General features: G+C 36.3%; 1 protein-coding gene across 3 annotated transcripts; it reads right to left on the bottom strand.

The window, feature by feature from the left end:
* Positions 1–42,294: 42,294 nt before the first annotated feature.
* Positions 42,295–67,426, bottom strand: VSTM2A (V-set and transmembrane domain containing 2A). Of its 3 annotated transcripts, none has more exons than XM_038126973.1 (5): positions 66,748–67,422; positions 64,298–64,464; positions 63,293–63,343; positions 59,600–59,936; positions 42,295–43,762 (listed from the first exon to the last, which is right to left on the bottom strand). In XM_038126973.1, exons 1-5 carry the CDS (start codon positions 66,824–66,826, stop codon positions 43,674–43,676), a joined length of 723 nt encoding a protein of 240 aa, XP_037982901.1. In that variant the 5' UTR covers positions 66,827–67,422; the 3' UTR covers positions 42,295–43,673. The 3 variants fall into 3 exon arrangements, with proteins under 3 accessions (XP_037982901.1, XP_037982902.1, XP_037982903.1); XM_038126974.1 differs by having other exon boundaries at positions 42,295–43,884; positions 66,748–67,421; XM_038126975.1 differs by lacking the exon at positions 42,295–43,762 and adding an exon at positions 43,892–44,022 and having other exon boundaries at positions 66,748–67,426.
* Positions 67,427–72,089: the final 4,663 nt, after the last annotated feature.

Raw genomic sequence — 72,089 nt, 5'->3', positions numbered from 1 at the left:
TAGACAGAACTAGTTCCTGGGAGCTGACAGTGTTTCCGAGAGACTCAAGAGAAGCTTAGTTCTGGTGCTATTTGTCAAGGCCAAGGCCTTATGAGCATTTCTGAAATCATAGTGGGGAACAAGGAGAGGATGTGGGGAGCATGCACCATCACAACCCTCAGCTCTCCTTTCTGTCCTTACAGAAACAGAGAACCTAGCAGACATAATGTCAGTAATTCAAAAATACATTAAGGAGAAAGACCTCAAGGTTCAACTGCATATGGAATATGTTCTTATCAAATTGCATCATCCATCCATAGTTAAAATAAACTATACTGGATTGGAGGAAAAAAAAAAAGTAATGCTCAAGAAAGATTATATAAAAGGTCTTGTGAAGATCTCAAATGAATCAGCATTAGCTCTTATAGAGGCAAATCAGCATATCGTTATAGTCCCTGCCAAATTTCAACTGCTGCTATCAAAACAAATCTATATTAATTTATTCAAGTGCTTACAGTAAATTTTAATAATTCACTGCAACTGTTTCCTCCTAAATCAAACCATTGAAATCAGAATGCTTCAAATTCCTGCTGTTTTGTACAAGCCTAAATCGAGATATATTTGAAAAAAGTTATTTAAAAGGTAATAGATTCAAACTTAAATCTTTCCTTTAAATAACATTTTCATCAAGTAAAGTCTTTTCCACTAGTAGTGGAAAATGCAGATTTTTCTATCTGCATTTCTTTCCTGTTAACATTGCTAGATTATCCTGTCCAACCAGGAAGAACTTAACTGCAGGGTTTCCTTTCTTGCAATAATTTGTATAAATATTCTTTTAAATGTTTATATTTTTACACTTAAATACTGAGTTTGCTTTTCTAAGAGTATTCAGTAATTAAAATGACAACATGTTTCTGTATTTAATAAATACTTATATAATTAGACAGTGTATTCCAAACTGAAACACTTGGTGATTTTGAAAAATAATTACACTTTCATGTTCATATACATTTCTTGCTCTTATTTTTGCAATGTTATTTCTTCTTTCTGAGCATTCTGTCTAGTACTTTGGGGCATATACATAAACCATTCCCTGAATTTGCTTCCCTCAGCCCAAGCAACTGAAGGAGAGGATGATATGAAAATGGAGCCACTCTGTCTACAGAGGCAGTGGTCTGAACAAGGCTCTGGGCTGCATTCATCGCAGGAAAGGGGTCTAGTATTTCAAGCTGAGGGTGTAAGCAAAGAAAGTCCTTGTTTTAAAAGGGATTTTTATTCTTGTTTACCAAAAGTACTTACAAATTTTACATATTGTCAGAGAGCATTAGTTTTTATGGTGGTGCAGCATGGTCTAAAGAAAAAGAAAAGGTTTGGGTGGTGTAGTCACAATATTTTACAAAAATCCTTTTATCAGGATTTTCTTCCCCTGAGAAGCTGAGGGGCTTCAAGAGCAAATGTAAACAACTTACTATCTGCTACTGTGGAATACAACAGGTGCTTTCTTGATTGGTCCATGTTAGATGTTTCTACTTAATAACCAATCAAGGATACAACTGGGTCAGACTCTCTGAGAGTCAGAAAACTCTGTTATTCATTCCATTCTATTCTCATCTAGCCTTCTGATGCACCTTTCTCTCTGTTCTTTTAGTATAATTTTAATGTGACATTTTTAATATAATATGTATCATAATATAATAAACCAGCCTTCTAAAACATAGAGTCAAAATTTCTGCATCTCTCATCCTTGTCCTAGCTTCTCTCCTCTCTTTTTCCCCACGTCTGCTAAATGCTGCTCTGCCTGCCCAGCCAAGCCTAGCAAGCTAAAGAGCTGAAATCACTAATGAGATGATTATCACAAAGAGCTAATATCACTAAGGCTTGCTAAGGCTGAGGCAAAGGCGGCCAGGTGCTGCTTGGAGCTCGGACAGGCAGTTCTGCTCCGGACTGAGCTATCTGGGCTTCTAATGCAGCCATCTGGGGACAGCCCGTAACCCAGCGAGCGGCATTGGAGCAGTGCCTGTCCTAAAACTTCTGGACAACAATTAAAGCCTGTTTCTTCTACATGTTGCTAGTGAATACTGAGAACAGTTTTGAATACTGAAAACTATTTATTTTTTTCCTGACTGCATCATGACTTTGTGTTTGTTTATTTGAAAGAATGACTGGTCTTATAAAGGGTTTTCCCTTTGATTAAGAGATTTACTCTCTTTGTTCCCTTTTTACTGTCTATTTGACTGTTTTCTGATTGTTTATATTATGGAGAAAATAATGGATTTACTGCATCTACATTCTCCATTCTCTTTTATGCCCATAGCAGGGAATAACTCACACAGAAAAGTAACAGATAATTATATTCCCTTATCAGACTGGAAGTTAACCAGCTCACAGTAAAGTCCTTAAAGAAAGAGAGCACTTACCTAAATGAGTTCTGTATTTAATGTCTTAGTCAGTCTCTGATTATGAGGGTATCTCAGATTTTCCACAGCATCAAAGGAATACTGATCTATTTAACAATGCAATAGTCTATAAAGCAGCTGTCACAGCAGTAAAGACAACCATTTTAAAATCTAAGTTTGCAAATGCTGATTTGAGTCATTAGTCTTTCAGCCCATTTTATATGGTTTAGTAAGTATTGACCTCAAGGTATCCTTAATTGGTGAGACTGCAACTGTCCCTTATACCGTGCTGCCTCTCAAGTGTCTACATGAATGCTTCATTTAATTGCTGACCTTGCTTTGTTCTCTTTTGGCACTCTTCCTGTCTTAGGAGCCAAGGGAAGGAATTAGAGTTTTCAGGACCTCACATGTTTGAGTAGTACTTCCCATTTCCTGAATTTACCTTTCTTTCCCTGGTAATGATGTCAGTCAGTAATGAATAGTCAGTGCAAAGCAGATAAACCAAGCCAGTCTTATTTTGTTTTCCTTCTCAGCTGAGAAAATATCAGTAACCAAACAGCGTGCATGGAAAGCAGTTGATCAGTCATTCTGTCTTCCTGCAAAAGTACACTACAAGCTTGAGAGAGAAGAGGAAATTAACATGCATCTGTGAAAAGGTATTATCCATTTTCATTGATCCAGAAAAGATCTGTTGAATGGCCGAAGAAATGACAGAAAACATATCCCAGGGTTGTTTCCTCCCTGGCATCCTCCCCTCATGCATCCAATTTAATGAGTACTATTTTCCTAAATTCTAATTCTTTGTTTCATTCATGTCATTTTTAGTAAGTACCAATTTGCTAAAAAAAAATTACACAGAATGCATCATCTCTACATATCTTTGGATAACTAGGGAGTTCTGATGTATTCTGGGACATCCTTAGGGAGCTAAAAAAATGCTATAGGATTTCATGAAGAGAGCATTATTATTAATACATTTATAATTTGGTCCCTGTTTGGTTTTAATCAGAACTGTATAGTTATTGTAGCATATTATATTAAATGAAAATCTCCTAGTTACTTCACATTATACTGCAATGGGAAAATATTATCAGTTTCATTAAATACTCTTTTTTTAAATTCATTAAACAACTAAGTACTTTGCTTGGGTTTTTTTGGTGTATTGCTTATTTATCAAATTTTCATTGTGACTTCAGGGACATCTTTTCATTAATGCACATTTTATTTATAACAGAACCATTTAGTTTTACTCCAGGGTAGCCTATTGATAAACAAGACCAGATATAATGGAATATGTAATAGCAGGAATGTTGTGGGTACTCTCAGAGCTGGGCGTCTCTGAGTATTTCTGAATTCCATGTACAAAACAGGTTGAATAGAACCCTTTCACTTGCATGATCATATATATATATACAAAAAAAAAAAAAAGATTTCTTCAAATCACTAACAAGACAGGGAGAGTTTGCAGCCAAAAAACAGTTTGTCACAAGCAACTGCAGTACCCTAGATATTGTTGCATCTGGTCTCATCAGACAAGCAATACCTGGCCCTGCTAATACTGGGTTGGGAAATCACTAAGACGTCTTGAGGAAAACAGGGCTGTAACTGTGATTGAACTATTACTGTGCATGGAACTGAACCACTATTATTGCATAGCTTTAAACTCAATTTGCTTCCTCTGTATGAAATACCAAGAACACCACAACAGTTACTCTGTCTTTTTGGTCATAGTGGAAAGAAGAGAAAAAGAACTCCCAAACCATTAAATCAGAGAAGGGAAAAAAACCCCACAGTTGCTACAATACATAGGAATTCAACTGATATGAGCAGAGTATACTGGCTATAATGAAAATGGCTGCCATCAATTCCAGGTGACTTTCAGAGTTTTTAATCTGGGCATTCATTCTTTTATGTTGATTTATGGCTTGCTTCAGTTCCATACCTTTGTCTCCTTCAGGGTGTTTACACCATATTCCCTCCATTTTCCCTATTTGCTTTCTTTCTATGTTTTCATAGGCCTTTTATTTTTTTCTCTTCAGTTATTTTGTCCCTTTCTGTCTTACCCTAATAAATTTCTTCTGTCCTGACCAAATTTTCACCTCAGGAAACAAACAAGTATACACAGCTGCCAAAATGAAACAGAATAGAAGAAACCACACACTTCTGTGAACGTGTCAATCTTTGGCATGATTTATTCATGTGACAATAAAAAACAAGTGGCCATATTTTTCTTTCTGTGGAAATAGTGTTGCTCTATTGACAACTAGAACTTTGAAAAATAGAAATCCAGTTCCTTTTTTTTTTCTTGGGCTTATGATAAAGTGATATGCAATCATACTCTTTAAAGTATATCCTTGCTAAGATATACTGTGCTATTGGAAAGTGTGTATTTTTTTTTTTTTTGTGGTGGCATGGACTTAAACTGATAAGTGGTACCCAGCTGCTAAAGAGTTAACATTATCTACACAGTTTTGTTGCCTTCGAATACTTCCATGGTGAAATGGCAGTAGAAGGTTGGCAAATATTCTAATATTCTCTTTCTTTAAGAAGTGCATCAGTTTTTTTATAGAATCAAATGAGTAGCTATTGGTTAAGTTTCTTTGGTGGAGATATTCAGCAGACTAAATGGGGGAGAGAACATACCAGTATGCCAAAAAAGCAATCCTATGAGTTTGAATAGTTTCTGCTGGTTTGGACCAGATAGAATGAGAGTGTTGTTTAATGACAGGAATGAATAGAGATGGGCTGAGTTGGCTGAAACAGTCTGACTCAGGAACAGTCTTGAGCTCCCCAGCATGCTCCATTCGCTAAGAAGTGACAAGAGTGAATGACACAGCGCTGCAAATCAAGAGTGAATCTCTTTATTGTCAGAGGACTAACAGTCATCAATGGCATCTTAGCATTCAGAATAATCTCGTACCTGAGCCTCACTTAACTATAAGAAATTAAAATGTACTGCCAAAAATAGCTTTGTACCTGCAAATAATCAAAAGTGTTTGCTGTAATCTGAAATCCAGATGCACGGCATGCTGTCTCAAGGGCTAGACACATAAGCATACTTTTAATACATGGCAACACTTAGGCATTTATGTATCTATACCTGTTCACATTTGTACATCTATGTACAGAAATTATTTGTTATTTGACTGAACAAAAAGAGTGTGAAAAATCTAAAGGTAATTCCTCATAATTCATAAAAATTCTTCATAAAGACAAATAATAGTAGTACTATCTCTTGATTTGAGTCCAATCTTCTAATCTTCTAATATATACATTTTTGAATTAGAGTATGATATTTGATAGCAAGTAAATCTTCCTTAACTTGTGCTATATATCCATGGCATTCAGAACTCCAGGAAGTACAATAATTTACCTCAAACTGTCATGAATCTTGCATTAGAAAGCAACTTTGACCATTGCATTATGACTAATAAGTAGTAGGTCTGGGAATCTGAAAACACATTCACAAAATACACATTCTTTTATATCTTAATCTTAAAAGGAAATAAACAAAAACATTCCAGGACTCAGTCTTTCGAGGACTGCAAGATGGATATTTACTCCAGTGTGGTCAAGTACATGGGCTGTAGGGAAATAATTTGCTCCAGCAAGAGTTACAAGGGAATGTCTGGTATGTCACCTGGAGCACATCCTCACCCTCCTTGTCAGACCTTGTTGCTTGCAGGATCATTTCTCACACTTCTCCTTTCCCTTCTCTCTTTAAATATACTCTGCCAGAGGAAATGCAAAAATGGCCAACAACCTCCACTTTGTCCTGTTGTGGGTCCATTGTGGAGAAGACTGAAACCAGCTGAGTCAGGGACAAGACTCATTCTGATCTCCTGCCGAAGCAGCCATCCTTGTAGCCCTCACATTGATCAAAATCTTGCCACCTACACAAAATACAAGTGGAATTTCAGAGATGTACTTAGTTTTTCAGGCTTTTTGCAACCATTAGAATCTGGACATGCAATGTCTTTGATCATAGAATCATAGAACTCTTTGGCTTGGCAGGGACCTTAAAGATCATCTCCTTCCAGCACCTCTGCCATGGGCAGGGAGAGTTTCCACTAGAAAAGTTGTCTCAATCTCCATCCAGCCTGGCCTTGAACACTTTCAGGAATGGGGCATTCATTGCTTTTCTGGGAAATTTATTCCAGTACTCTCACAGTAAAATATTTCTTTCTAATATCTATCTAAACCTACCCTCTTTTAGTTTAAAAAAATTGCCCCTTGTCTTATTGCTATATGTCCTTGTGACAAGTCCCTCCAGCATTCTTGTAGGTCCCCTTAAGGTAGTGGAAGAGTGCTATAAAGTCTCCTTGGAACCTGCTCTTCTCCAGGCTAAAAAACCCCAACTCCTTCAGCCTGTCCTCCCAGATGAGGGGTTCCAGCTCTCTGATCATCTTTCGCGCTCCTCCTCTGATCTTGCTTCAGCAGGTTCACATCCTTCTTATGCTGGGGAACCCAGAGCTGGATGCAGCACTCCAGGTGGGGTTTCAGGAGAGAAGAGGAGAGGGAGAAGAACACCGCCCTCACCCTGCTAGCCATGCTACTTTTGATGCAGCCCAGGAAATGATTGGCTTTCTAGGCTGAAAACATATTGCCAGCTCACATTGAGCCTCTCATCAACCAACACCCACAAGTTCATCTTCGCTGGGCTTCTCTCAATCCATTCTCTACCCAGATCGTATTTGAGCTTGGAATTGCTCTGACCCAGATGCAGCACCTTGCACTTTGCCTTGTTCAACTCCATGAAGTTCACATGGGCCAACTTCTACATGTCAAGGTCCACCTGCATGGCATCCCTTCCCTCCAGCATCTCAACCAGACCACACACCTTGGTGTCATCAGCAAACTTGCATCCAATCCCACTCTCTGTGTTGCTGAAAAAGATATTAAACAGCATTGGTCCCAATACTGATCCCTGAGAAACAATGACTTCAAATTGCATGGAATTGTGATAAGAGGAAGAACTTTGGATGTATTCTCAGTCTTGTGTCCTTAGCTACACTGAGTGAGCACAGTTTTCTTAACCAGTAACACTATTCTATGGATGGTTCAGTGCTTTCAGAGATGGCTCAGTTTGCCCCCAAGCTTTTCCCGACAAACAAAATTATGAAAATATGTTTAAAAACAGGAACTTCTCCTTTAGGAACATTTCAGACTGAGCATTTTCAGATTGAAAAATTGAGCAACTAACTCAGAATTGCTAGAATATGCACTTGATATGTGGGAAAGTCTGGTACAAGCTCCAGCTCTAACTGCAGCTGGAAGCTGGTACAAGACTGTGGGCTATTTTGCAGTCTATTCCTTCCTTCCTTTTTGTAGCAGTTCTACTTTTAGTAAAGATATATGCCTGTGTATGTATATAAGCAAATAAAAGGAGAGACATTATCCCAAGATAATTAGAAAATTTATACATTTCCAGCATTCTGTTATGATTTTGGGTACATGCCACAATCGGTAAAATGTATTTTACCTTCTTCAGCATGCATACTTGTTTCACGTAAATTCTAAGGAGAAAAAATGTCTTGACCCTGAGGAAAAATCATTTATTGAATTTTGTTCATTTAGAATTAAAAAAATGGACACTGGCCAAAACATTATATAGAGAGAATGACCATTTTTAATGTCTATAATTTTCAGAGACTTTGCCAGGGTATTGGCAGCAATATAGAATGCTTTGAAGCAAGGCCACTATTAAAAATATAGTTGTTGGAAACATTTGGTAGTGATTAGATTGCTGCCAACATTTTAAGCCCAAATGAAGGAGAAAATACAATAACAAGAAGAACAACCCTGAGAAAGGATTTCTTCCTAAACTGAAATCATTAAACTCTGAAACCTACCTTTTCAAGGTCCTTCATTGTAATCCATTATCTCTCATTCCTCTTTGTACTACAAAATTGTCAGTTTGATGATATATTACACATAACAATGTCATTACATTGGCATAACATGACAACTGGGACTCATTTGAACTTTTAGAAATTTCTAATTCTTAAAATAAGTTATGAACTGAAGACATTTCAGACATGGAAAATAAGTCACTTGTTAGAAAGAATAGGGTTCTCCATACGTTTTGGAGAATTACGCTTTTCTGAGACATTTTCTTTTTCCTTTTATTTTTTTCCTTAATGCATATAAATAACTTACCAGGAAATATAATCCATAGATGTTCTTAAGCTTCTTGTCCTTAGGCTTACTGAAGTAATGAGTCCTCCTGTAGATGACAACTCATCTACAACAAATCTCACCACATTTTAATTAAATTTCCTGGAACCAAAATAAGAAGTTTGCCATAATTTTGATCAGAAAAATTGTTAACTGACCCCTTAACTGTTCTTTAATTTTTTTCTTACCTTTAAAATTTTTTGGGTACTATTTCTCTCTTCCTCCTTAGTTGAACTGTTTTGATTTGTGATTTTGAGTATTCAGTGAGACATATAGCTGACAGAAAATAGCAGACAAAGGAGTTTGGGGTCAACTGCAACCAGACGTATACAGTCTCTTTGTTTCCAGCCTGCTCAGCAGCTGAGTACACAAGCACAACCCTTGAAATGCTGGCGTGTAACTGTAGTGCCTTCTGGTCAGTCACAACTTTTGGACTAACAATTTACAGCAATGGAAGATGCTTGTATTGAATCTTCTAGGCATATTTCCCTACTGAAGCAGAGCCTATGCAGACAAAATATAGTTTCCAGCAAGAAAAGTCGAGGAAGGCTTATCTCTTTGTACTGTTAGTGAAGAAGGAATTCTGTGGATCAGTTTCAGGAAGAAGACAGGTTAAGCTCCTGCTCTGAATTGTTTTCTGGAGCAGTATCTTCAACAAGGATATCTTGTCTCTGGAGTTATGCCTGGATGCTCCGTGACATTTGGGAGGCTGAGGGTGTTTATCATTTTTTTGCATGCTTTGAAAGATGCAGAACTTCTTTGGAGCTTTCTGGTTGCATGTAGTAGTTTGTTTTGGGACAACACTCGAATGTGGTTGTGTAGCTTCTACCACATTTGCTCTCTTGTGAGAAAAGGTGGTCAATAGGGTTTCAGAGTAGCGGCCAACTTCATGTTATTATTCAGGTATTTTGGTTTACAGGAGATTGAAAACTGAACACGAAGCTGGAAGTGCAATTGTAGATATTTTTAGGGTCCTCTGCAGCTAGAATTCTGATGCAAAATATGTGCCTGTTTCTCTTATATCTACTTTTTATTGAAGCATGCTGTACATGTATCTTGTACTGGAACATAAACATAACTGATGGCTCTATCAGAAAATGTGTATTTTCTGCACATTATAATAATGTGACATAAAGGATAGCCAATTCTATTCCAAATGGTTGTGACTGTACCTCATTCTAGGTTTGGGGTTTATTTTTAATATTATTATTCTTGCTCTGTAGTGTCTTGTAAAGTTCAGCAGACATAAGGAAGACTGAGATTTTTAGTCTCTTGGCTTTATGAATATAAATATAAAATGTGTTTTCATTTTGCAGCTAGTATTTTAAAGCTTCTCACAGATTTGCATGATGATTCAGCTCAGCGTTACCATTTTGCTGCATTAGCACAGTTAGTAAGGAAATAGCACTTGTTTCAATCAAAGCCCATAGTCTTTCAGATTTTGAGATCTGCTTGAAGTAGCTGTAACATGTGTGCAAAAAAGTGAAAATGAGTAGCTTTACGGATGCCTTCAGCTTTGAAATTTTTTACCTGGTGCTAGAATATCTTCAACCTACTTCGCCAAGAGACTGCTTGTCCTGCAGAAATATTTCCATGGGGAAACCGTATTTTGTGTAGTCTCTTCAAATGTTTTCACTTACATGATACTTTTTTGCAGGTAGCAGCCAATATATTCTGGTAATGTGTGGGGAATATAATCCTTTTTTTTTTTTTTTTTTGGAAAGGATATATGCAAAACTTTGGCTAAAAGGATTCATTTTCACTTGAGAAGGGATGATCCCAGTATTGCTCTGATGTTTTAGCATGCACTTTGTGCTGATTCATTGCCCACTTCTCAGTTTAAGGGATATGTGAACAGATGCTCCAGTTGATAACCTGAAGTATAATGAATTCTTGTCAGAGTAGGTTGTTATAGAAATAAATGCATCATATCAAGTGTTTCTTCCATTCCATGTTACTTGAAATGGAAATAAAAAAATGTCATTCTAATAGCATTCTGTTGGGACTAAATATCTTAAAAGTAGACAGAAAAGCATACAAGTCTTTTTTCTTCAAATGCCTGAACAAATATATACAGCCCTGTGGATTCTTTTTAAGTGTAAAGGTTGGTACATACAAATTGGAAAGAAGGGTATGTAGAAGGAAAAACAGCATGTGGAAGACTGTGGGAGAAACTGTTCCAAATGAACATCAGGTTGCATGAGTTTAACTCAACTAGAACATTATTTCCTTGTGTTGAGACACTAAAAAAAATCTTTCAGTACCATTTTGCAGGGATCTAAACTTAAGTTTCTGTTTTCCTAAGGGCAAAAAAACCCCCAAAACTTATATATGTAAACCCAATATTTTTTCTTTGGGTAATTTAAATCTTAAATAGCTATTTAAAGAATATTTATTGCTTCAAATTTGTGACAGGAAAATAAAGAAAAAACAAATGAACAAACTCTCTTGTATTGTGGAAGAATCAATAGTAGTAATAAAGTAAAATTATTAAATATGGACTTCTTTTTATCTACCCCTTTCCTTGCATTTATATTCACCCTTCTACTGCTCCTTGGCTTATTGCAGTTGACATATTCAGTTGGGCATGCAAGTTTTCAGGATCCTGAGTGCATTGACAAGACCATATGATGTTAATGGTAACTGCCTCCCCCTCACTGTAGGAGCTGCTTAGGGTCATTTCTGTGTTCTTCTAACACACCATGAAAACTTTGCTCTTTCTTTGCAGGTCTGTAAGTCCATGTTAAAGCAGAATTTACTATATAGAAAGTGTGTTGCATATACTGGATACTTCTTGCTTTTCTCCATGTTACTCTGCATTCCTTTAATTGTCTATAGTTAAGTTTGTGGGTCTAGGCTCTCTTGAGCCAAACCTGGGTCACTTCTCTTACCATTCCATGCCTGGGTTCCTCTACATTCCACACAGTTTTCAACCTGCTTTTAAAGCCTCCACTGCCATACCAAGCCTGCATTTTTCTGCTTTACACTATTATGTTAGAGCCATGAATGTTTTGTTCTACTTGTTGTGAGAGTATGTACAGGATTACAGTTATATAGTACAGAGTAGTACAAAAATAAAGCAAACTATTCATAGACACCTAGTCAGGCTTTTATAGCTAAACAATCTGAAACAAAGTTCCAAGCAGGTGAAGAAAAGTAAAGTACAAAGTAATCCTGACAAAGCTAATTTCTGACTCTTTGCAACATCAGTACAAAACATATGGCCTATTCTTAGCAATACTGAATTTGGTGGGCTACGGGGTTATACTGCCCTCTATGTAATGCACCTGGAGGGGGAGAATGCAATTTATGAATTCCAATAAAGGATTCAGAGGCTGCTCTTTTCATATTCTGAAAAGGCAGAACTCTTTTACACATTTTTAAAGTCTGTGGGTTGTTTTTGTTTGTTTATTTGTCTTTCTGAAGTTTTCCTGAATTTCTTTTGTTGGGATGAGATATATTTAGCACTAAGCAGATTTAGTTTCCTCAGCAGTGGCATTCATATTCCTTACCTGCCTTCTGATTAAGGTGCCTCTTGAATTTATTAAGCTGCTATTTTTTGATATATGTTGCATGTAAAAAAAGTCTTCTGAGCAATATTTGATACACCATAAAAGCCACAACAAGGATTGATTTTATTTTTTTTTCTTATTTAAAACTTCTTAGAAAACAAATAAGGTAAAAACTATTAAATTCTTCTTTTAAAGGATGGAATTGACCAATTTGTATTTACAAGCCTGTGTATATCCAGTGTACACAGCAAATCATAATATTTCCAGTATACGTCAAGTAACATATATAAGAAAAAATGGTGTGATCCTTATATTTCACAATGAATCATACAGAGCTGAAATGATTTGAAGTTGAAAAGATGCATTATAATTTTCTAGCTCTCTCAATAATCAGTACTGAAATACACACTCTATAATCAGTATTGAAAATTCACTATTTTGCTTCTAATTCCACCCATAAGATTAAGAACAGTTTAAGTGGTCTTGGTCATCTATCTCTTTAACAGGACGGTATAGCCAGAATAATTGCTGTAAGGAGAGATTGTTCTCAGCCCCGAATATATGAGGTGGACATTTAGATGGAAATAGCCCATTATTTATACTTTCAGGTTTATCTCAAAACATATGCTGCAATTAGATACTTAAAGACAAGACTGTGTCCTTTAAAACACCACAATCAGTACGTGAGTTGTTCGTGTTAGTAAGAGAGAGATGTCTTAAATCTTTAAAGCTCACCTAGATTGCAATGCAGTGATGTGTAACCTGCTTCAGAGACCAGTTGTCTCTGTAACACATCTTCCATACCCACCTAGGTCCTTGAATTGGTTTAAGTCTCTTAACTGGGGGTTGAGGTGAAAAAAGTACACAACTTTATACGTGTACACACACACACACACACACACACACACACACACACACACACACACGCACACACACACACACACATATATATATATATATATATATATATATATATATATATATATATATATACACTAAACCAGTGAGTATTTCCTTTCTTTTTCTGTCACCTAACAGTGGATGGATGATTTATATGTTTTCCTCAAAAACCATATAAATATGTAGTTAAATGCTTGAGCAGCCTGACTGAATGTGGGAAATAAATTCATGTTTTCAAAATTTCTGGGTGCAGCATGAGAACATACAGACCTTGAGGTTTGAAATCAAATCAGATAAAACATCATATTGTCTTATTTAGAGCTATTGCCTCCCTTTGAAGGTAATAATTTTAAAGCATTAAAGTGACTTAGCTTGCTAGCCCTGTTCCTCTGTGACTATGCCTTCTTAAAAGAAAGCTTGAAAATCCATGTTTAAAATATTCTAAATGGCATTTATTTGTGCTCATTTTACTGAATAATTTATTAGTGTTAAGTCCCCTCCCCTAAATAATTTCAAAGACAAAAGAGCAAGGACTCTTATGTAGGGGTTTTTTTAGACCTAAAGGGTTCATCATCTCTCCTTCAGCTTTCCCTGGAAATCTGACTTTTTAGGTTGCAAACAAGGGTTTGGATGAAAATTTTATTAATTACTGAACAATATTTGAGATCTGTAACTGTTTTTATAAAACACATTCAATCTGCTGTTGGATACCAGCAACCACCTGTATGCAATAAAAATAATAAATAAGAAATAACTTTTTAAAAGAGCATATGATGAAGAACTGCTGTAACTACTTATTCTGTTTGACTTTGAGGAGATGTTGAGTAGATGGCTTGCATAGCTAATTCTGTTTGCCAGATTTACCAGGTGAGCCAAAAAAACCCATATATTAAAAACTGAGACTTGGGATGGTATAACCTTGTATAGTATTTTATTTTACATCAGAACTTCTTGTCTAGATGCCAAGATTTCTCCTTAATGCTGCTTTTATGAGAGAATTTAAATCAGTCTTTACTCTGCTTGCAATAAATTCAATTTTGTACTGAATGCTTGCGGCCAACCCATTTTTTTTCTGAGTTTTGTCAGCATTCTGTAGATATTCACATTATTCACATTTATTCTTTTCCTTTTATTTCTCTTGAAAAAAAAAAAAAACAAAAACATTAAGTCTCCTATAATCATGCTTCATAGAGTAGAAGAGTGAAGGAGGTTTTTGGATGCTGGGGGTTTGTTTGAGTTTGTTTTTGTTGTGGAGTGCCAGAAAGGCAGTAGGTTGCAGTCAGGCTGTATTCTATTACACAATTACCCTGGGAGTCATAAGCGCCCACTGGGGACCTAATAGCACTCAATGAAAGAATTGTGTGGAGTTGTGCTGTGGCAGCAAAAAGGAATAAAAGATGCTTTGGATGCTGTAAAGTTAAATTGATCCCCACAATAGGTAAGGTCACTGAAAATTTTACCCTTTTACAGAGCACTGATTCTTTGACCCAAGGTGAATCACCCTTCCTCTTTATGCAAACTATAGCTAAATTTGATCTGGGTAATGGAGACACTGACACATTCATGGTGACAGAAGCTAGTCTTTTCACCTTTTTGCATGTGTACTTTTCAAGTAGCATCCACCTGAAATTGCAAATGCTTCTAAAAATAACTTTTTTTCAGTTATGTCCAAAGCATGCTAAAAATTCCTAGGTAACCATCTGTGAACATGTGTCAAAATCCATATTAATTTTAAATAAGGACGAAGAACTTTGTGGACTAGGCACTAGATTTTGTGAAAAGTGTTCAGGGAAACTCTAAAAGTGAAAGTATTTTATCAATATATTTCTTACAAGGAATTCAATACTACAAGTTATAATTTATATTGTAGAAAACCCTAGCTGATGCACTTCAGGAGCTAATATTTGATTTTTGTTTAGGCCCAAACTGACGTCTGTAACACTTTTGATTTTTCATATATCAATTTACAAGACATGAACCAAATATTAAAATCAAAGTCTATGAAACGGCTGAACAGATTGCAAGGGAAGAAATAAAATTTAAAAGTCTGTGTCATTAATTATGTTGTGAAAGAAGTTTAATTAATTTTAAGCTAAAAGTACTTTTGAAAGATTAGAAACATTCTTGATTTTCACTTAATTCATCATTATGGGCCATACTTGGTAAAATATTTTACAGCTAAACTTAATGTATATCTTAAAGTCCTTATTCAGCTAAGCACTCTGGCCTTGCCAAATTGAGAGTGTTGGTACCCTGTAGTCCCCAGTCCTGGAAGCTATTTAAATTCCTAATGCCTATTGATTTTATTGAAGGTTATTCTGTGGCTAGAGTGTGTTTTAGTGTGCTTACAGGAAAGCCATGTTGTTAAATTAAAATTGCACTCCTCTACATTTTTGTTTAGAAGCAGTGTACGCAATATTTTACATCCAGTTTAGTAGGTCCAGAGAGAGTCTGTGAAGCTCACAGCTGTTCATCAGCAGTTGGACTGTTTCACTTGTTAATGTATTTTTGGGTAGAGCCAAAATAAGTATAGGTGAATAGGCACAGCTTTTATTTTGACTCTTCATCTTCCTGTATAAATATGTATCCTACCTTGAGCAAGTGCATTAGTGTTTTATGCATTTGAGGAGTCTATCCTGCCTTTATGTCAAAATGTCATGTGATGAACAACTGTAATATTGTGCCAGCTTCTAAAAAGTACCCCTAAATAAATATATTCATTAGTAGCAGACCATATAATATCATATAAGTGGTACAAAAAATGGTTACAAAAACCTCTCATATTCTTTATCATGCTCAACATGCTTCTTCTGCCTGTTTCATGGCTTTCTAAATTTTGTCATTAACCACAGTAGTTTCCACTAGGAAATTAGGTTAAAGAGCTTTATATGATATGAAATGAACAATTTAGCTTAAAAAAGCTATATCTGAAATATAATGAAGAATTTATTTGCTAATATGAATATGCATTTTTCTGAAAAGCATCATCATTTAAGGGTAGTGTCTTAATCATGTAGAAGTTTCATTACTGTTTTCATTGATGAAGGAGATCCAGATTTGACTTTAACTTTTTCTTGTCATCATTAACAATTAAAAAGTTTCCATATTTTTTTTATTTTTGAATGCAAAAGTAAATAATTAATAAATTAAAAATGCAAACATAAATTTCAGATCTGCACACAAATGTTCAAAAACATTTTTAAATTACTTGTGATTTTTGCAATAGATTAATCTAATCACTGTTTCAAAAAATCACAATAGTCTGCAGGATTTATTGAAATTATGTAGAGAATGAAAGTGTTTGTCATGAACATATGTGCTACTATTAAAAATACTAACATATGTGCTACTATATAAAATACTAACTATTGGTTCCTCTGTTTTATGCACACATATATCCTGCATATGAAGATTTTTGTTTCTTTTTGTTTGTTTGCTCAGTTTTATTTGTTGTATTTGGTTGTTGTTTTGTTTTGGGGAGATTCGTGACTGTAGATCTGCTTAGTACTTTCTGACTAAATAGATTAACCATATAGTTGAAAACCAAAATGTTTTTATTTGTGAGTTTACATTTTTCTGTTAAACACAGTTAATTAAAACAACACAATACAAGATTTGGACAGTGTTTTAAAACTTTTTTTAAAGAAAAAAAACTCTTTAAAAGCTTCTTTTTAAAGAATTTGATAAATAATATCAAAATCCTTTCTTTATATAATATGGCACAAGTTTCAGGATCTTTCTTGAGTTTTTAGAGAAAGCTAATGCAGAATGGATACTGAAATCAGTATAAACCTTATGATGTGGTGGCTGAAGGAAATGATGAGTCACTTTATGACAGGGGGAATTAAATTTTTGTAAAACACTTTTGAGACAGACATTTTATATTTTGCAATTTAAAAGTGGTACTTTGTTTTGCATATGACAAATAATATGAAGATAAATAGATTAATTCAATATTGGTGCATCTGTGTTAAGAAAGTTTCCTAAATATATAAAGCTATTTAGGGAATGATCAAAGGCAAATCCCTGCCTTTTGCAGAAATTATCTGAAAAAGGAATTTTGTCACATGGGATATGTTGCTCTTTTTCCTCAATCTCTTCAAAAGTGAAAATACAGAACCCCCTTTCTTCTGATCGAAAATTGTTTCAAAAATACCTTTGTATACATTAGAATATTTTGCTTGAGTAACATTATTACTAAACTGTATGTTCACCAGGTATTTCTGATGACTGTTGAAGGCACTATTTTCTCTTTTATCTCACTCTTCTTTATAGCTCCTGATTTCTTTTGCCCCAGCTAAATAGGTAGATTACACTGAACACATGCCAATTTTTCATTTCACCCTGATTTTTTAGTGGGAAATATTCTGTAGAAAACCCCCTCCAGAAACCTCTTTCAAATAATGGGTTTGGATGAAACAGCTTTTTCTTTGAGGGGGACATTCTATGAATGCAAGGTAGTTACATTATATGGAAATTCCTGTGGAGATTAAAAAAGAAAATAGATTCTCAAGTCTGTTTATGGCCCTTTGGCTCCACTGAGACTCTGTAAATGACTTTATCCAACCATAAATAACCAGAGGAACATTTTCCTGCAGGCACATCTGTGCCACTGATGAGCCATTAGTTTTTCCCCTTCGGGTCCTGTGCTGGTAGGAGGCATGTTGAGAGTGATGTAGCTGACCTTCATCACTCCAGATGAGTCCTATAGTGGCACTGGCTTCATTAAAGACCAGTGTCACTATCATTACAGTGGCCATGGAGCAGACTGTCAGATGAAGAATATCTGCTCTCTAAAGACCATCATCATTTGCACTGAGTGAAAACTGTGTAGCTGAGTTGTAGCTTAATTCTGAATCCTTCTATGTGCAAGAGTTTGTGGCCTAGTCTGTAACTGAAGTTAATTCAGTACTTACTTGCTCAGGACATTCCCAGTAAGGAAATGTGCCACTCCATGAATGCTTGAACAAAATGAATTACATTTATTAGCAAAGACTGCTGCCTGATGGAGAGAATCAGGTTTTTTTAGGTAAGAAATCTTCAGATGAAAATGGCATTTATGCCTTTGGCTGCCTCATATGAGATTGATTCTGTCCACTTACTTTTCTAAGAGCTTTCTGTCCTTCCAGAACTGTTATGCAGAGCAGCATATGCTGAAACACTGCGCCAAGTGGCTCACAGCCGAATTTGCTGTTGTTCCTTTTTCCCCTGTCACAGTACTGAAACAGCCCTCTCCCAGACAAATGAAACCATCTATCAACATGATTGATTGTGAAGTTCGCCAAATAATAATTCTTTTGAAATGTCTTTTTACTAACCAAGGAGCCCTTTTAATGGAGTGCTAGGTTAATCTGAAGGAGTCTGCTGATAGATTTTGCTTAGCAGTCTTCATTCTCCAGCCTTCCTGAACTTTGTCAGCTGTGCAATTTGCAATGATATTTCAGAAGCTTAAGCTATCTTCCCTCTGCTCAAAGTGAGTCTTTGAGGAAGAAAACAACCAGTTAATAGTTTGTTTTGAAATCTTTATTCCGTAATACTGCCTAATCTTTTTGTCATCTGGCCATTGACTATCAAAAGAGTGTTACCTTCCATGCTGTCAAGACTTTCTCCAGTTAACTGACTATTTTCTCAACTAGGGTGTCTTTGAAGATTCTTGGTGAATCAGCTTAGGTTAGGCTAGGTCAAGTTAAGTTAGAATATATAGTAGCACCTCAGCAGTAGTGTAGTAATAAACCTGATTTTCACCAAACGTTAAAAGAGCCTTCAAACTGTTGTCTCAAAACTAAAGCTCTGCACCTATAGAAATTTGGCTCTTTTCTTGGGGGAAAAGATGAATCAGCCTCATAGTACTGCAAATCCATTTTTATTTGAATAACAGAAAAATATAAAAGTCAGATGAGCCAAGAGAATCCCTGAAAAATAGTTTTGTACCAAGGCAAAGGGTCTGTGTGAAAGAGTGAGATGGTGCAGGGTTCTTTTTGGATCTTGATAAGAAAGATCTGACAACAAATGCCTCAATAAAATAGCTGTTTTAATAAGATAGAGTAAAAAGAGGAATGCAGACAGCATGTAAATCTTGTCTCCCTCCAGAGGCTGGGACCCCTGCTTTCATGCAGCATTGGATTGACCCCAAATATATTTTTGCATTACATGCTGTGTAGATCTTGTCTGTGGATGCAAATCCTCTTTATCGTCATTCAAACAATTATATAAATCACTAAGTATTTTAAATACAATGGTTTTCCAGTCTGAATCACTAGAGAGATATTTTTGTTAAGATCCAGTACTGTCAGGAACAAGCTAGAAGGATGCATATAGCTCAACACAAAGTGGTAGAATTAGTTTTTCTGAAACACAGGTGTTCAAGTCAAAAAGCTACAGTATAGAGGAAAACAGTGTTTTATACATTGTTGAAGATTTTATGCATGAAGAGAAAAGCAGTTTTGAATTCCCTATGGTCAAATATTTGAGAGGTTGTTAAAGTAGGGTGTGATTTTACTTCTTTTAGAGACAATGACAAAACTCCCATGATTTATATGTGTAGTAAAAATTTTATAGAAAAGGCTGACAAGCATTCCAAAACCCCGTATTTCTTGAACTTTAATTCTTAAGCTTGAATGCTTCTAGAATTTTTTAATAAAACCTGTTACAGAGCAGTTCTTTGCTAATGCCTGTTCAATTAGCAAATATGCAAATATGTCCTAGAAAGCAGACGGACATAATTTCACACTATCTTGGTGGTTTTTAATATTTATTGTAAATGATACAGAAAATTATTGACCACTAGTTGGGAACAGCTTGTGCTCATAGCAGGTCATGAGGCTTCAGATTTCATGACCACAGCATATGCTGCACATTGGGGAACTTGCCCAATGACCTTCCATTCCTTGGCATTCTAGTAATTGCGATTGCTGATCTAGACAGTATCCTACTTATCTTCTGATTCATTTTAAGCTAAGATTGCTTTGAATGATGACACTGAAAACACATAGGAGTCTTTGTAAAAATTTTTGTTTCAGGATCCTTGCTTGGATGTGATAGCATATTTCAATAAAATTACATAATGCTCTAAAATCTTCATTTCTGAGCCAAAACCCTTAATCATTATTATTTTTTTTATAACTTATTAGCTCCCCACAATTGTATTGTATTCTTTTTTGATTCATGACTTGTTCTGCTGACTTTGAAGAAACAGTTATGAGAGCTGTGCTCGTTCTCAGTATCAATACGAGTATATTGTCACCACAGGCTGAACTTGTTGACTGATGGCTGTGAGCTCACTTTCATGATTTACATTGGACTCATCTGTGTTGTTTGCTTCCTATACATTCAGAGATATGTGCTGTCATCCGCACATAACACCTCCCTTTGCTAATTGACATGATGAGGATATGACAGCTACAGAGGAATGACAGGTTTTTCTGTGCTGTGCAGTACACCAAGCTGATTTTTTTTTCTTGAAATGCATGACAAAACATCTTCTCTTCAGAGCCCTTAAAGCTGGTGTGATTTTTTCATATATATGAAATATATAATGTATACCTTATAAACACAATCATCTTGAAAACCTGAAAACAGATTTTACTGATATATCATATATGTTAATTAGACCATGAAACCATTAGGGACAATAAGTAGAGAGTCAGAGAAGCTTTAGAGAACATTTTAGATCTTTCTACCCTGTGTAAGTGCCTTAAACTCTCAAAAAAAACCTGAAGTATATTAATTAAAATTTGTTTTGACACAATACATGAGGCAGTTGTTACTTTTACCAGTTTGAACATCAGCTTCTGGAATTGCAGAACTATTATAAATTTGTGGGCTCTTTCCATCTTGCATATATGTAATAACTATTGGTTTTTATAGAATTTCTAAATTCGAAAACACACCATCATGAGACGTCCTGAGACATTGCAGTTGCTCTGCGATTTATCCCATGTTTGTGCAGAAACAGTTCACTAATCATTATCTAAAAGCTGTTTGTCCTAAACATTACACAGCCTTTTTCATTTGGTTAGTGTGTATGGTTCACATTCAGGCGGCTGTTATCAGCAAATTATGTTGATCTTCTAAAAAGTCACAGAATTCACAGAATGTAAGTCTGTAAGAGCAGCTTATAAACACCTGAAAAAAATAATATGTTTTAGTAAAAATTTCCATCTCATACCACAGCTGTTAATGGTACATCCAACATGGAGTTTTCTCTCTAGAAAAACACGCAAAATTGTCAACCACAAAAGAAATTTTTTTCTTCTGTTCTACAGAATTAAGTGCACCAGTTGAATAGATTGATGATCACAAGGGAAATGCAAGACCTAAGAAGCAGATATTCATTTATCTACTTACCCATAACATAATGCTGACGATGACCATGGTGGCCTTTAGTGGACTCTGGGTATGATGGTACTTCCTTCACACCAGTATATCCATTCAGATTGGGGGTGTCTTCTATAAAAGCGTAGAAATTCTTTCAAGAGAAGAGAATTACCAGAATAAGAATCAGAGTTTGGGGAACCTAACTCTTGATGGGGACATTCTTTGAGTTGATACTCTGATTCAAAGAGTTAATTTTTTTTTTTCCACAGTAAAAATGTAAAAGTATGTAAAAGAACCTTGTATGAATAGATCATCAGAAGACTGCCAGAGCTTCTTGTCTCTAGAATTAAGAATGTTGTCACATTGAATAGAATGTGTCAGAGCTGTAATTCATAGTCAAATCATTTACAACAAAGAAAGCGGAAATGTTGGCTATGGATGCAACTGATTAGCAGAAGAGCAGTTTTAAGCAAATATATAAATTACATGCAAAGCTTTTAGAAAAAAGTTATGAAAACACTTTGTGCTTCTGTGTCTAAACTTTTTCTTTGTCTGAAGTGTTTAAATGTCTTTAAATGCTTGAGATGATGAAGAGCTTGAAGAAGGGAAAAAGTAATCTAGTGAATTGTTCTATAGCCTGTGTTTTGAATAAAGTTTGTTATACATTGAATATTCATTGTGACTGTACTGGACATACTGGGTATTGGCCTACTGCTCAAATAGTGGGATAAATTATTTTATATCCACTCATATAGTCTTTTTTTTATTTTTTAAAAGGTTATCTGCTCAGCCTTGGGGCTCCAATAATCAGTATTCAAGAGTGACTGCAATGGATTTGCATGTGATATCAACAGAAAATTCACCATATGTCAGCTGACCAAGAAAAATTCAATTTCTTTTTCTGTCTTTACATTTTTCATTGTTCTGCTAGAATGAGTGGAATAGGTATATCAAAATTATAAAATAGTTCTGAATTCTTAAACACTGGGTGCAAACTGATGTCTGTTTCCATTTGCAAATTCAGATAATTTAATGGGTAAATTCCATGCCAATATCAAATAACCAAATTATCTCTTTCAAGAAATTTAATCCTTTTTTCACCATCTGCTATCCATAAGTGAAAATCTTTCACATAGACTCATGTGAGATAGTCAATAATTGCAACTAGATTGAATTTATTTAGCTAAGTTTACTTCCAGGTTTCTGTGATTGTAGGTCCAATAGCCTGGGTCTCTCTCTCAAGCCCTCCTCCAATATGACACTGGTAGGTGCCATAGCTTATGGAAAGTGCTGCTTTTTTTGATGTATGATCTTATCCAGCATTTCTGTGGAGGGTGATTGCCATATCAAAATATAGATATCAATTTAATATTTTGCTTCCTCTATTGCAATAGAACAGAAACTCCTTTAAGCTAAATGTATCCACAGATCCCAAACTCTTTGTTACTAGTTAAAATTATACATTTAGAGTTCACCTAACAGCTAAGAAAATCTCTTGCTTTTTCCATTTATGCTTCTGTTCAGGAAATACCACACTTACTTTTATAACCCACTTGCATTCAATTTCTGTAGAAATTACAAGGCAATTATAGAAGAAGTTGTGATATCCTTCTACTGCAGTACCTGTAGGCAGTTGCTTAAAATAAATAATTACTCTATTTTACCTGTGGTTCCTGGTGCTTCCTTTTTTTCATAAAGCAGCCCAGAAGAGGTCTTCACAGTTTCAGAAGAAAGGCAGAAAGCTTTTGTGAAAACGCAGTGGACTTTTTTTCCTATGAGTCTGCCTGTTGAGTGAAACTCCTAGAATGCTAGCACATTGTTAAAAGGCAGCAAGAGAAGCATAGCAGCTAATTGTTGTAGCAGGACTTGTTGAAGTTCAAGAACACCAGGGAAAAAATGAATATTGTTCCTGCTATGCTTGATTGCGATTGTTCAGATTTACCAACAATATACCAGATCAATTAATCAAGTTAAACATATGAAAATCCAAGGGAGTAAAAAAACCACCAAAACTTTGAGCACTGTGGAAACGAGAGATAAAAATCAGATGTACAAAGGAATGATTAGAGAAGATATGTTAGCAATCTGGTGGCAGAATATGCAAGATATACACTGTTCTAAGATTTGGGATGCATAGCCTAAGATGAATAATAGAACTTCAGTAACAGAAAAAACCAAATAGCTGTATTTGTACTGTGACAGAAGAGACATATATTTCATTCCTATAAAAAAAGGATCTGGTATGTTATGTGGAAGGTTGTAGATGCAACTCAGCAGACCCTGCCCACGGTAACAGCTTCATAATGTCACTCATAGGTAGGCTTAGAAACTGGCTCAGCTATTGCTAGCATATGCAGTCAATGTTACCAAAACCTTGAGTGTCTGCAAAATCCAAAATATAAAACCAAATTAGAAGAGGCTTTCCTCACAGTGTTTTTGTCAACTGAGTATCTAGGTGCTGTAATCTTGCAAGCCCACAAAAAAACCCTGAGATGATAGAAGCAAATCGGAGCTTGAAATCAACGTGGGCCTTTCAGGAGGCAGTCTCACTCTAAACTTTAAATGATTAAGAAAGAATGAGACCCTAAGATTGTAATTTGATATTGTTCAAATGGATTCGGAGTTGCCCCTGCTTATAGCTGACAACTAGGCTTGGGACTCACAGACCATAATATCAATTTAATAATCTGCTTTTGTGTAACTCACAGGAAAAAAAAATAATACAAAGTAGTACAGACATATTGTAGGATAAGATGTAGGATATTTTACAGGTAAAAATAATTCCACCCATTACTGTCACATATAAAAGCTACAAATCTGTTATAAGAAAATCTCTTTTCTTTGAACAAGCACTGTTGAAGTCCTCCTTTAATTAAAAATGCAGACTTTGGTGAGCAATCTTTGCATATTGGTAGAAGACTGAGTTCTTTAAATGGAATTATATTTATAATATGAAATTTTCATAAACATCAGCAGAACCATAGAGGTCTATGAATGCCAAGGTAAAACAGACTGGACTTCTCATTAATTAATCTTGTTATTTAATGAATAGCAGTGGTGGTGGAGTTAGAGAATTCACTCTAAAGAAATCATAACATGGAAACAGAAAGTGAATGATGATCATTCTATCTTTCTCTCTTTCTCGTCAGTATACTGCCTATGAAAGGCTGATATAATTTCAGTACAGAATTTATCAGTATTCAATAGTACAGAATCACAAGAGTGTTGGGAGTATACATTAGACAGAAAAGAAAGATTTGAAAAGAACTGGGATTCTCCTCTAAATTCAAAGCTATTTATCCTGAGTACAGTCATCTGAAAATTATATGACTTCTCAAAAAGAATTCTCTGTATAATTTTTTTGCCTGTTTCATTTCCTGTAAGGTAATACACAGTGGAAATATGGGAATAGGTAGTGCTGGCTAACGAAATAAATATTCTACTAGTATTTGTAATGTTACTAGGATTGCTCATAGTCAGTGAAAGTCAGTAAATAACTCACGTCTAGAGGGTAGGAAATAATGGTATGCCTCTAAGAAATGTTTTTATTAAAGAGAATGTAAAAGTCCTGGAAAATTTTGCTGACATATGTTTTCAGGAATTAACTTTATTTTATTTAACAGCTAACTTGGCAGAAGGAAGAAAATTTCCAAGTCTGTCAAGCCAAATGACCTATGTGCCTACTTGATGCTTCTCTCTTACCAGCCTTTCTGAAACTGTTCCACTTTTCTCTAAAAGCATGCCCTAATTATTATAAATTGTTCTATTAGGTGTTGGAATTTATGGCCAACAGTATTCAAAGTTGAGACGCAGCAAACAGATACACTGTGTGGACAGACAGGCTTTTCTGGGGCTCCTTGGCAGGATGTTACCAGGGGTAAGGAGCAAGGGGTACCAGTCACACACAAAGAAATGTTCCCGGGCAAACAATGTAAGTTCATTTTGCCTGGGGAATGAGGAGGGGAAAACCACACCTTTACTACATGAGGTTGTGTGAAGCAGACATCTGCAGAAGCTCTCCTCATTTGTGTGTTGAGTAGCAGAGCTCACACAGACTTCAAGAGTTCAGTTGTTGGATTTGGATGGAATTCCCAAAGTCAGCCTTGCTACTTTACTTTCAGATCTTAAGGTGAATGATGTGGCACTTCAAATGTCATCAAGTTTTTAAACATGAGAAAAAAACTCCACAAAATTAGAAAGAATGAAAAAAATAATCCCTTTACTTTCATGTGGAAAAGCAGTGTCCAGTAGAAGAAATTACAATTGGCCTTTGTAGTTCAACAGGCCTTTGTACTTCAGCATTCAATAATATGAAATAAATTAGAAGGGATTTTGAAAAGGACTAATGAGTAAGTGACTGATTAGGTGGAATTTTATGAATCCTACCGGAAAGATAAAATATACTCTATATAGCTCTGGTGATTATAAGTTTGTTGCTTTTTCTTGGTTTTCTTAATTATTTTTGTTTTGGTTTTGGTTTTTTTGGGGTTTTTTTTGGTGGTTTTTGGTTGTTTTTTTTTTTTTAATAAAAGTCCAGGAGGCGAGCATACACTGAAATAAGGACGTAATTTTCTGAACAATCAGAAAGGTCATGGTTTTCTTTATTTTTGCCCTGGCATTATTGAAAAGTTCACAGAAAATTAGGCACATTTTCAAGGGCTTTGTGACCTTTCTTGAAACAATGCCAAATAGTAGTAATAAAATAATTCTGTAGAACTACAACCCTTACTATTTTAAGATTTTGTTTTTCTCCAAGTCCCTTTTTGTTGCCACTGGTGGTGATAGCAAGAGATCTATAGCATTGGAATGAATATTACATAAGATCCTTGCAAAACAGATGCCTCTAGAAATTCTTTTCCATTCTCTCATTATCATGGAAAGTAGTCTTTCAACCATCTTTGAAACGCCTCCCAAAAATGCGCTCTAAATTCATCTTCTTGGGTCTGTGAGCCACCTGCATGTACATCTGTACAGGAAATGCTGGTCATATTGGCCATCATTACCAATTGTTCTTCTGTTTTCCATTTCCAAGGACTTAATATTGCACTATTTTCTTTTTGCGTTTACATTGCATGCAAATATTTTTCTTGGTAATGCTGAAGTGAGCAGTGAATACCATTCCATATGATTAGTGTTGTTCCACATGGTAGCTGGAATCTATTCAATTTAATGACCTTAACTGGTTTTTCAAGTGGGATTTTTTTTTAGTCAGGCTGCCTAATTAGATTTCTGGATTAACATTAGAAATGCCCTTCAGGGTGATAGCTGAGGGATTTTTAGTACTGCATTTTGTCTCTGACCTTGGCCACTCTCAAAGCATTTGCATTTTAAACTACCATGCCTGAATATGGGTGGGTTAACAGAAGATCCTGAGCAGCTTTAAGTAGTATTGCACTATACTGAGTTACCCTATATAAGAAGTACACTGCGTAATATAGTTTACACTATATCACACTATACACTGTTTTGCCTCATATTGTTCTGTACCATGGCTAGATTTGACATTGCCTGTAAATGTTTAGGCAGCTGGTGGGTCTAAGTTTGATGGCTGTTAAGGTTCTCAGGATAGAAAGAGATGAAATGCCTCTAAATTAAAGAGAAGGAAGTGATGACATGGCTGTGAAAACACTGTTAGAAATCTGTTATCAGCAAGATTTTTATTCCTCTGCAGCCTTTCAGGTTTTGAACGTCTTTTGTGGTGCCCTATTACTTTTTTTTCTGTTCTGTTTAAGGAATAGGTACTTGGGAGGAAAACTTCCTATTGTTACCTCAAGTATTTTACCTTGTATTCAGATCTTTCTTCATTTTGTCTCACTGTCCTTTGTGTACAGAGCAATAGAGAGGGGAACCAAAATCAAACAATGTGCTAAAGGTTGAAATATCCTTGATAGGATTATAGAATGTGTTGCACACTGTGTCTGAACAAAACAGGATCACAGAAAAGAAGACAGGTCAACTTGTTGCTTGCTGCAGAAAATTTAGAGGCAATGGAAAAATGTCTATGCATGTAAGAGAAAGCAAGGGACTCAGATTAAGAAGCTGGCAGAATCAGCAGTGAAAGAAGCCAAGAAAAACAGATGCCAGATCTAAATACCAATTCTGTAAGGACTGAATCACTTATTCAGCAGCCATACATTGACTGCCTACAATAATTGACATGCGTACAATGCTGTTGTCTGCTTGGGGAAGAGTTTTTGCATAGTCAGATTGAAATTATTCAGAGAGGTCAAAAGTGGCTGTGAAATCATCTCTCTATTTTTTGTTCTTACAGATACCATAATGATCCAGATGTCTGCCCTTCTACAAATCATTGAGCAGCTCTAAGGCCTATAAACATAGTGTTCAAAACATATTTCACAACTTAGATTACACATTGCTGTCAGATACTTTTAATGTATGTGTGCCCAAATACTTTCAAACATACTTGCAATATCTATTACATTCATACTTTTGTCAACTTACGGTCTAATAATGAAAAATATTACAGACTGTAAAAACATGGATTAGAATGGTTAATGTTGTGTTGCTTAATCCTGTATTGTTTGGAACTTATTGAAAAAGCTATTGTTGATATGACAAGGCAATTTTTCATGCTCAAAAATGTCAAAGTCTTCTTCAACTTTTGAATTTGTTGTTATATTTTGTAAAAGCCTAGCACTTAAGACGTAGGGACCTTGAGAGCCACCAATTTCATTTCGCTTCTCCCATCCAGGACAAATTGTACAACAAAATTTCTGATCACTGTTTGTCCAATCTGTTTCTTAAAGCCTCTAATGAAAGAGACTCTCTGGTCACATTCAATAAATCAGTGATAAACAAAAGAACGCTGTGGAAAATGGGCTTTGAACTATCTAAGTTCTGCAGGTAAGTAATTATTTAGAGAAGCCTTCACTGTACAGTGCACACTCTTTTCATTGAACCATATCTAGTCTTGCTATATATACATAGATACTGTATAGAAAAAATACATTTAGAGCAGTCAATGGATACATGCTATTAAGACATAGTACTGCACAAATTAGGAAGGAGAAATAAATTGTGATTTTAATATTTCTGGATTATGGTTTTTGAAATGAGTTTTTTTTTCTCTTAGAGTTTGATATACTGAATAATTTTAATTAATACTCCAATGTTTTAGGTTTATTTTATGTAAAAGCTTGTCTGTTTCTTAAGATGGAAAAGCAAATTGTTATAGCTGGTTTTCCATGTGGTGAACTTCATTGATTTTTATTAACTGTATGCTGGTATAACAACTTGATTAGGATTCTTCAGCATTTAGAAGTAAGCAAGGAAGCAGGCAACTCTGAGTTTCCATAATATATATGGTTGGTTGCTGAAGAGGACGTCATTTCATACTGTATAAAGCAAGACTATAGGTTATTTACTATTGAATATTAAAGAAATATCCTCTCATTTTGATCTTAGAATTCAGGAGACACAAATGGAAACAAGCTTCCTGCCACTTTAATGCTTAATGTTGAAAGCTGGGTTTGTTTTGGAACTGGTGCAGTAGAACTGTTACCAGAATGAGTAAGTATTTTCAGTTACCATAAGGCAGCATCTTAATACCATCATAATTCTCTAACATGGAAGAAGGAAATAAGTATGACATCTTATAAATGAGTGATAAATGTTTGCTCTTAAAAAATGAGTTGTTTACTGAATGTTAAGTGATAAAAGTGAAATGCCAAATAATATCAAGACTTCTGCTTATTATAGATTATTAATCTTTTCTTGGTGCTCTCCTTAAGTGTAAAGATAGTATACTGATCATTACACTAATTTAGTTACTTAATTTGTGTAATTTGAAAATTTATCCTTGCATTTTCACCTTTATTTGTTAATCTCTTTTGCTGTGAAGGTGTTGCAGAATGCTTCTAGACAGTTATGCTTCAGCTGAGATGTGAATAAAATTCAGTGTTAGATAAAGTGCTTCTGATGTAGAATGTATAAAGTACATTAAGACTGCATAAGAGAAAGAACTGGCAAGACAGATAGCTCGATGTGTATGCCCAGCAAGAGATAAATTCTTAACCAAGATATATTGTCTAAACAAGCCAGGTATAGCAGACTGCTTCCTGTTGGGAGATAAAACTATGGAAATAAAACTTTTGTTTTAAAAGTGAGAACTTTATTTTTAAAATTTTACTGGCAGAATTTTTCAGGGGCCATAAAATCTTTAAAATATTTCTCTAAGGTTTGTAGAGATGGACAAGATTCTCCTTTTAGTTATCTATCTAAAATTTATTCTACATAATGCAGGGACAGGATTAAAAAGAGAATTTGAATTCAAGAATAACTGTTCACAAAAAAAAACCTGACAGGAAAAGTGCTGCCAATTTGCAGCTTATAGTTATAAGAAAAAAAAATAAACAGAAGAGAGTATTATTTCAGTTCAATTGTAAAACTCAATGCAGATACATCAAGCACTCTCAGAAACTGGGAATGGTAGGAAAAAAAGAAAGGGAAAACTTTGTCTGACGAAACAAGGAGGAAATATGGTCACAACAGAGGTTGTGGATAATACACACAAAATGTGATAAATAAATTAATAAATATGCAGGTCAAATAAAAGTAAAGCTTTCAGGTTATTAAAAGGGTTTTAAGAATTCATAGATTAGTTATTTAGACTATATTATGCTCATGGAGTCAAATAAATTCGAAGACACATTTATGGTTTCACTTGGAGACATCAGTGAGTGACAGCAGATATGGAACCTAACACACTTTCAACAAATGTAGTGGCTCAAGCCAAAGGCCGAGTTGTGTTCTGTATCCCTCAACATCCGCAAGTGAATGGCTTGAAAAAGGAAGAGCAGGACAAGGTTATAAAATGACACTTCTGTGTGATGCTAATTTCATGCTCCAGCTATTTTCACATTGAAAATCTCCTGAGTCTTAATTTGCAACCCACCACAAATTTCTCTTCCATAAACCTTTTCAGTCTCCCAATCAACCAACCTACATGAACTTCTTGGATTCACATTATTTTTTACAAGGTCCTTTGCACCTACTTTTTTCTGTCTTGAAATGTATTCCTACTGGCTCAGTTTGACACCTCCTCTTTCCTGCACTGGAAAAGAAAACAAACAATTCCTGTCCATCTTACTTTATGCCACTTGTAGTTTTATTATCCTCTAGAATTTCTCCTTTCATTTTTTTCTTTTCGACAAGGAAAAGTGACAAGTCACTTCATAGGTTAGTATACAGAAATCACTGAGACATTTTCTAATGAAATAAAAACATATCTATAAAGTGCTGAAATTTTCTAATGTGTGGGAAAAATTGAAATATAATTATTTGTATGGTGTGATTACCAATTTAGCTCTCACCAAATAGAATAATAGAGAGATGCGATATATTCACAGAGATGTAGCCAGATCAATATACTTCTGTTGATTTTATTGGTTGTATGTAGAGTTTTATGTGATAATTTCTGTTCCTTTACCATGCAGACTTGAGCAAGTGATGAAGAATGCTTTCTCTTTATCTCTCTTTTCTTTTGGTGTTACATAGCTTAACCAGTGCCACAGAACAGAGGCAGTTGATTCTTGAGCTATTCAAATTTCATCAGATAAACTGGAGTATTTTGTGTTTACTATTTGTGCTCTTCTAAACCATTTGTAATAGGTTTGTTGTTATCAGAACTTTCTTTATTTTCTTCTTTTTGTCTCTTCACTGCAGTCTTTTTTTTCCCTGTTCTACTCAGTCTCAACTCCTTCTTTTCATACATTTTCACCCTTGCTGGTCTGAGGCTGATTTAGTGATTTCCCTCTATGCTATTTAAGACCATCATTATCACTGCTCAGAATGACTCTGAAGAAAAGTTTAACCTCCTGTTAAAGCATTATGGGAGGCAATTTACAAAACCTCTCATTTGTCACCACTAAAATCAGCTTTAGAACAAATTCTAAGAGAAGAATTTGACACTGAAAAACCTCCTACCAGCTATAAACTTTTCTCTTACCACTACTGAAGTCCCTTAGCTAGCTGAGGGAAAACTGTACCACTAGTAGTCATTTAAAGACATGAGAATATGTGTTTCAAGACCAAATTCTAAGTATATTCAGTTTCCTATTTCTTCTGAATGTCCTTTCTTGATTAGTGATATTTTTGGGCTTTAGTAACTACTATTTTTAATACTAGAAACATAATTCTTCTTTCTCAAATCTTTCCTCTTCTCATGAAATATAACTCAGATATTGATTTTTATTGACAAGGTTCCCTCATTGATAAAAAGCTCTAGCCTCTATCTGGCTTTGGAGCTCCCTGCTCACCAAATCTTAGTCCTTGAGAGGTTTCTTTTATACTGCTACTCTCTCATTTTTAAAAGACAGTGTTCTAAAGAAAAATAGTCTTAATTTGTCTCTCTGTCCTGGCACTGACTGTTTTCTAACCCCAGCTGCCCATGCAAAGAACCTTACTCATTTCCATCTGGGGACAAATATTTCTAGTCAAGAGACACATCAAATCTTCTTCTTCCCTTTTCCTTGTCTTCCTTCATACAAGAGACACAAAGAACTGCAATGAAAAATAAATGCATGAATAAATAAGCATTCAGAGGATCCAGCAACAAATCACCAAGAAGGAAAGCAATGCAGAGAAGCTGAAAAAGCCATCGTGTTTACCAGCAGGCAGTGAACATGGAATAAAAATTACTTGTTTGAGGTAGTCACCCATGGCAAGTACATGGCAAGGACATCTGGAGAAACATTGTTAGTTTGCTTCTGTGATGATTCCTTAAAAAGGCTGAGTTTCACAGATGACCAGTATGTTAACTAACTGTCATTCTACACCTTCTGATATTTATTTGTATATTTTGACACCAGCAACTCTCTTGAGAAATTCTAGAGATTTTGTAGCCAGATGAAAAGAACTTTCCCCCCCTCAAGCAGTTGTAACTGAATGTAAGGACACAAGAACCCAGAACCTGAGACACATTCACTTTGTGTGGTCTAGAGCTGAGTATTCTAAACCTCTGACACCAATGAAGGAAGGAGTTGCCCATTTTGTTGCTGACAGAATAAGAATTGGCTCAGTCTGAGACTGCATTTGAATGAAAATTCCAGAACTGCTTGAACAATTCCTACATTTTCCTGGAATTAATCAGGCAGGAAGACATAGCTTATGAAGTGTCTTATACATGCCTTTGAGTCACTTGCCTCTGAGATCCAACAATCTACTCCAGAAGATTAGAAACAACCAGTAAGGATTTGTTAAAATTAAAGAAAAATCAGATACCTCATCCCACACAGTCTGCAAATAAGAATATGTGAGAAGACTTTAATTTTTTTCTTCTCTTTTTCCACTCTTCTTTTCCAGAAAAAGGAAAGGTATGCTATGTTGGTCCCAGCTGGTAGGCAATCTCATACTCAGCTACTCTCTCACTTGCCCTCCTCAGTAGGACAGGGGAAGACAAGAAAAAACAGGAACAAGAAACATTTTGGATCAATATGGAATCAGGAAGATCACTTACTAATCATCATTGTCAGCAAAACAGACTTTATTTGAGATGAACAAATTTATTGTCAATGAAAATAAATATGGAATTACTCATTTGGGTATTGGAAGGAAAAGAACAATAAACATTTACATACTTCGAGAAAACACCTTTCCTCCCCTTTTTTCCACACTCAGCTTCACTCCAAATTCCTGCTTCCTCCTTATTATTGCTATAGATTACACTCACTCCCTACAGCGAGGCAATGCACCATGTAAGGCTGGGAGAGTGCATGTGTGTGTGTGAGAGTTACAGTCAATACACAGCAGTTTCCTCCAGCCACTCCTTACTTTTCATTTTCTCTGCTCCTATTAGGTTCTCTGTACCACTGCAGCAGAGAAAAGTACCTGAGTTTGGATTGATATAGCTTGACTTATTCTTTTTTTTTTTTTTTTTTTTTTTTTTTTTTTTTTTTTTTAAGCGAATATGTCTTACAGTATGTGAATACTTAGAATTCCAGCCTGGTACTTCAGCAATAAAAATCAACAGGATGTGGCTCATAGAGGAACCAGCTATTTTTAGGTCAAATTCCTGAAGTGGGATATAATTTTAAATCTTTTCTGCATTTTTATTTCTGAAGCTGCTTGCCAGGCTTGAATGATACATGATTAATAATTGAGCACATCTTATTTATACATTCCTTTACAATAGATGCATGAGAAGAAACCAGAAAATTAAGGGGGTAGGGGAGGAAAAGGCAAAAATATGCTTCTATGGTAGATCCTGCCAGAAAGACACGAGCCAGTAGTGAAGGTAAATTTGATGCCAATCTACATGTGTTTAATTTTTATGTATTGCTTTCTACACTCCTTCATTTTCATACATGTCCCATTCACTCCTGCTCAAATGCATTAGTAGGAAGATTTTTGTAACTGCATTAGGATTGAGGCTAGACTCTCCCAAAATACATGCTGCTAATGTGGATAGAAGTCAGTTTAAAAATCAATACAAGGTATGTTTCTCCTAAATAGGATTCTATATAGTCAGTAGACCTAATATCTTAGGCTGAGTTGATACTTTTTCTTGGCATGTGACAGTTATCTGCCTGTACTTCCAAAAAGAGCAAAATAATATTGTCAATCAACTTCATTACAAAATCTTACAAATTTTAAAATAAGAGTCTTAGCTACTCTGTCTTAAAGAGATAGTACTAATGCTCTACCTGTAATACACTGAAGTAACTACCATATCTACCTTTCTTCCCACTAAGAATTGCTGGCAATAAACTGATCATAAACCACCAGTGTCTTCCTTTTGAAGATTAAAAACTTTTACAGAGGAGACTATGAAAAAGCATATTGAATTCACCATTCTATTCAAAGGAGAAAAGAACTCTAATGCAAAAAAAAAAAAATTGAAAATTTTGAAACAAGGCTTTTTTGGAAGAGTAGTTTAAAAAGGCAGAGTAAGCATTGTAGCCTTAGCTATTGCCATGGTGCTTCCTGTATTCCCAGTCGAAAAAATCTCTGAAATCTCTGCACTGTCCATTTTTTCCAGAATGTAATGAGGTCCACCTTATTCAGTATCTAGTGTTCAGGGGCAACTGTATCTATATGTTTCACCAAGATAAGCAGAACTATTCTCCTGGATAATTTGTACATGGAATTATATGTTGAAGGGTTATTTCATTCCCCACCAGCAGTAGATGTTTGTTATATTTAGTTTTTAAACATGAAGATTTATATACACAGAATCATAGTTTAGAAAGTATCTGTAAGACCATCGAGTCAAACCATCAACCTAACAAGTCAAATCTCCTACTAAATCATATCCTTAAAAGAGAAATCTAAATGTCTTTTAAATACCTCTAAGGATGGTGATTCAATCACTTATCTGTTCCAGTGTTTGACAACCCTTTTGGTGAGATAATTTTTCTTATTATCCAAACTAAACCTCCACCAGAACAAACTGAGGTAATTTCCTTTTATCTTGTTGCTTGTTACTTAGTAGAAGAGACTGCCCCCCTCTTACTGCAGCCTCCTTTCAGGTTCTTGTAGAGAGCAATCAGGTTCTTCCTAAGCCTCCTTTTTTCGAAGCTAAACAACCCCCACTCCTTCAGCTGCTCCTCATCAGACTTGTGCTCCAGACCCTTCACCAGCTTCATTGCCCTTCCCTGGACATGTTCCAGCACCTCAGTATCTTTCTTGTAGTGAGGGGCCCAAAACTGAACAGAGGGATTTGAAATGCGGCTTCACCAGTGCCAAGTACGGCGGGATGAAATGTTCCTCAGTCCTGCTTGCTACACAACCACGAGCCTTTTAAAAAACTCTTCTACTAGATCTGTAGGTTTTATTATTATCTTAAGTGTCCAGTTTCACTTAGAATTTTACTATTTATCTTTAGTACTCATATAGTTAGTTCTTGGGATACAGAGCTTTCAGCCATCACAGATTCACTTTGAGTTAGATCTTTATCTCACTGCCACATTCTGGTATCAGTGTTGTCAGGAATAATAAGTTTAAACCTGCAGGTAGTTTTCTTCAGCAGCCTAAAACACAAACATATGTCATGTCATTTTATTACTTTCAGAGTTTATTATGTAGTTTGTTTCATCTATATCATCATATATTTTCTGCTTGTTTGCCCATTAACCACTACAATAGTGTTTTCATTGATTCTGACACATTGAGCACATTCGTCTTTCTCTGGAATATCTACCGTTAGTACAGAAACAAATTATTCCAATGTTAGGAACTTTGTATGCTGGTTCATTAGCAGATCTTGTGTCACCTTCCTGAATGGTGTTCTTTTGAAATTCCCCCTGACAGCTATGATTGTTTTAAAACATTTCTGCCACGCCACTTGCTTGTTACCATTTTACAGCTGGGCAATCAGAGCCTTCAAAGATGACCTGATTGTACAAGTGTTTCTTGTCCATTTCAGCAAGGTTGTACAACTTAATTTCCTAAATTGTTGAAACAGAATACAGACTACAAGAGGGCTAGCCACAAGAAAATGGGGACAAATAAAATATTTTAGAATTTTGTGACAGGAATTTTTCAAGTAGATCCGCCTTTTATTTTGACATATGTAAGGGCAAATATTTCTGAACAGTGTCTCAAATATTAATTTTATATAAAAAGTTCATCTTACAGTACAATTTTATGTCTTTCTTTTCCTAAGGAAAACCTGATTGTATTTGTCTGGTGAATACAGAATATACTGGTGAATATACTTGAAGGCCCACATACTTTTATACAACTGCCACAGTTTCATTCCATGTTACATCTTTCCAAAAACTACCAAAAGCCTAGTCTGCTGAAAAAAATGAGGCTAATATGAAAAAAAAAAAAATCAATGCATACATATTTCCAGAACAGAATTGACATTATTTCTGACAACTACAGATCAGTAGGAAAAGTGTGAAGAAAACACAGTTCTTCCATCTGCTTCATCCATCTGCTGAGAAAAGGAACTGTTACTATTAGCAAGTCTGTCTCTTCTGTGTCTTCCATGTATATTTTCACGACAAATCAAACATCTATATTGCTTACCTCTATAGATAACTGTACTAAATAGCATTTAATTTTGCAAACAGCTCTAAGTTTGCTATTTTTTGAAACAAAATGCATAATAGAGCATAAATCCCAGATTTCTCCTTAAATTTCCTGACTACAAATCAGTGATTATTTAAAGTGTATAATAAAAAAGTCTAGTTCAATATTAGATATACTTGATAAATCACATTTCATATTTTTTGACTGAGGATTTTGGCACAGTGTGTCATTTCACTAGTTTCTATTTGCCTATATTCTATTTCAATGTTGACATCCTTTTCAAAATTGAAAGAAATAAAGTTGGGATGTAAACTTCAGGTCAAACAGTATTCTCCAAGTCCATCTGTGGAGGTTATTGTTGAGGAGATCAGTTCTGTTGGACTTCTACATTAGAAGTGTCAATCACAAACACAGAGTGTTAGGGAGACTCCTGAGGAATTCTGTTCATTATTTTTCAATATTCTACATTTTATTTATCATATAGGTTGGGAGGAAAGGAAACAGATTTTCTAGTTACACAAATCCTGTCCAGAGGTGGCAGTAGCCTGTATCTAGCAGCTCCAGGCATTAAGATTTCTAGAATCCAGTCAAGGCCAGATATTATGCCCTTGTGCCCAGTGCTCATGTGTCAACTTAGGTCCTGTGGTTCACACAAGAGTGACTGAATGCAGCATTGCATTCAGTATTCCTGCTGCTTCATGGGCATCATAAGTTCTTTCAAAATTTACTCCCTTGCTAAGTCCAGGAAGTATACTAGAAAGGTTTAAGGTAAAGTTCAGATCACTATCTCTGGAATCACTCCAAGAGCTTTTCAGGTCACCTCCTTTCCTCAGCATTTTCATTCCTCATTAGAAGGAACTCCAAATGAGGAAGGGTTTGTTTGTGATTTTTGGGGTTTTTTCTGGGTTTTTTATTTTCTTCATTAATGCAGTTCTGACACATAAACAGCTTTAGAATACTACTGGGAGACTTTTTCAACCTGTTCTGTTATCTTGAATGCTGGGAACTGTTTAGAAATAAAACTCCAACAAACTATCTCCAAAGCTTATGAATTATATAAACATTGCCTCTTTAAAATAGAGTTAACTGAGACAAAAAGATTTTTCTGTTAAAAATAGTAAAAAAAAAGGTGTAAGTATAGAAAGTTATTATTCTGTAGTATATATTCATCTTCTGAGTGCCCTCATAACTAATAGTCATACATAGGACAGAGATGGTGACAGGGAGACAGCTGAGTCTCTTTGGGGTTGCCTTTGTGCAGTTGCAAGAGGCAGACAAATACTCTGCCTGTTCAAAGATCTTCTTTCATATCAGTGGGGAGAGTAATAGTTTTGGAAGAAAATGCTTTGCATTCTGCTAAAGAAATTGCACTCAATTTCATTGTTTTTCACCTTGTTGCAAAGTTCAACTACAACTGTTAATTTTTTACAGCAGTGATTTGTTTTGTTAGACCCTGTGAAGGTTCTTTGTTGTTGGCTGTTGTAGGGAAACAAAAGAGTCACACCTCTGTTTTCTCTCTTACACAGCATTTCAATTAGCAGGTGGAACAACTAGGAACCACTTTCTTCTGTCTTGTTTGCAGTGCTTAGCCCCATTGAGCAGATTAAATATATGAACAAAACATATCTTGTGAATGAATCACCAAAGAAAAAGACATTAAGGTGGTTTCGTAAACATGTTGACATTTATTTTCATAAAGTATGGATTACTTCTTTTCTATTATGATGAAAAAACAACATTTTTAAAACCTAAACCAGTGCTGGTTAATATGCAGAAACTGAAGTGTATTGCAGATGATCAGAAAAATTGGAATATTTTCTTTCAAACTATAGTTGCCAGTAATTCAAAGGGTCTTTTAAATCATTTGGTATTGAAGACAATCAGCAGCAATGAACATAATCGTTTATCAGAAGTAGCAAAAGAAGTTATTATCTCCTTCCTTCCCAATTTTATGTACAAAGATATTATATATAATATATATCACTTTTCTTAAAAATCTATGCCCCATATAGTTTAAAAGGTTATAGTTATACAAGTCAGTTTAATAAGGAATTTTTTCTTCAAATATTTGAATGAAATGGTTTATTTTAAGCAGCTAGTTTTCAGATGCAATCTTCTCTCTTGTTTTTCAAGTTCATGACAAATAAAAACAAGAAAGGAATTAATAGTCTATTATGTATGTTTTGGCCTCCTTATAAGCTGTCACTCAGTAAATAGTCTCATATACACATAAGACCTCTTTCTGTGCTGTAATATCAATGTAAAGGAGCATTTCAATAACTGAAAAATTCATTTCCTCCCATCTAAAGGCCATCTCTATTATCAGCATGATAGAGCTGGAAATCAAGTTATATATATCTATATCTATATATATCTATCTCTCTCTCTTTCTCTCTGTCTCTATATGATAATATATCTCAAGATATTTTGAGGTGATAGGATACTGTATGCAGTGAGAGCTTTAAATGTTGTTAAATGCAAAAATTTGCTTTTTCCTCCCATATTTTTCATAACAAAGGTGGCATTATTTTGTTCTGTCACCTTGTAAGGAGTAATAAGACATATAGTATTATTTTAGAAGTTGATTGAAATGTTGACCACAAAATAGCACAAAAAGGAGAATTTAAGTAATGAATTGTAATTAAACTTGACTCTCAAGAAAGCACACATTTGTTTCTTTGCAAGTGTCTTCACCAACTGATTGTAATATATTGTCACAGACAAATTTATTTTTCTTCTTACATTTCTTTGGATGAATGACAGTAGAAAAACTATGTATAATCTTTCAGCTATGTCAATGTATGTGCAAACTTTATGACTGTGAAATGAAATAAATCAATATTTAGGAAACTCAGAACACAAGACTGAAGGCATTTATCGTGTGTTGCAACAATCAATTTACTGTGTGCTTGGCATTGTTTAGCTGAGCTAATTATGGAAGATTAACCTTTAAAAATTTATATTACAAAGTATGATGATCCTGATCTTGGTTCCTAATGCTTTTAGCTCTATAAACAGTGTTTGACATTTACCAATAGTAATGTCATGGAAAAAAGTTCCCGTATCCTGTAAATGACAAAGGTTTGCATCTTTTTTAACTTTTTTTTTTTAAGGAAGGAATTTAAGATTGTCAGCTGTACCAGTTTTGGTTTTTTGGGGGAGGGGCATTTTGTTGGGCTTTTTTTAAAAGATGACTTAAATGATGACATCACTTAAGATCATTAGAAGTTAAGATCATCAGAAATTGAAGATCATTAGAAGTTAAGTGTTTAACACTAAAAAATATCAGGTAAGCATTCAGATTTTTTGCATTGGTCACGGTTTCCTCACTTTATTTGAACGAAGTGAAAGTACTTTAAAGAATTAATGTGAAAAAACCTGGTTTTAGCCTATGTTGTGGTCTTGAATCACAGTAGCACTGAATTAGATGAAAGAGTATGAACTTCTAAAGAGTCCTATCATTTTTGCCATGGTGTCTCATGTTTATACCTACTTCTGATCTTTGCCTTCAGGTAGTGCTGTAATGTAAATATTCAATATTGAGAATAAAAAAGAAATAACAATTATTCTGTTAGATTCAGCGTTTACCATTCAAATTTTCTAGTACCTTTCTTAATAGGAGCTCTGAGGAACTGTCAATCTTAAATTAGTCTGCCAAGATTTTTTAAATCCATGGTCTGAGCCCTCCTCAAGCTCCACAAATTTCTTTGCAAAGTTTGCCAAATACAATTAAGAAAGAGACGTTCAAATATTTTATGCAGCAACTTCCATGCACAAGGTTCCAGAGCTGAAAAGAATATTTAATAGCCACTGAAAAGGAGAATTTTTGAGACAGGCTCTGCTGCCGTACTAATCCCTGGTAGCAGTACCGAAATTCCATGGATCTTTTTTTCCATGTTATATAAAGGCTGTCATTGACACCTCATGGGGCTGGAACATGTTTCTTTTAGCCTAATGATATATCAGGTCTCAAAGTGTATGAGCGTAGGGGGCATATACCTTGAAATTCAAAAGTGCTTCATACTCACCCATGTTTATTCTTCTATGAAAAGCAAAACCTGTTGTAAAGACCTGAAGAACGTCACCATATGCAATGCGGCTTTGGGGACACAAATTGAGAAGCATGAATCATGTAAAAGATCACCTCAAAACTGGACTCATTTTGTAAAAGGGATAAGGACATTGAGCTAAGAGATACTATGACTGCTAGATGCAAATTGCCCTTCTAGATACCCTACTCAACAGGGAGCTTTTCAGTATTTAATTAAGCCACTTTTTAAAAATCTCTTTGTGTTAAATCCAAACAAGAACTGCACCTGGCAGAAAAGGGTAGTAGTTTCATTCCTACGCCAAATATTATTAATAACAGAATTCTTAGAAACAAGGGTGCCTACTGTATCTTAACTTCCATTTTGAGAAATTCTAGAGATTCTTCTCAATTTGAAGAATAGCTGTTAAGACACAGTCTATAATTTAGAAATGTAATACCTGCTCCTGTTGTTTCTGCATCCACACAGATTGGCAGAAACTAAAGCTGTGCTCTGCAACCAGAGGGGCTCAATCAGCCTCATCTAAAGAATCTGGGTATGTTGTTTCAAGAGGGAAAGGAGGACAATTTTTGTGTCCTCTTAGCATCACATGGAAAATTTAAAGGCTTTTCAAACTCCTACAGATGTCTTTTGTCCTTTTTTTTTTGCTGACAAAGTTGTACAATAGCAGATCTCAACATGGCAATATCTTTGGGCTTGCATCACACTAATCCAAGTGGTCTAGAATTCTGCTTTTAATTTCAGCTCATTCTTTAATCTGAATTCCTAGTACATGGTGATTTATATCCAAGCAGCTAACAGCATAAAGCAAAACACAGTGTCAGTTTAACATAGTAACAACTTAAGCAATGTGAGGCTAAACTGTGCTGTCAAATTCCATATGCCATGATGAGTAGTCTCTATGTGCACACATGGAATATTCATACAAGATATATGGATACAGTAAACAAGTGAAACACATGTGACATTAAGCATTTGGTTCCAGTTAAGACTAATGGAAACAAGTTTCCAATCTCCAAGCAGGAGATTCTCACATCATCCAGTCATAGATATCTGTTTCAGAAAGAAAATGGAGATTTTTCTCCAGAACCCTCAAAGTTTGTTTCCATAGGTGTGTTCAGAAAGTAAGACTTAAAAAAAGCTCTGCCCCTTGACTTTTTCCTTCCTCTTTACGTCCTCTCTGATCCCCAATATTGGCTTTGATTTGGAACATTTTAATGGGGACAGTTTTTAATTTCTTTGTCAGTAGCCTGATAAACTGTTATAACTGTGGAGAAAAACTTTCTCAATATACAACATTACACGTAGGTCATCAATTTTATGTTGAAATACAAGAAATTTTATTTCTACAGATGGTAACACCTGATTTTTTTTGTATTATGCTAAACTTCTGCTTTCTTTATTACTGCTAAGACTTGTCTAAAACTGAAAAAAGACTGACTATTCCAGTCAAGCTTATACTACAGAATTTATGGAAAATTAGATCTGCACAAATATGTTATCCTGTCCCAAAGCATTAGGTTAAAAAATGTTGATTCTATGCCTTTATTTGTTCTTTATCCTTTGAAAGTAATGGGAGAAGACATTGGACTTATGAGCATTTTGAAATAAAATGTTAGGCCTGTAGACCATAGACTGGTGAGATAATAAATATACTTTTAAAATTTCTTCCGCAGTACTTACAAAGTGAGAAATCACACAGATTTCTCAGATTCAGAGAAATCACACAGCTGACCACACTGCAGCTACTTAATGCTGCTATAAATAGATCATAATAAGCATGTGGTGTATGTGATTGTCTGTGCTGATAAATGAAAGGGTGTGAATTTTTCAGCATCAGTGGAAAGACGGGAAAAAGCAAAAAACCTTCCTGATTGCAGCTGCAAATGGTAGCAATTTTTGCTTCCTGCATTAATGAATGTAATTCATGTAACACATATTACATCATTCAACAGCAAAATTCTCACATTCATTTCACAGACAAAAAGTATTTTAATTGAGAATATCAATGAGTAATGACAATCCACTTTCAGAAAAAGCAAAGAAAGACACTTCTTTGGCCATGTAGAAGGAGCTGTGATGCAAATATATTTTATCAGTGTAAGAAATTCACTTTCCTAAAACTCTTTACCAAAAGAACATCCTTAAAGACACATTCTGGTTTATTTGTCTGTTTTCTGTTTCTAACCTTCCTTTATGCGCAGTATTTGACTGCAAACCTGCATTTTACAGTCTCTAGTGATTGAATCACTTCATCTTCTATAAACATCACAAGTTCAAAGAGCTTTCAGCATCTGAACTCCAACACAACATACAAACTAAAATAATTCATTGTCTAGAGACCATAACAAATTTTAATGTGCATTTACAGAGTAAACAGAGGGCTGAAGGGAGTCAAACCCGTCAAAGTGAAGATATGCATTACAAAATCCACACATTACTGAACTAAAAACTAAAAAGTGATGATTTGTCAAAAAATGAAATAAAGATGTTTCGTGGTGGCACGACATATAGATAATATTAAAAACTGGCTTGCATGAGGACCAAAGTATGTCTACTCTGAAGTTATATCACACAGACTGTAAGCAATTTACAGAATTTAAGTTGGTTTTGCATATACAGGAGTTGCAAAATTAGAGAAAACACACTGAAATATAGAACGCACACACACAAAAAAAGAGATGTATATATATATAAACCTCCACATAGTCATCAGGGGTTGGCCTAAGTTGGTATTTGCCATCATTGAACAAGAAAAAACACAAAGACAGGAAAAAAACATCAAAGGGGGAAAAGAATAATATATTGAAAAGCAAAAAGAAAAAAATCTCAGAAGAAAAATATCCTCATATGTTTTTCAGAAACAACGTCCCCTAGTCTGCTGAGCTGCTTAGTAGATTATTCCTATTCCTCATGCAAAAAAAAAAAAAAAGTTTTTTTGATAAAGTTTGTGTGTATTCTATTTATTTTAAATCACTATAGTTTGTTTCATTATTTGGCCTCTTTTTACTTCCAGGCTGGAACGGTTCTTTCAGTGTAGGAAACCAAATGTCATCCATGGTTAATTCTGTAATACTGAGGACTCGCAGGCCAACCCCTGAGAAGTCAAGGATGAGGCTTCTCCTTGCCGAAAGAAAAGGAAACTAGGTCTTGCTGTTACAAAACGTTTGATTACATCACACCAGTTCTCTTCAAATAAAATATCAGTGATACGCCAAAGAAAATAAGATATATCAAGAAAACATGTGGTATCCTCTTCTTTTTTTTATAATATTTATTTTATTTTATTTTATTTATTTAATAATTTTGTTTGTACTTCCTGAAGAAGGTGCTCCTTGTGTAGAGATTTAGAGTACATTGGGTGCAGAGTGGTGGTTGGAGGTTAGGGTCAACTTTGCTGTCCGCTCCGTGGATTTTACAGGCGATTTGCTCTTTGCTTTAAGAAGAGAAAGTGATATTGGAAAAAGTCAGCACTTTTAGATTAAAGCAAAGCACCCTTCACAAAGCCACAAACAAGAAGCAGGACAGAAAGTCCATGGCTTGTAGCTATCCTCGCACCTGCGGAAGAAGTTATAAGATATTCGCTCATCTTGCAGATTTCCAATGCTCCTTATAAGGCTGTTTTAAACATATACATTTATTTATTTAATTAGCTCGCCAGGTTGGCTCTGGTGCCCATGAATGTCTTGGCATGCACTGCAAACAACAACACATACAAAGTATTTCAGTCCCAGGGAGGTTTTTTTTTCTTGTTTTGATTTGCTTCTTTTTTTTTTTCTTGTCTGTCTTTTTAACCAGTATTACCCAATGAAACCATAAACCAAGAGGAACAAAACCAAACACCTTCCACTCAGAGTGTTCTTTACAAAATAATTTCCAGCATCACAACACTGACTGCTAACAAAAAACTCATCCAGCGGCTAAAGAGTGTTTTCTTGTAAATCAGAGGACACACAGGCAAATGACTGTGCTATTTACAAGGGGGAAACAGACTGCCAAAAGGTTTGGGCTATTTATTTTTTGAGAAATTATATTATCCCAGACTTTGTTTTCTTTTTAAAAAGCTATGAAAACAATGGTATAAATATTTCTAAACCCACAACTTTTGTGTGCTAGCAGAATAAAACCATTAGGGGCAAGACTGATTAAACTGAAATGTTCACACACCAAGGGCATGAATATTTAGTTGTCATACATGCCAAGTCTCAGTGCTTGATAACTCCCCATATCATTTGGAATTACATTCAGAATTTAAAACTAATTACTTGAGGTCAAAACTATAAGTGCAATTTGGCAGCATTGCAAGTAGAAGTTCAGCTTATAACAGGTTGATGCATGATTAATAGATTTTAGATCTGTTATGTCTTTGAAAAGGATGAATACTATTGATAGTTAGAGGCATCAGTCCTGTAACAGGGTAACAATGGTGTTGTAAGCAATCCATAATGATGGACTTGTAATATAATGTTGGGTTTTTTATCTATAAATCATGTATGAGATATTTTTGTAAAGAACCTAATATTAAAATACATTATGGATTTCATCACAGCCCCCAAAAGCACATTTATCTTATCATAAAGAATATACACAATGAAAGCAAAAAGAAATCCAGGTAAGTGCTCAGCTTTTTTAAAGTTTTCGGATGTAACATTGTTCTACGTATCTGCTAACTATAAGTAAAGCAAGAAGTATTTCTGTTCCTGCCTTTAGTAATTTTTTCGTTTTTGAAATGGGGATGAAACTAAATCACAGACTTTAGATGAACACTGCTTGCTTTGCTAAATATATGGTGTGAGATGTTACATATACAGCAATTTCCATAAAACACTCCTAGTCCTCTGTCACATACACAAAATCTTCTGAGCAATAGTGATATTTCAATTACATGTGTGTGAACTGAATTGCTAAATAAATATTAACTTTTAAATGAAAACTTGTCTCAAATACATTAATAACATTTTCCCAAGAGAAGTCCAAGAGAACTTTGAGCTTAGTTTCTACTGAAAGAAGATGTGGGTGAGAAGCCCTGTTGTCCTGCCCATCCGATAACGTTACTTGTAGTGCACTGCCATAGTTTGCTGTGCTTCTCAGGACACTTGCTCTGTATTACAAACAAGCAGATATGCAAGCAAATTTGCTGCAACTTTTTGCTATGTGTTGTTCTCACACAGATAGTATTTATGATCTTGAACCCAAGAGTTCGATTTCTGGTTTTAGTTTTACTGCAGCATGACTTTGTTCTCTCTCTCTGCAAAAGCTGGCAGTTGACAGATTTTTATGAAGACTTTTCTTTCCCTAACAAGGTTAGCAAAACTGAGTTAGAATGTTTGTTAGTGTTAGATCATTTCCTGATGTATTGAAAGTATTTTTTTACTTGGTTTATTCCATTAAATATTTTTTTTTGATTGAACTAAGGAAATATGTCTCAATACAACTCTAAAGAGGTCTTTAGAGATACATTTTGTCTGCACAAAATACATATAATGGAACTTGGAAGAATCTCATGAATGTATTTTAAAAGAAATTTCATAACAATTAATGATATTACAATTTGAGAATTTTAAAGCTCTGCAGAAGAGAAAAAGTATAATATAAAATAAGTTTAACTTAAAATATGTCACAGTGGGAAAAGCAGCACCATATTTGCAGATATTCTCTGATTTTTGTTTTCATTTTGCTTTTTCCAATAAGACAATGTGTAAATCCTCAAATTAGGGGGCAACATATAATGCATACACTTAACTTTTTTATTTAAAATGTTCATTTTCTGAATAAATCATGACATCCCTCCAATTAATTTCACAGGTTCTACATCCATTTTCTTCTCTAAGCAGCAAGTTTGTTTATTTTGCAGGGGATTTAGACTAGAGACATGCAGTAAGTGCACGCTAAAACAGTTCTAAACATATTGGAAAAAATTAGGAGAAGTAACAACTAAAACAATTTCAGTTTCTATGTGAAAAAGGGGCTATTAGGATTATTGGGAAAAAAAACTGTAATAGAGTCTTCTGCAAGGTTTTGGGAACTGGTTATTGGATCTTAATCTGATTTAATAGTTTCTAAGATGCTGTTTAATCAAAACAGAGAAATTTTTGGTCATGTATCAGCCCACACAAAATTGACTTGAAATATACAGTGACATATATGGCTATTGGGTGTGCTCTCACCTTTTCAATGATGCTTTATGAAATAGAATTGAAGTGAAAGTATACTCAGATTTAGTTTTTCTTTTCCAGAGAAGAAGAATCATATTTTTTCTTTCATGAACCTAAGTATTTGTTTAGATTTTGCAAGAGTCAAAGCTACAAAGGTAGAACAAGAACATAGCTAAACTGAAAGCAGCTTTTTCTTGTTTTTTCTTTTCATATTCTGTCATTTTTGGTCTTATTTTATTATTCTGTTTTCCATCTTGAAAGAAAAAGTGACAAAAATTTTTCATAAATTTCCATTTGACAGAAGCTGGACGTCATAGAATGCTTAAATCAGAGGTTCAATTCCACTGTATCCAAATTCAGGCTACCATGCAGGTGTGTTTTTAGTCTACCATTCTGACTAGGACTTGAATAGTAACACCTGAACTGTGAGCATGTTAATGTAAGTTAAAAGCTGTCTATCTGACTGTGGATTTGATAAACTGATTATTCATTATCCCACCATTTCAAGCATTATTTTCTAATTAAAATAATGAGAGCTAAAAGAAATTTTATTGCAGGTCAACAACACTGGGTAAAGCTGAACTGCAATTATGTAATCCTCAAAGACATTCACTCAGAAGAACTGTCATGTAATATATGTGTGTATTATTTCTACATTATTAGTTAAACTCCACTTGATGTGTGGATATTCTCACAACTCTCACAGTTTCACCTGTCAGCCATGGGGATCCAGTTAAATTCTTCTTGTGATATGAAAATCCCCATAAGTTTTCTTTTATTTCCTGCTCCTAACATACATCCAAAAGGGCAAATGTCCCCGAAATACTCAGCTTTCTCCTGTAAACAAATGCTATATTGCCAAAGGCATGTGATGATGAGTTTTTGTGCAACAGCATGAAAGATTAGTTCATGACATTAAAGTGCTTGAAACTGTGTTTTATTTGAATTTATGATTTACTTGAATGGTAAAAACACAAAGAAGAAAAAATACTGATAAATAATTGTGACCCTAGTGTTTAAAATGACATAAAGTCTCTGCCACAAATGCTTACATTTCAAGGCTCATGGTGTATGAACCCCACACCAATTTTGCTCTGTTAATGACATGAATTTTAGAGCACCTAATTATAAAATAAAGGCACCAGAAGTATGCAACTGGTAAACAAGGTAGTTACTCATTCCATGCCTGAATGCAAACAGGCATGATCCCTTGCCTTCACTAAGATATTGAGCAGACAAAATTTGTGTATGATACATGGGATTTGGGGATGCAAGCAGGGATGGTTGAATAATTTTGCCCATATATTTTCACAACTAGATGAAATGCTGAATTGTGAACAAAGTAGCTGCCTCAGGAACTAAAATTTTAGCATCTTCTATTTGCAAGAATACCTTACATGGTAAACCACCCTGGGTCTCAAACAGTTTGCATCTGCCAGAATTGAAGTTTAGCAAGTTTGGCATTCCTTGTGCTTTGTAAGGTTTAGGATTTCTCTAGGATGTAATAGCATCCAGCATTCTGAGCCTCAATAGCTGCCAGAGCCTCTGAAAATTGTCTCCTTACAGCTGTGTGTACAATGCACAGTGTATTCTCATACATTTAACAGAAGGAATCTGAAAATTCAACAGCATTTCTTTAGTACTTTACTAACCAATAGGTTTAGTTAGAGTATCCTTGAGTTTCCTTTAAGTAGTAACCCACTGATCACAGGAAAGAGTAATGCCTTAGCAGAGTCTGGGCTTTGTGCTGACCAGTACAGGAGAAATACAGCCAGTTACACAGAAGTTAATCACAGATTCTCTGTACAGATTACATTAGGCCAAAATATCCACACATATATTTCAGAGACATATATTTGGGCTGTGCTGAGTATGAGTTAATTTTGTTGTTCTACTGATTTCTGAAATCACAGAGATGTTGAAACCTTGGAAGCTTAATTTTTCAGGAATTTGTGCTGAGGTTTTCCATCTTTAAATGCCTGGTTTTGCAATATTTAGCTTCGCTTTATACTGTCAGATTTGAAATACTCTTCTTTTCAGCCCCAGTTGAACCCAGACAAAATCATAATTTTGTATTATTTCCAGGAAAAGTAAGTAAAAGTTCATGTGATATCTGCCTTAATTTTACTGGAGACATAAATGAACCATAAGATTACTTGGAGGATATGTGCAGTTTTATTTCCATAAAGCCAGGTAAAACCAAGTATGACTGATTTTATTTGAAGTTTTATTTGAATATGTCTCACACAGGTTTTTAATAAATAGATTCTTCCCCCCTGGCCTCCCAATTGCTATCATTCTTATTCCTCTGAATTGCATAAATCGCAATTGTGTATATCTCTTCTATAGTGTTGGGATAAATATACCCACACTCAGGAAGAAATTTTCTTATCCGCAAATGTAAAATCCCCTTTCTCTCTTTGGGGGAATGACTTTGCAACTGTATTTTAGGGCTTAGTCGTCTGTGTTTAATTTTGGGGAACTGAATGACTGAATAAAGATGAGCAATAAGTATCATTCATATTCAATGAAGACCCCTTTTTTTACACTTTTATTCCATCTTTCTCCATTGGCTGTACAGTAATCAGCTTAAAATAATGTGATTTGTTCATCACATACTGCAGAGGGCAAATGAATTTGTCTCACACACCAGAAGAAATTTAGAACAGGTTACGTATTGAATTTCCCTGAAGTCTGCTTACACTTTGCACTCAGCATGTAGCTCTGTTTATCTGATGTCTATTCATTTTCTGTTAGTGATGCCCAGAAGAGTAGATGAGAAATGGTATTCTAGATGGATGCTTAATCCTTAGCTTTTACTAGATAAGGCACCTAGAAGTGTCCAGTCTTGTAATGGGGCAAAAAAAAGTTACAACTTTCTAACCCTAAACACAGGAGAGAGTTCTTCCAGAAATCTGAGCCACAATAACTTCTGGAGCCCTTTGTGGGCCAAGGCAGGTCACAGCCTTTACCTTGCTGCCAGCTACACCTCAGGTCATGCTCTAATGCAAACTTGAGATGGAAATACTTGGAAGAGAAAAAACTAGAGGAGACTTCAAATATTGGTAGCATGTAGGAAAAATTATACTTGGCTTCAGGCAGCGGTCCAGAACAAGCCATAGCAAAACTATAAAAGGACAACAGATAGAAGAATGAAAGGAGAAGGAAAGAGGAGTGGGACTTTGAATGACTTCTTCATTTGCACAAGGCCAAGGTGGACAGAAGTAGAATTAAGGGTGTACTGGTGAGAAATAAACTGGAATTTTACATTCAGATCACTTTCTACATCATTCCTGACATTAACTCCTAGCTAGAGAAATATTTAATTCTTGTCATTTTTGTCTTACTACTAGAACATACCTGAGAGTCATCATTCCCTGTTTAATTCTTAAAGAAATGCTCTTGTTCATATCTCATTTTTAAGCCTCATGAGCAGACCCAGGCTTCCTAATTGAGCCATCATGCACTATGAAGAAGCTAAGAGAATCTCTAATGTCTTTCTCAAAGATGAAAATGAGATCACCAAAATTATTCAACCCTGTCATCCTTTTGCCTTGAACAGACAGGAGGGAGGTGTAAGATCCTTAAACATATAATTAAAATGGGCAGTTCATCAACAATTATAGATGTTTGTACTTTTCTGATGAAAATAGCCAAAAGTGACTGTTGAGTTTGAACACAGCTTTTCAGAAAGATTAAATGGATAGTGTACTTGACTTAGCCAATTTCTCCATCTTCCCTGACTTTCTCAGGAGAATGACATTCTGCCTACAGTCACAAATGTCCAAACATCAGCTTTTTGTAGCAGACATCCTATTTCTCTTCCTTCCTTTAGCTGGTGTTTGGACTTGCAAAGTTTTAAAATCTTTTCACATGTGTAAGTAAAGCATTGACTTCAGCTGTTTCTATTTCAGTGAGAGAGTACTTTTTGGGAAAATGGTTGCTGAAAGAGGTGTTTGCATATAGTCTGTAAAATATCAGTGTTAGGTATTTAAATAAAACTTTGTGAGAAGCAGTCCAGGAAACAATGTCTATTGCCCTGGTTCAAAGCTGAGGGGGAGGGTTGCAAGCCTAACCAAATGCAATGGATAATTGTTATTGTTTCAGAACAACTGGCAGTAGGTTTTTGACTGCTCTTATCAGCACTAGGCACTTTTCCCTCTCATTCATCTCTTTAATCCTATCTCTCAAAACCATGGATAAAAAATATCTTAGACCTTTTTTTAAGTGTGACATAAAAAATATAAACTGGTTTATTTGTATTTATCTGCTAAAGCAAATGCAGTTTTTTTCTGACTGTTCTGTGGTAACTCATCCTCATACTTTTATATCATTACTATAGCTTCATTTTGTTATGCCCTCTACTGAATGAAGGTGGAATTTAGGCTGTAAACAAAAATGCTTGAATTGATTCAATTTTTTAGTAGCCAGCTTGTGCTGTTGCAACTAAACACACCTCCAACACAAACTGCTCAGCATTTTTGTAATGTGTTTATTAATTTGTGTATATCTGATATATACACATTTAATTAAACAGTAAATGGATCCATTCTTGAAAGATACCATAAAGTAACAACAGGAAAAAGAGAATTGCACTTGTCCTTTTGCCCCTTTGCTTTTTGTATCTCGTTAATTTTTTCATCTATTGGAAAGAAAATTTAAGTGGGTGATACTTAATATTACACTATCATCTTCAACAGCACTGTCATGAAAAACATATGCAAAGAAGGTATTGTAATACAGAATAAAAATTCTGATTTTTTTGTCAATATTTCAATATGTGACATGCAGTTCTCCTTTTCTCATTTTTCACACCTAACACGTAGGCTTATGTTTGACCGACAGTCAACCCAGTCTCCTTCTGTTTATATCATTAATATAAGAACTATTTTCATGAAATTTAGCTATGTTTCCAGTGGATGAGTGTTTTTTCTTGTCTGATTCCTAGATAGCAAGTGTTTTGAGGCAGGGACCATCCTCTGATGCTTTGTTTGCCTGGTGAATAATGCAGTTGTTAACAGAGATAAGAACAATGTCTCTGACTAACTGAAGGTGCCTCTGTCTAAGAGCTATGACTCACAAGTTTTTAATGGGTTTAGCTGGAGCAGTTTAAAATGATAGTGCCTCCATCTCTCTACCTCCCCCTCTTATGGAAATTAAATCCCCAATAGTAAAAGTGATACAAGCAAACCCCATGCAATCTCTTCACCTATCTCAATTTAAGAGCCCTGTTTTAGTTTATCAGCTGTCATTGACACCTTTATGACAATATAGAGGCTTGACACTGTGAACTAGGAAAGCTGAGCAGTGGACACCTATTTCCGCCTACCACCCATATCTGGGGCAATGACTTCTGATTAGAGTAAGACAAATACTTTGTCTGGCAACATTTTAAACTGCTAAAGCTAAATCAGTGATCACAATCCAAAACCTCCACCCTTGGTACTTCTGTTTTGCGAAAAAACAAACAAACAAACAACAAAAAAACCCCAAAAAAACAATGCAAATAAAAATAATTTAAAAATCTCCCCTATAATCACAGTACACTAGTTTGAAAATTTTGGACTCTGAGAATGAAGCTCAAAGTATTTGGCCAAATACATGTGAGATGTGGGATTAATCATAACTGTGAAATATCATTAATCAATATTCAAAGACTCTTCAGGTAAAAGATGGTCCCTGAATGGTAAATATTGAATGTGTGGTAATAATTCAGAAAAGTACAAAACAGGTAATTGACCTGTTGTTTTGTCAGCATTTCAGACAGGCACAAACCTATGTAGTCATATTATCTAACATTATAATTCTACTAAAGGGACGTGCACTCTCTAAATGTATAGCTCCCTGTGACACCTACTCCTAATTCTTGGCTTCATGATTGATTTGATGTTGCTCCTTGACAAAATATCTTGTCTTTTCAACTTTTTCTTTCAGTGGCACAGAATGAACTGGCGATGGATACACCTTCTTCCGTAGCCTCGTTGAAGTCATTTCTATAATCCTTATTGCCCCATGGCTGTGATTTGGTGGCCAAAATCCTCAGTCACTGTCACAGGAAACAACAGCAGCTGAGGTAATAACAGCAGTAAAAACAGGAATGTCAGCAGAAGTAGCATCCAGATCTTTTTTTGTATTTTTGTTGGTTGATGAGCACACAGATTAAATGTCTGAAGCACTGTAAATGGGGCTGTGCAAATAACTTTCACATTTTTATTCACAGAAAATTAGGCAGCTTTTTTCCAAGATAGTAGCATTCGTGAGTAGGTGGGGGATCAAACTGCAGTGAGATGGATCTGACTAGAACACCCACGCACAGACAAGATAACAATTTGCACTGCCAAAAAGTACAGTGGCAATTTATGATAGAGTAAAATGGAATTTGAAGTAGTCTTCTCAAAGAAGGCAGCAAGACCATTAGATTCTCTGAAAATACCATCCAGCTTTACCATCAACAAAGAAGAATCGATTATTACTCCAGCATAAATATAGTAACAATCTCTGGAATATCTTTGAAGCTTTTAAATTATTTAATAAATATAAAATGCCTCTCTAGGGAATAAGAAGATACTGATATTGTTGAGCTTTCTGGATAGTCTAGGCTAAGGTTTCAAAAAGAAACGCTAGAAAAAAGATGATCAAAGGTGAAGAAAAAGCACACAGAAAAAAAGTGAAGCAACAAAACCCACCATCAAGAATGCCTTCTCCCCCTGAATCTGCAAGCTGAAAAGAGCTGTTTTCAGGTGTTTTCCTTCCCTTCATTCAGTTCCCAGAAACCTTCACTGTCCTAAACTTTATCAGGTGGTACAAGCAGAGCAAAGCTTCAATTCTTCTTGTAATTCATTCTCACATTATGAGTAGAGGAGAATTCATCTTCATCCTCTAGCCAAATTTTTTGCTCTTTTAGATGAATGACATCCTTTAGACTTCAGCAGAGTTGTATCCATTCCAGGCAGCAGATAATTGCACCCATTCTTTTCCATTTTATGTGATGCAAAGGAATTTCCCAATGAAGCAGGACACCATAGAAGGGAAACTTCCTGCTTCTCATCTGAAAAAAGCGAAAATATCCTCTGCTTTGCTGTGTATCTGTCATGTAACAAATGGGCTGTGTTCTGAAGCAAGGAAATCCCATCAGTTATTTCAAGAGCAGGCCCTGTCACATATGCTGCAATCTCTGATGACCCAGTGCAATCTGTCTGATTGTGAAGCAATGAAAAGCAATTTGAGTGAGCTGACAAACAAATCATACACAGCTTCCCCCCGACCTCTTTTTATCCCCTCTTTTTCCTTTATTTTCTTCTCTTTGTTTACTGAATGTGTGCCCACCTGCAATCTTTCTAGTAGTATTTACCAAAGAAAGTTGTATCAGGCATGTAGAAGAGAGCTACTGTGATTCTGCTACTCTGGGAGCTCTTGAGTGGTCTCTTACCAGACCTTTGTATGTGAATTTTGCTCTGAACATGAGGTTAGTCTGAAAGGTTTATTTTTAAGCAGCTAAAACAAAGGAAGAGAGATGATTAAGTGCATATATAGCAATGACAGTCAGTGAAACGCACTGGCAATATTACTAAAAGATTAGGAAAGATCTCAGTACATGTGCATTATATAAACTACAATGTAGATGGGTAAAGTGCAAAATTATTTTCTTAGACTTTGTACATTTAGTTTCAACTGTGTCTGTTCTCATTTCATGAACAGCTTCATAAGAAAAAAATAACTAATGCAGCATCCAAATACCATCATTTTTACAGAAATATGAGTTACAGTGATGCTGTCATTTTTTTAACAACAAATCCCAAATATTGTCTCAAGAAATTTCAGAAAACCATTATCTTCTCTTGTGATTCATTATTAGTGTTTAAACGTGGGCATAACTAAGGTTGAAAATAATATCTCTGATTTCAGAAAGAATATGTTTGTAATGAAGCATACCCAAGGACTCAGTCTGGTACGGGCATGTGGGATAGCACAACTGCTCGAACTTGTAGAACAAGAAAAAGGAACAAGTAGTGGCTGGTGATGCTCTCTCTTCTTAATTCTCAAGCCTGTGTTTCTATAAGAGGGATAGAAATGAATGGAAGTTGGCATAGTATCAATGATTGGCAAAGGCAATGAGGGAAGGCTACAAAAAGCTGATAACCTCGTGCTTGTGACAGGAGTTAGAACTGCAGACACACCAAGAAGAGCTTCTTTCTGGGTTTAGGTGAACTAAGCACCAGGAACAGGATTTTAAGTACTTGTATGCATTTTGTTCTATCAATAAGTACACATAAAAGAAATTAAGATGTGGGTTTTTAAAAGAAACATAAGGCATTATTGAGTTGATTTTGCATTGGAAAATCTGGCGTTATAAAAACAAAGGGTGGAGGGTTAGCTGCTGTAAAGGTGTTGCTTTGTCAATTAATTTATTCAGAGCACATTAGCACTTTCAAAAGATGTTTATAGTTTCAAGGTCAAGAGCTAACTAGTTATTAGGGCTACATTAACTAACATGGTTTGAATTGATTCCATTATTTTGAGAAGCTAAAAGAAATAGAGCAGCATCTTTTCATGAAGAGGGAATCAAAGTGTATATTTCAAGTAAAAACAGAGGCTGCAGTTCATACAGGTGTAAATTGGAATAATGTTTTTGTAAGCATTTTTGAGAGCAGCTGAATAAGGTTCAGAACAAGAAGGACAAAGACGTCAATGGGTTTTTGCTTTCATGAAGTCCAAAGGACACAGAGACATGAATTTTTGTTATGCCACAATCACAGTAATGGTGGTGCCTCCCAGACTTATGAGTACTCAGTTTCCAAAGTAACTATGAAAAGTAGTTTTCTTCCGTAACTGTGAAAGCCAAAGGCTCTTTTAGGGAAGAAAGCAGTAATGGTGGTTGTCACCTTGGTGGAGGCTAGAGCAGACATTTTGTTCCTTTGCTTTGAGAGGAGATGGAACATAAATTAAAAAGAATAAAAAAACTCCAACATTGAAACTGGTTTATATCCTAAAATATTCCAAACTGGACATAAAATAAGTGCTTAAAACAGGTTGATGACAAACGTTTCCTAGATTCTCTAGATAAAACTGGAGACAGGAAGTAGTGTCCTCAGTTTGTCAGTATGAACAGACTGAAGAAAAAAAATTATCTTCTTTTTTTTTGCATTCACGCCAGATGATAAGCTTCTCAGTGGGATTTATGATGCCAAGAATCCAGGTCACTCTGCCTAGGTAAGTACCACCTTCTCCTCTGAGTTAATTTCAAGTCATTCATTGGAACTCTGCCATCATCACAGGAAGTTTTGGCATGTAGATAGCTTAACAGATGAATTTGTGACTTCATGAAAGAACAAAAAGTTGCTAGAAATGTGCAGAGTCTGTATATAAGCAGGCAGAAAATTGACCTAATTGTCAGTTCTTCAGCTGTAATTCTCTGAGACTGATCTTCTTGAGTCTGAAAAGCAACTAATGGCTTTGAGTGCTTTAACAGAGCATTGGCAGAACAGGAAGAGCTTGGGGGATATACTCATTCTCAGCACAACAAATTCTTCAGCTGATTTTGTTGCTATAAATGTTGAGCGATTTGAACGCAGACAGCAGAGTTAGTTTAGATTTGTATCCATGAAACAATGACATTTGCTGCAGCTTGGAGGTTATTTAGCTTCCTTTCACCTGAATTCATTTTAGCTCTAGGACCCCATTTAATTCCTTAGAATTGCAAAGCTTTGTCATAACTCTGTACTTTTACCTTGGGACTAAGATAGATTGTTATGAATACTTCAGGAAAAAAATATGTCTGTCACTCCACCTGCATAGGACATTTTTTGGATGTATGCAGATTACTCTCTCAAATTACTCAGATTCCTATTAAGCTGTGATGGGTTACTTCATTTGCTGCAGCCCATAATTATGAAATGAAAGGGTCAAGCTGTGTTGGCTTAGAGTTCTGCTTTCCTGACTTTTTTGACTTTGAGATAGTTATGTAGTGCTTCTGAGCATAATCTATGAAGACTCTGTGGGAGATCTTCTCATTAGCTATTTCTTCCTGTATTGAATCTCCATTATGCTTACAGTAATAAATATTCTTTTTTACACTCAATAATACTTTTCAGAGCATTGCAAAATACTGAATGGGCCTCACACACTTTAATTTGTCAGCTGTAGCTATATAGCTCCCTGACAGTTATCACTGATATTGTTACTTTTGAACAGTGTAAGAGAATAGGAGAAATATCTGTTCAGTTGGGAAGTGCTGATGTTTAAAAATGGTAGTGACTGTAAAATGTTTTTACATAGCTACACAGTAAATATCTATTGTTAAGAAATAAACAGTGTACTTCAGGATAGAAGAAGTCGAGTAGAGTGTTATGCACTTTAAAAAATAATCTTTAGGGACAAAATAATCATAAAATCAGAGTCAATTTTTCATATATTAGTAGCCAAGTTCTTCAGCAGTAGCTGAATACAGAACTCCCAATAATTCCACAGTGTCATGTCTCCCATTGCTGTAAACGTATTTCACAATAATCTGTGAGCATGGCAGTAAAATTTATTGCTTGCCAATAACTACGTACCAGCTTTTTATACTGGAGAATATTTGATATAGTTACCTAGGGTTAGTAGTACTTTGCTCTTCAAGGAGTAATGCTGAAGTCAATGTTTTACTCAACATGAACAAACATCACAACCTGTACATCTTTCAAGTACAAATGTGTACTTAATTATCATACATTTGTATTCAGACGTGTTTCAAAGTTCTAGGCTGGATGAATACATCGCTTACATATAACATAGTCACACAGCAGTCTTGTGCATGCATAAATATGGTTAGCATGAAGCTAAAGAGGAGAAGACTCTGATAAGGTGAGTATTATCATTCTGTATCATAAAAAAATAGACTATTAACATCTATGAAACCTCTTTTCTGCTTTATTTGAGGTCTCACAACTGACATATCCCCTCCCTCAGCTGATGTTTCTCCTCTAAGTTAGATAAAGCTAAAACTCCCCACTTCCTTGTGCTCCTGTGGGTATTTTTACTACTGTAGAACAACTGTAAAATGGAATGAAAACCCAAATCTCACCACAGCTGGAAGAGCCAGGCCAAGATATGCTCAAGTAAAGGAAAGGAAATCTTGGTTCTCAGCAGTTTAACTGATGTTTAAAATCTGATGTCAAAAATACCACAAATCATTTTTGTAGCAAGTGACTATTACATTGAAATTAGGCATATGAGTGATTCCTGGTACACTTTTATTTCTTCAGTAGATAAGCTACACCTCTGATGAATGTAGCATTTGTCTGTGCTTTGTCATAAAAAATGAACTAATAAACTAAATTATATTTTATCTGTTCCATTTTTAAATTATTTTAATAGGATTGTCTGTACTTGATCTGCATTAATCTTTGCTCAAGTCAAAAATTAAAGATTTTTTTTTCCTCTAACAGGGACTTTTTCATGTAATAACCTATAAGATCTCAAATAAGACATGTCCAGTAATCAGTCAAGACATTGCTTGGACTGAGGACATAAACAATACTATAGAGTTAATTATACATCCAAAATGATTTAGTAGATTAGCTGTTTTGTGCACACTTCGGCCGCAATGCAGCATAGTCTGTTGCTACATATTTCATAAACCTCTGACTATTTTAATTAATTTCACATAAGATGGAATAGAAAGCAGAGTTTTCCCTTTATGGAAAAGTCTGCTGCTTTGAAGTGTATGAGTTCAATAGAAAATAAGAAGTGTATACATTTATCTGAAAGGAAAGCCATGGTAGAATGGTGGTTTTAAATCAAGTGAAATATTTATTTTCTTCTAAGAGCTTAGATATTTTTGGAAGAGCTGAAAAATGAAAGTGACTCCATTTCAGGAAAAGAAAACTGAATGTAACTTACATACATTTTAAAAACTGTATACAGAGGTAAAATATTGATAGTATGTGCATCACCTTTTTTAACAGTAATAAGAATTTTATATGAATAATCATATTGTTCCAATCTGTACGGAAATGCATTTTCCTCATAAAAAAGTCTTTCTAACTTTTCTTGCCTGTAACTTTGAAGTGATTTCACAACAGGTGTGCTGTGAAATTTGTTGTATTCACAGTTTTTGATTTAACAACCTACTAGGAGAAAAATGGTGCATCAGAGTTAATTAGCTCCCATTACATATTTTAAGGTATGCTGTGATTTTGTGCCTTACATTGGCCAACAGTTTAAATAGAAGTAACTCAGAAACCCTTAAACTTGCACAGTTTGTTTTCCAGAGGATATTTAATCATTTACAACATCTCAGTTTTTTATCTTGTCCATTTCTTTACTGCCATCATATAGAACTGCACTTCCTGTATATTCATGTAGTTTTGCATCACTGTGAATTTTATGGTATCGATGTAGGAAATTAAGACTGATATTGATTATAGGTTTTGTATGCAGTGGTGAATAAAGTACCCCCAACAAAATGTATAAAATGTTAATTTCTACATGACAGACAATGGAGGCACTGCCATTTTAACCCTTGATTCCAAAGCCAATGATCAAGCACTTGAAGATGACAAACAGACACTCTCTGATACATCAATGGTCTTTCTAAAGCCTACACAACAGAGACACTATCTGGCATCTCTAAGGTCTGCTTAGATTTAGAAGTCAACTTCCTTAGGAAAACAAGATTGTCAGTGAAAGTAGATTAATTTTAACAAATGTTGAAGATATAAGGTAGGTGACTGGTGTAAAATAACTTAGGAAGAAACACATCTGGATGACTGTTTTATTTAATTAATCATGCACAGACATCTTAATATGAGATGAGTCATTCACTGACATGCCCCTGTCTCTCCACACACACTGCAGGAAAAACTAAGCTTTGATTTGAGAGCTAGCCTAAGGTGGGTAAAACTGGTAGAGAGAAAATCCACAAATAGAAGTTTAAGGTTTTTTGCTTCTTCTGCTCAGAAACTTATTCTTCGGATTTTAGGAAGTAAAGAGATAGCAGGAAGAATATAACCAGAGAGAGGGAGGAACAAATGAGCACCACACTCTTCCTAGTCACAATTCCTGGTTACCTTGTTGATTTAGCCTCCTTTTACATGCTGGTAAGCAATCAAATGAAAGCTCAAAATGCTTTACCATACCTGATTGTGGACTTTGTTTGGGGATTTTGGCTGCTGCTTCAGGGCTGGAGGTGGCACGTACACGCTGATTGGCAGAATTGTGGATGCTACTTGGGACAGCTGCTGAGATGTTTCTACGAGGTTTCATGTCTTGCAACCACATGGGGGATGCCTCAAAGGCTTGCATTCGCCGAGAGTGGCTGTTAGCATTGACTTTGAGAAACGCCTGGGCCTTGTATTCCTGAAGGTCTCCATAGTTGGCATCGGTCACCCTGCACTCATACAAGCCTTCATCCTTTTTCCTCACTTTTGAAATCTGCAGCTTGTGGGAGATGTCATTCCCTTGTACTTTCACTGTCTGCAGATTTTCCAGGGAAAAACAACACAAAAACAAAAACAGAGAAAAAACCATTGTCATGAATTCTTCTTTCTTAGGAAAAACTCTATGGGCATAGCACCAATTTACCCAATGGTGTGATTGTGCTTACTGCAGGGAAATTACAGCAAGGATGAGTATAGCTAATTGTATCTGTGAGGATGCCTGACATCTTCTTTCCAAATCTGCTTAGATAGTTTGCTCTGAAATTTAATTAGCCCCAGAAAAAAAACCTCCAAACTACTATGTTCATTCCAATTAATTGCTTAAGATCATGAACATTCTTAATGAGCTTTCTTATGTAAACCTAGTATCCATGTACTTTATTGGTTAAACCTTTCCAGTTAGTTGGCTTTATTGAATAATTCCGTTTCCAAACTAGTGCATTAACAATTTTGTCAGAGATGAGGATTTAAACCATGTAAATAACTATTTATTAGATTAGCCTGTACTCTTCACTGTATTGAAACTATATTTTGCATTCAGTTTTTCTCCTTCAAGTGTGTCTAAATTTTTGGTATTTTTTTCTGTTAATGATAACAAGACATATTGTGTCAGGATGTTTCTTTTGTCTTGTTTATCTGTGTACTTATTAGAGTACATGTTCAGAATTGTTTTAAAAATTGCCAGCTAAAAAAAGACTCCTGACTTATTTTTAATTAGTTCTAATATCTGAGGGCAACATAACATATTATTATTTCTGATAATTAAAACACACATGAGTAAATTATACATCCAGAAATGTGAGATAGGTATTAAGATGCATTGGGAAAAGTTAACACAGATTCCTTTCTGTATGCTCATCACTTCAGAGAATTTATATTTAATTAATTTTCTATTATGCTCTATCTGAATTAATATCTGTTGCCCCACAGGAAGCCAGTTAAAATGTATTCCATGGGATATAAATCTTCATCTTAGAAGAACTTCTGAACCTGGTTTACTTCCATCGTTACACAAACATGGATGCAAAGGTTGCTTTGTGTCTTATCAGTAACAGCCAATAAGGAGACATCAAGATGATGAATACATGGTAGATCACAAAAATAGAGAACCACTAGATTGCAGCTAGACACATGTTATTGGGGATTGTACAATATATTGCTTCTGACAGCTTGGCCTACTGTAGTAACCAGTGTTGGCAAGGCACCTATTATGTCTTCTTGATAAATTGAAGAGCAGTACTCGTGAATATGTCATTGCTTTAAGGTACTGGATGGACTTTATAGCCTATTGTGTTGTACCCAGCTCTGAATTTACACTTGGCAAACTGAGTTGAAAGTATAGATTACATACTTACAGGCATAATGTATGCAATATTAATTGCACAGAAAGTGCTGGATAGTTATTTAAATCATATTCAATAACAATATATCTCTGCTGAACAATTCATGTTCAGCAAAAGGATTAAAGAAGATTCATATGAATGGAAAGAGGATTGGTAGGTCATACTGTGACTTCATTTGCTCCTATGCAAGAGCCACAAAATTACCAGTGCTGCATAGCCCTGGTGAAAAACAGAATTGTTTTTGACTTTTGCATTTGAAATTTGGAAATTCTTGCAAGCAACACATCTGCATGTTTCAGTTTGTGCTGCTTTATCATTTAGAACAAATAGAAATGGTGTACTTCAGCCCACATCTAGCATTTTAAAAAGTATTTATTAAATGTACTTTAGTTTTCTCTTCTTTATGGTAATTTACATTAGTACTAATGGAGTTGTGTATGCCTTTAAAAAAAGGCTACATTTGTAGAAAGTAGATAAAAAGTAGACATCTACATAATTTTGAATTTTATTACAAATATAAAATAAATGTTTTATGAAGGCTTATAGGAGCACTGTACATACCTTCTCATGAATTATTATTATATATAATGAAAGAAATTTGTAACTTCAAAGATGAGACAAGCTTTACAATCTATATCGTGTTTCAGTTCTTATGGATTACTTTCAGGATTTCAAATGAGCCAGTATTGATAAGAAATGAATTATCTGCTAGCCCTATGTCTAGTAGAATAGTAACCAAGGACCACATGTGAGCCTCATTTGTAAGACAGTCTACAAATGCAACTGAAGATATGGTCCATGACACAAATAGTTTCTAGTTGATGGCGAGAAGTACCACAGAAAATGTAAGCATAGCTAGAATTTGTATTGTATTGAACACAGCAAACCTGAATCCTCATTTATAAATGCCCTTCAGCTATACTTAGGTGTACTTTGACCTGATGTAATTATCTGGTTTGTTATTTGCAGGCATCAAAAAACAGCTGAGTAAAGGATTTGTCAGAAATTATTCCCCTTTATTTGTTGCTGTTTTAAGCTTTGCTGGTATTAAAGCCTTGTCTGCAGCTAAAAAACACTTCCAAAGCGATTATGTCAGAGAAAGGGAAAACCCCTCTGGGCTCAACGGGAATATTCATGCTGCAGTATCTGCTTAGTATCTGTGTCTTTTCACTGCAGTGAGCACCACACCATCATCCCACCACCATACATTTCTTGGGATGCTGAGGGAGAAGGATCTGACCTATTCTGAGGTCAGAAGCAGCCTTCTGGCTGCGCCTGACTCAGGACATGAGTCGGCTGTGGAAGGCATCCTCTCCCTGCAGGCAACAGCAGCAGGGGGAATAGAGCAACGCTGCTTTATAATTCTGTTGAGATAAAATTCTGGTTTAATCTCCAGGCAGCAGATTGGTAGCTGGTGTCAGAATCTCAGTTTCGTAAAACTGAGTCTCTGTGGCAGAGTTGAGATTGCTCCCAATGGGGAGGTTTTGTCCAAAGCCTTTCTGAGCTCTCCTTTTGCCAGCGGGTATGGACCTGAGAAAATACCCATTTAAGCAGTCGCACACCCCACTAAAGGAAAGTGCAGCTTCATGGACAAATTTCAGCCTTAAAACCAACTTTGGAGATCTGCTAAGGAAGACTCGGCACTTGTCCAGGGTAAATGTGAACAAGAAATGCAAGGAAAGGTGCAGGCTGAATTTTTCACAGGGTACAGTCTGCCAATGGACTTTGCCTCGACCATGCTGGTCGATGCCTCCATGTCCAGGGGTGTGGGGGGGCTCCATGGGGAAAGGCTGTCCTGACACCCTCTGCCAGGATCGTCAAGGAAGTAGTCACAGAATTACAGAATCAAGTATTTAGGTTGGAGAAGACCTCTTAAGATCATCGAGTCCAAGCGCTGAGCCGCGGGCTGCCAGCTACCCGCAGCCTGCGGTGCGGATGGGGAGGAGATGGGGGGCAGGAGCAGACTGGGCGCTCGGAGGCGGGCTGGGCCCTGACTGAGGAAGCGACCCCCGGCCGGCGGGGACTGCCCGCGCCCTGCGGCGACACTTACGCTAATCTTCGTGCCGTCGCTGTCCAGGTCCCGCTCGGGCAGGAGCTCCACCTGCAGGGAAAGGAGCGCCGCCGTGGGTCTCCGGCCCTCGTCCCGCTCCGCGCCCCGCTCCCACTCCCGCCCCGCTGCGGAGGCCGTGGAGCGGCGCACCGCGCCTGCCACCTGCGGGCCGCGCCGGGGACAGCCGGAGACAGCCGGGGAACAGCCGGGGACAGAAGGGGACAGAAGGGGAACAGCCGGGGAACAGCCGGCCCGGGCGGCCCGGGCGGCCGAGGGACGCGGACCCGCGGAGCCTCCGCCCTCCGCCTCGCATGGGCGTCTCCTGCCGGCCCCGGTGAGGAGATAGCGGCGGCCATAGGGAGGAGTGTCCCGAATGGCAGCGTGAATGGACATGGCCCATCCTGTCCCTCTCAAAAAGATGAAATCATGCTGTTGACTGATTTGGGGTTTTTACTTCTTTAGGGACATTGGTTCCCCCCTGTCTCCCCCGCCCCCTCCTGCGTGTGCCCTCCTGTATCAACTGCTTACGGAGTTGGGGCTGCCAACTCGGCTGCGCTAGCTGGGAATTGGAAGGCACGTGTAGGATCTTGCCACATGGGAAATACAAAATTCTCACGAGGAGCAATCTTTGAACAGCTGCTTGCCAAGGGAAAATGAAATAAGGGAAAGCAATAATGATAATAATATTAATAAAAATATAAATAAACATGGGGGGAGGGGGGTGTGAGGAAATACACTTTGGAAAACCTGTATGGTTTTGTGAACAAAACCCTAGCTGCATCGTCAAAGTGACAGACCCCAAAGGCACCAACCCCTGAGGTGGGCATTTTTCTCTGCAGGTTCCTGCTCTGTCATTTCATAGTCAAAATTAAGTCCCTATGAAGATGAGAACCTGTCTCTGCTCCTTCCCTCTGCTCTTCCCTTCTTTCCTTCTCCCCTTTAGTCCCCATCCTTTCTGTAGCATTCTTCTGGTGGTTTTAAGACCCCATGGCAGAGGATCAGTACCTGAGTGCCTGTCACCTCAGCTCCAGCCTCTTGGTCCTCAGCTGCCCGCAGAAACCACCACTGGATTTCAAGGTACACTGAAGTAGAGCCACTTTGGAAAGCACAAGACATCTCCACGTTCTGCCCTTCAGTGGCCGTGACATTTCGGGGAAACTCTGTGAATTTTGCTGTAAAACAAGTGCATAACATATTGTTACCTTCTAATCATTTATGCTGTGCTTCTTGTGTGGTTTTTTTTTTTCTGTTTCCTTCAACTCCCCCCTTTCAAATTCTCTGTTTTGTTTCCTTATTCCCACTCTTTTAATTTTTTTAATCTCTTGAGTGTCTCACACATTATCTCCCCCAGTTTTTCTCACACCCAGGTATGTTTTTCCTCCCTTATGCACAAATCCACCATCTTTACACTCTCAATTCTGCTCATGGGAAATGCTATAGATCCCCCTGCTTGCTCCCATGAGCTGGTGAAGTTTCACATAATTAGGTCCAAATACCCTTGGGCAGAATGCAACATTTCACCAGACTCACTGAGGGATTTTGTACAAGATCACTTTAGGAGAGGAAAATAATCAGACTGTTTTATTGTATTTTGTGGAGCTGAGCTGTAGACCTGTAAATTGTTAAACGTTCCATAGCCAGCTGAAGCAGCTGTTGGCACAGGCACCACTGGGTACTCTTCTGAGTAAGTGTTACAATCACTCGTCAAATGTCCTTTTTAAAGGCCTTACCTGACTTAGTTACTCAGATTCTGAGAACCTCTGCTTGTATAATCAGACCAAAAGTCAATTCACCTTCTGTTTCTCAGTCCCAGCAGACACTTTCTAGAACTAACAATATTTGTATCTCAGTCCTCCAACAGGATCTGCCCATTTCAGTTTACCACTGCTAGGTACAAAAGCTAATGCTGGTAGACATTGTCCAAGGCATCAGTAATTCTTTAAGTCTCAGTTTTTACTTCCTTCTCATCCTTCCTATCACTCACTTTAAAATTGTGCAACATAATGAATCATGATAGTCAAGTGAGGGGGACTGCAGAGAAACAATCTAATAAATAAATGCTATGTTTCAAGAAGAGGAAACATTGGAAAGGCTCTGCAATGTTGCTTTCTGTTATGAATTGCTACAGATTGACTAGAGCACATTATGATCTGAAGGAAATGTGATGCAAAAGAAATATTGCTCATTGTCTCCTCCCCTCTTCCCCTCTCTATATACAGTCTTCCTAGCCAACCTGGAATTGGTGGGATATTTTGGTAGCCAGTGTTACTTCTCTTTACCCTTACATCTGTGCCTGGCAACAAATACTTTCAAAGCTGCTAGCTGTACATTCCACGGTGCCCCTTTTTCAGACCCCCACCCCCACCAGCCAGCCATTGCTAGTCACCAACTCAAACTGCCAAAAGGACCGTGCATTTTGTGTGTTCGGTGCTAGTAAGTTTGTTTTGGGGCTTCTTTTCGGTTTGCTCCTTCTCTCCCCTCCTGGTCAGTGCGCGTGAGCGGCGTGGGGACACGGAGGGGAGTACTGCCGGCATGCCCCCGGTGGCACCGCCAAGCGCCAAGCCGCGGGGAGCTGCGGGCAGGGGAGGGCGAGCAGGGGCAGCGGGCGGCGGGCAGGGGGCGGCAGGAGCAGGACCAGGCGGGGGCAGCGGGCAGGGGGCGGTGGGAGCGGGCAGCAGGCTCCGGTCCAGGCGGGGGCAGCGGGCAGCGAGCGCGATCTGTCCGTGGTGCTGACGGCGGCGCCGCAGCCTCGGGGTCCCGAACACCCGGCTCCTGCAGCGCCGGGGCTGCTTGGAATGCAAGGCGCGCCTTTCGGCGGAGGAGAGGGAGGGAGGGAGGGAGGAAGGCGGCGGGGTGGGGGAGGTATTCAAAGAAGTCGATTTTGTCTTTTTCTCCTTTTTTTTTTTTGGGGGGTGAGTGGTAGAAATGCACATAGTCGCGGAATAGGAATGAAGGTCTTATTCTGAGGATTGCAGGATAATAAGAGAGGAAAGGGAAAGCAGCACGGAAGGAGACTGCAATATTTTAAGAGAAGCAGTAGGTTTAGCCAGCCGGTACTTGGTCTGAATGCAATAATTATGCATGCACGGGTAGGTGTTTATTGTATGCAAACATGCCCCTATAACAACATGCACAGCTCAAGCACATGCATGTCCATTCCCCAGCACCCCTTCACTCCTCTCCAAGGTGCCTGCTATTTCCCTCTTTGCATTTGGGTAAAGGAAGCCTTTTCTATTTCTACTTTTGGGAAACTTCTCACTTCTTTTCCTATTTACAGACAATCTTGTCTGTACAAACTAAATGTAAACCTGATGTTTGGTGTCCTCATCTCTTACACATTTTCGTTGTTTTCCTTCTTTTTCCCTTTCTTCCTCCCCCCCCCCCCCCATCCTCTTCTCAGTCTGTTTTAGCATAGAAAACCAGACACACACATATTTGACAATAAGTGATCTTACCTTGGGTAGAAAGTCCTTGTTGAATATACATAACTGAAAAGAAAATGAATCCAATATAAGCTAGAAAGATCCCCATCATTCCAAGATGAAGAAGTCACATCAGGGAAAAAAAAAAAAAAGCCAAAGGTGTCCTCAGAAAAGAAAGAACTGATATATAAGTGTATGTATGTATTTCAAATATCTGAAGAGAAAGAAATTTGCAATGTTACAAAAAGGCTCTGTATTGTAGACCTGGCTGCGACACTGGCAGCATTCTGCTGCTCAGTGGAGTCTTTTTCTTTGAGAAGAGCGAGTATTGCAATACAGCGTAGTTCAGATGAGCTGTCTCAGGCGCTGTGTTGCTTGAAGTCCAGATACAGACTAAAAAAAAACACAAACCGTTGAAAAGTGGGTATCAGCTGCCTTCTGTGCCTTTTTTCAGCTACCTGGCAGCTTCGTCCAACGTCAGCTCTTGCTGCTCAGGATGGCGTGATGACTGCCCTCCCTACACACTGATCCAGCTTGGGAAGAGAGGAGTAGGGGAAAGAAAAGGAGGGGGGCAGAGGGGGAAAGAGAAGTCTACTGTGCTTGTATTGCTACAACTTTTCCTTCTAATGGCTGCGATAATGCCTTTAACCCTTCCCTCTCCCTCCTCATACTCTACACCTCTACCTGTTCTAACTTCTACTGCCTCTGATGCTGGGCTAAATCTGCAGGGGTTTTGTGGGTTTGTTTTTCATTTGTTTCTTTGGGGTTTGGGGTTTTGTTTTTTTTTGAGTAGTGTACTGTTCGTGACAGAGGGAGCTGTTATTGTACTGATGTAATCTTTGGTCTTTCATCCCAAAACACTCAGTGGCTAAGAGGGCAATGCAGTGGTTTGATTTTTGGTGAGTTAAGCTGTTTCTATTTTCTTCTTTTTCTTTCCCTCTCACAGGATCTGAGGGGATAATAGTTACTCAGTAATCCTGTCGCACTTGCTACTGCCTGTTCCAAATAACTATGCTTCTAGCATCTTATATTAAAATTACTTCATTTTGTCTTCAAAGGCTGATAAAGGGGATGATATTTAGAGTGTGTTTAGGTTGCATTATGCACATTTCTACAGAAAAGTATTTACCTAGATAAAAATGTATTTTCATATCTTACAGATTACTCACATTAATATATATATTTATGTACAACAGAGAAGGTGTTTACAGTATATTAAAGAATTCTTCCTCCTGCAGTGAATCTTTTCTTCCTTGTTCCCTGTTTTCTGCTTATGTATATTAATAATGTTCAGATAAGAGACTAACCTTGATTGTGTTGGGAAATCAAAACACCCTGAAACACATCTGCACTGAGAGAAGTTCTCTGGCTAAAATTGCCCTGCTGCTTGCAGTAAGAAGCCATCTAGAAAGTGCTTGTTGCACTAAGCAATCACCAAATACCTTCTGAAGGCTGAGACAAAGATTAAATAGAAACTGAAAAGAGCACCTGATAACTACTCAGACAGTCAAATTAAGTTGAACTTAACTGCTAATCACAAACTAAAAAAAGCTACAAGATGGTACCAAATTAAGAGAATTTTATCTGCACAGGCAGTATGTTTTTCTGGAACAGGACAGGTTCTGTCATTCCTGGCAATGGGAGTGCAGCAGTTGCACAATGGCACAAGATACAACTTTCACCTTACTCACTGCACTAGCCAAATTATTGCATGCATACAAAACATCTGACATGGCTGCAGAGATCTCTTTCACAGGACTTATGATATCTGGTTGGAGAACAGTCTTTTTGTCTAAATTTTAGCTTTTTCTTTTTCCTTTTTCATAATTGCATGAGTTCCCTCCCATTTTTCTTTATGAAAATAAGGGAGCCATTTCTCCATGGCAATAGCCTATTCCACTCATGTCATAACTTAAGCTTAGCAATAATTCTGAGTAAAAAATTAATACAATAAATCAAATATAATTTAAATTATTAAAATGATCCCCGAATGGGAAAACAATTATGTTACTTGAAAGATTTCCTATTAGCACAGAGATTTAATTACTTTAAAGGAGGTCATGATGGATATATTCAAAACCAAAGAAAGCCTGTTAAACAAAAATGAAGCACCAGTCTTTAAAGTGGTAGACCTAAATTATCTGAAATAGTCAAGGTTTGTCAGTTATTCAATTATTAAATACACACTGTAGAGATCTTTACAGGTTCAGATGGTGAATGTTTCAATAATTTCTATAAAAGAACTCAGTTCCTTTTCAGATGGGTAGCCAAAATCCTAAGTCACTCTGAAAATGAAGGCTGATTATAGGATTCACTTCAAACCCGTGTACGTCATCAGTAATCAGCTGAAGTTACAAATTAGAGACATATTATCAGCATCCAAGTTAAATGTAAATTAGACAGGAGGAAAAAGAATTTAAGCAGTATCACCTGGTTTAGAAGGAAAGCAGAAAACAAAAACAGGTAACTTTTTTATCTTTTATTTGCTTCTTCCAATTCAAGACACTTGATAGGTAAATTTAATTTTATCAATTTTTAATTTAAAAGGAAGAATAATTCTCTGAAATAACTTGCAGTCAACAGAACTAATGAAATCTTAAATTAATGTCCCAGGGACATACAAAATAATATATATGGTTATTAAAATATCAGAACAGAGGATGTATTAGGAAATGGATTTAATGGAAAGAATCCTTTAATTTGGTTACATGTTTATTATTTTTATTTTATTCATGTGCTGCAACAAGCCTCATGATTCTATGAAATACTTTAAACAGAAAGCAGAAATAATCCACCTCCCATTATCAATGTTAAAATTCATCCTGATGGCTGTGACTTCTCCACAATCAACTGTGCTGTATGAATCTGGGCAGTGAATTTGTCTAGTTACCTTGTGTGAAATGTCTGCCTTTTGTGCTGTAGAAAGACTTTTAATGTAGTCTAACTTAAGTGAGAAGTACCAGTTGTGCTTTATAACATGAATTATATGGTTCATGTGAGCTTCCTGATGCCTTTTTTTCCTCCATCTCAATGATTCCAACAGATGAGACATCACAGGACATCCTACCAGGTCAGAAAAAATAGTCCATGCACAGTGGAATTACTTTTCAAACATGCCAGTGAAATGTAAAAATGGAAGACCCATGCCTTGGAGCTGAATTATGTAGATCTCTTCTGTATCTTATTATGACTGCAATACATGTTCCAGATCAAATGCTCCTTCAAAATCATTAATGGCTCTGCATGTTTGTCACTCTGCCCAGCTTACAGATCCCAGGTCTATGCATCTGTTCTAACTCTTAAGGAAAAAAGTGGTTATGGAGATGGAGGTTCCGAGATCAGTAAAGCTTAGAAATGAAAGTTATTGTTTGGCTAATAAGCAACAAGGTTGGAGTGCTTTGGTCCCATAAAGACAGAGACTGATATGGGCTGCTTTGCCCTGCAGGAAACTGATCAGCTGATGTTTGAGACCATGACTGTGTTGCTATCCAACAAGCTAAATTAAAAATTAAATCAAAAAAAGTTATTTCTTTATATTATTTTTTGTGTTGACTGTTTGAAATTTTCAGCTCTTCCATTATTTCAATTATTTCTTTACAGTCTTAAGGCAAATTATTTACTGTCTGATGAAATTTGTGACTTATAAAAGTTGAAATGGAGGCTGTTTCTCCTCCCTGGGGAGTGTTCTTTGGTTTTGTTAACCCCAGTGCTCATGTGAGGCTCTCCCAGCATGTCACTGTTGTCTCTTTTCAACAGTATGTAATTATATATCAGAAGTAGCACCATAACTCAGTAGTAATTATCTTGGTAATAATTTGGAAAAGAGCTTGTGTAGGGTTGACTATCAAACCTGAGAGTATCAGGACTTCTTACACAATTGCATATTTATTCAGTTAAAGGAGATAGACACACATAGAATTATTAGTACCAAAACCAATGAGAGCCTTGCCTATGCTCAGAGAATTTGTGATCTTTAAAGAGAGAAAATATAGACAAATTTTTGTATCTTAAGTTCTTTGGGGACAAGAATTTCTCACATTTGTATATGGTGTCACTGTGGGCTTCCTGAAATTTAATACAATTGACGGCTATTTCATGATGAAAGCAACATCATAACCTTACTCATGACCAAGAATAAATGTAGAATCCTTCAAAACTAGTAGCATTTGAGACAATTGCCTGTTTGAAGAACACTTGTCAAGTGATGCTTTTCATTGCTCTGCGAGACTGCTTGTTCTGATTACTGTTCTGCGTAAACACAAGCCATATTCATAGTTTGGAGGTCCATACTTTGTGAAACTATACCTTTGGGTGGTAATGTTTCTATGCTGGCTTTGCCTTTCAGGGTTTCAAGTGATGATTGTTGCCTTTGGGTTTTCTCCACTTATTCAAATGTGTACCAACTATCTGTGAAGCCAGCAGTGGAAGAGGAGAGGATTATAAAAATGTTAGAAATTAGTTCTATTTTACTTTAAAGATTTTTATTTTAAATACTCTTACACTCTTCCTCCTCAAATGAGAAACATGATATTTTACAGAGGTGTGATTTGTATTTGGTCATTTCACACTTGTGAAAGTTCCTGCACATTTGGCCATTATCAAAAATGTGACTAAAAATGGATTCTATGTGCTCAATAGCAGCTCACATCCCTTAGAATCTGCATTCATTCATGGTGCCTAAATTCCTCAGAGCCCTGAGTGCTGACTTAGCACATATATGACATTTTCACAGAGTGAACAGACATGCAAAGGAACTAGCTGCACAAACCATCCCACCCACCCCCACCCCCCCACCCCCCCCAATTCGTATCTGGAGAAACAGGAGAAAGATAAGAGAAAAGAAAGATTCTACAACAAAATGAGGCATGAGTGAAAGGGTTGAATGTTAGAAAATATCATAATGAAGTTTGTCCATCATCTTAATCCATTCCTTTCATTCCAGGCAATTATGATCTACTTCAGGTGTACCTCTCCTCTTTCTAACCTGGATTCATACTTCACTCGTTAGACAAAGTTCTGCTAGTCCAAGAATGGATTCTTAGGCCTGGAAAGTAAAGGATGGTGTCATATGTGGTACTTATACTTTACATGCATTGAAAGAGAATGAATGCCTTCCTCTCAGGGCAGTTAAGTTCTGCCTAGAAGCAGAGTCTATCTCTGACCATCAGAGTTCCTGAGGGACTCTCCAGAGTCCCTTACATCAGATGTTTCACATAAGGTCAATAAAAGTGTGCTTCTCATTCTGAATGCCCACCTCAGGACCCAATGGCTCAGATGAAGAAGCACTGAGCAGTCACAGTTGCAATTAAAGTGAAGGGATGCCGTGATTGAAGATGCAGATTACTATAAAATGTGACAAAATCCCACAACTTGGA

Source organism: Motacilla alba, chromosome 2, assembly GCF_015832195.1.
Source record: "Motacilla alba alba isolate MOTALB_02 chromosome 2, Motacilla_alba_V1.0_pri, whole genome shotgun sequence".
Classification (NCBI taxonomy): Eukaryota; Metazoa; Chordata; class Aves; order Passeriformes; family Motacillidae; genus Motacilla; species Motacilla alba.
Note: the sequence above shows the minus strand (reverse complement) of the source record. Positions and strands in the feature narration are given on the sequence as shown.

Excerpts from the sequence above, each read along its gene's own strand:
- VSTM2A (XM_038126973.1), bottom strand. The coding sequence starts at position 66,826 with ATGATGGGGATCTTTCTAGCTTATATTGGATTCATTTTCTTTTCAGTT. Across the intron at positions 64,465-66,747 it reads ACAAGGACTTTCTACCCAAG|CAAAATTCACAGAGTTTCCC; the intron begins GTAAGATCACTT and ends CTTGTTTTACAG. Across the intron at positions 63,344-64,297 it reads CTGAGGTGACAGGCACTCAG|GTGGAGCTCCTGCCCGAGCG; the intron begins GTACTGATCCTC and ends CTTTCCCTGCAG.